This window comes from Notolepis coatsorum, assembly GCF_963971535.1.
Source record: "Notolepis coatsorum genome assembly, chromosome: 4".
Lineage (NCBI taxonomy): Eukaryota > Metazoa > Chordata > Actinopteri > Aulopiformes > Paralepididae > Notolepis > Notolepis coatsorum.
Window position 1 is genome coordinate 49,154,979 of NC_140168.1, and position 72,089 is coordinate 49,227,067.

Sequence of the window (72,089 nt, forward strand, 5' to 3'; positions counted from 1 at the left end):
CGGGGACCGGCGTCAGCTGCCGGGAGCGATGGCTAGCTAGTTAGCACCAGTCGGGGACTGGCGTCAGCTCCCGGGAGCGATGGCTAGCTAGTTAGCACCAGCCGGGGACCTGGAGCGATGGCTAGCTAGTTAGCACCAGCCGGGGACCGGCGTCAGCTCCCGGGAGCGATGGCTAGCTAGTTAGCACCAGTCGGTTGGTCCCCGGCTGGTGCTAACTAGCTAGCCATCGCTCCCGGCAGCTAACGCCGGTCCCCGACTGGTGCTAACTAGCTAGCCATCGCTCCCGGCAGCTGACACCGGTCCCCGACTGGTGCTAACTAGCTAGCCATCGCTCCCGGTCCCCGGCTGGTGCTAACTAGCTAGCCATCGCTCCCGGGAGCTGACGCCGGTCCCCGACTGGTGCTAACTAGCTAGCCATCGCTCCCGGCAGCTGACGCCGGTCCCCGACTGGTGCTAACTAGCTAGCCATCGCTCCCGGTCCCCGGCTGGTGCTAACTAGCTAGCCATCGCTCCCGGGAGCTGACGCCGGTCCCCGACCGGTGATAACTAGCTAGCCATCGCTCCCGGTCCCCGGCTTCAGCTGATTAGTGGTCTTCTGGACAAACCTTCCACCCCCAACAACATAATCCGAGGCAATGAAGTGTTCGCTGGAGATCTTCATTCCCTGCCCAACAGGCTGATCGCGCCGCCTGAGTGCAGCCAGCCTGAGTGCAGCTAACAGTAGCTACTGTCTGTAACTGTGATGCATTTTCTGTTTGCAGTCCAATGTTCAACAAAACACACACCCACACACTTATAATTTGTTCCTCAACGTTATATAGACAGGTCATGTTTTGTAAACTAACGTTATGTTTAGAATGGAATGAATACATGGGTCGGGAAAGATAGTTAGCTCAAAGCTAATCCGGCCTGTTTAACCACTAGCTTCTGTTAGCTAATGAAGGCTAATGCTGGCTGAGCAAGGAAACTAACAGTAAACGTTTTTACATGAAATACAGCCCAAAAACCCTGCTGACAAACGTTTGCTATTAAATACATTCTATACTATAATAATACAAACGTTTCATTGCCTCTCTGTGACGACTAAGTTGTTTAAATAAGGGGAGAAAAGTAGCTAAAACCAATGTATTTGGATGGGACAGGAAGTACCATTGGCAACCGGAAGTCAGCCGGAAGTGCCTACTTTCAGGTTGTGCAAGTGGAGAAGACAGCATTAGCGATCAGTTGTTGTGAACAGTGTGTTGGTTTCATGACCCCTAAGGAAGGACCACGAAACACATTCAAAACCCAATGTATTTAATTTAAGAAAAAAAATAAAGGTGAAAGTTGGATTATTTTTCTTTATATCTAAGTTTACCCTTTGGGAGATATAAGGTTTCATTTGATTTCCTCAGAAAAACCCTGCTGTCATGTAATTTGCATCAATCTGACAGGATGCATATTATAGTATTCTCACAATGTTATTCCTACCAATATGGTGCATCGCCACAGCTCACTGGCCACTGCCATTGAATGATAAGCACACGTTTGTTCTTGCCTACTAACATGTCTGCAATGGACGACTGAATACTATGAATTTCAATCAGAGGTTTGTATCAGATAGGTAATACATCAGTTTTCCCAAAGAACACACAGTGTCATAGAAGGCATTCATTGTGTCTTTTATTGAATACATATAATAATAAGTGTTGTGCCTGTGGACCACCACAAAAGGGCAGAGTTGCTAAGTTAAGTGAATTAATTACTGAGCGAGTTGGTGACGTTGACAATGTCTTATGACTGTATTGTTATTTCAATATTATATAAATATATATATAAATAATCTAATTAGTGTATATACTTGCAGGCACAATTGCACAACCCTGGCCTATTCTATAATTATATTATATTCTACTGTGCTTCTATTTGAATTTAGTTTATATTCCATTTTATTTTAGTCTATCTTTTATTTTATTCTACCATAATTGTCTGTACGTTAATGTCACACCAAACTACCAAATCAAATTCCTTGTATGTGTAAACTACTAGGCAATAATAGACCTTTCTGATTCTGATGAGGTGCTTCAAGTCTAAAAAGGTGGGTTTATCAATACATGGCTGATCAGGCTCACCAATAAGTGGGGCTGCTGTTGGATTTCTGGGGCCTAGCTGCTAGGGGGTGTAGGGGCGAGCATGTAGGCATGTTTGTGTTCAGGCCTGTCCTTGATCATTATGCTAAGCGCAGTGGGGAAACCAACGTGATGACAGGATATGAATGGGTAGTGTTCAAATTAGGGCTGTAGGAACTCTGTCGACTAATAGTTGTGGAATTTGTAAACGAATTGATTAGTTCAACAACCTGTAAAATTGTGTTTCCCACATGCGATGACATCTTTAAATCTAGCGTTTACCAGAGAGGTGTTTATTAGAATGGGAAAAAGCATAAAATGATAAGCATGGAAAAAAGCATAAAATGACAAGCAAAGTTTCATTCAGCTAAGACCAGATCAACAAATGAATCGGCTGAGAGGGCGCATCCCTAGTCAACATACAGGTCTGTGGTATTTAGGCTGGGTGAAATTGTTTTGACTGAGACAGATCCGAGACCGAGGCACTGAAGGCAGTGACTGAAAAGTCCTCAGTACCGACACAATCAGACAGAAGCTACTAACCCTACTACCCTCAGTATCTACACAATCACAGAAGCTAGTACTAACCCTACTACCCTCATAATATCTACACAATCAGACAGAAGCTACTACCGTAACCCTACTACCCTCATATCTACACAATCAGACAGAAGCTACTAACCCTACTACCCTCATATCTACACAATCAGACAGAAGCTAACCCTACTACCCTCAGTACCTACACAATCACAGAAGCTACTAACCTCAGTACCTAGACAATCACAGAAGCTACTAACCCTACTACCCCCAGTACAGACACAGACAAAAGCTACTAACCCTACTACCCTCAGTACACACAATCAGACAGAAGCTACTAACCCTACTGACCTCAGTACCTACACGATCAGACAGAAGCTACTAACCCTGCTACCCTCAGTACCAACATAATCAGACAGAAGCTACTAACCCTACTACCTACACTATGCTTTTACAAACTACTGTTCAGTCTGTGAAAAAGCAGCTCCTACTGTGTAGTGTGCAGTAGGGAAGTTCCGTTTTTGTCCAGCATCAGGACAAAAATCCCATTGCATGTTACTGGTGTCAACAGTAGCAATATGCAGCATGCGTTGGGAATCAACAGACAAAAACAAACCATTAATCTACTTGCACTTACAAGATACAAGAGTTTTATTTGTCACGGCATACAGTGACACTTGAAGGGCACATTGTCGGAATGAGGGAAATTAAGTGACACCTTTTATTGTAATACTGCACTGCATGGGAGTAAATAGATCCACTTCCTGAAAGTGAGCATACTAAATAGGGGTTTCACACTATGGTTTCACATAGGATGCGATTTGAGCTGCACCCACTGCTAGGTTCAGAGTGAATGAATGAATGAATGAAAACTTTATTTAACAGATTGCAGAATGGGTACAATACAGTACGGCTCAATACATACAATTGTTAAGGGGATGCAGACCTGAGAAAGACGTTTGTCTTGTTTCCATCAGGGTCCCCCATTTTCAATTCATATAGAGCACATCTGGAGATAAGAAAATGTGTGGGGTTTTCAAGAGTAGAGTATAACGTTAGTAGATAACAACATAACCTACATTGCATTGTTTAAACATACCTGGCAATGTGCATTTGGTTTGAAATGTGTTTGTAGAAATTCAGGCTACCAGGCTGGCTGCCTGCCTTTCGTTCGTTTCTAGACTCAGCCCAAGAAACCCTTCAGCTACCCAGTGCACTGGTCCCTAATGACTGGTCTGTTTGGTCTGCACTGTTTGGAGGACAAAATGGTTTAGAGTAAAAGTCAGATGTTTAATTACTACTGCAACTTTATTGAACTACAAAGTTATGGCAAGTGTCATCTTTAGGATGTCTTCAGGTCAGGGCTGTGACTAGGTTATAGTTGAGTACAGGGTACAGGAGCCTACAGTAGGCCTTTCATTCAGTCAAGGAATGCAGATGACAAATAGGCGAGAGTCCGACAGACACATCTAAGAAATGGTAACTGACTGTACATTCAAAGCTTTGGCAATTAAGGCAAAAACAAATTATGAAGACATCTTCAGACTGTGAAATGGCTTGAGGAGAGATAATTAAAACCCATGACAGCACATTATACAGACATCAAACAGATTGCAATATTATCCTATTCCCCCTCCAAGCCCCCCCCCCCCAAAAAAACACATTTAAAAATAACTAAATAAAAATGTGGAAAATCTGCATGAACCTATACATGCTTGCTTAGTATCTCTAATATATATATAAAAAAAACTGTTTACATTAGAGAATATGAAGCATAAAAAAATACATAAAACACAATTTCATTGAAGGCATTAAAACATCAAAAGCATGTTGAAAGAAAATAAACAGGTTTGTTTGGAAAACAGGAGCTGCAGAAGCTCGAGCCTATCACTGACGTTAAACATGTCTGCCCATTTCACTAGACTGTAGTTTGTTGTTTTAATAGCAACTAGATGCGTCGTTTCTCATCTGTGCTATGCAAGTTCTTTATATACTGCAAAATCAGTCACCCTGCCACTTTACGAGAGCAATCAATGACCAGATTGCCAACATTAATCTGCTTCAGCGCATATCTCATTCTCATCAAGAGGGCTGCAGCCAGGATAGTTGACAATTTCTTGAGTATCTTCATCATTCTCCTGGTGCGTTGTACCTTCACATTCCTCTGTTAGCCACACTAGGAGCACTATTTCTAACACTTAGCTAGTTATTTAAGCTGTTGCTAGTCACGGGTGGAACTCTTACAGATACTATGTACGTTTGTTATAGTATTTACCTTGTGGCCATGAGGATCTTGTCTTCCTGAAGTAACGTTATTCCAATGAGATGCACTTATGTCCCTGGAATGTTGATTGTTGTAAAATCAGGCATTCGAACATTTGAGTGTAGTTATAGTCTCCGATTAGGAAACCAAATTAATCTAAATGATCATAATACACACAATGTAATGGCTTGTTTGCCACCACATGTGTTCCAGTATGGGGAGGTAACAAACATCACAGTCTGTAAACATCATCTGCACACCCTCTATACACTGCAACAATTTAGTTAAATCACAGACACCTCAAGTTTCAAGTTTCTTTAATAGTTGTCATACAGAAGTACAGAATACTTTTATACAAAATGCTTCTTACTGTTACGCTCCAGAGACTGTGCTAGACAAGATAAGTATGAAATAAAATAGTATAGCATGTAAAAATAGAAGTAGAAATAGAAGTCACACCTGCCACACATTATGGAAGCAATCGGTTGATAATAGCTAACATTAATCCATAGTTGCTTCAATCTCATTCTCATCAAGAGGGGGAAAGCTTCCAATGATGGTTTCTTCAGCATCTTCTTTGTCATTTACCACCTTATTTTTGTTGACAGAGCCTTTTGTTGACAAAGCTCTGGCTTTGACAGTACCTGGGGGACGGCCTCTCTTCCTCGGGGAACCATAATTGATGGAAGGTGAGGATGGAGTAGTGGATGACAAACTCTTTCGAAGGTGAGCCCCTTTTTTTTTTACTCTGCCTTGCGCGGGCGTCCTCTGCCTCTGTGCGGAGTAGGGGCATTTCCCTCTGCAGGATCAACATGTGGGTATTTGTGTGGCCTTCCCCATGGCTTACACACTTTTGGCTTATTGACCTCTTCACCTGACGATAAAGGGTACTTCCTTGGCCTGCCTCTCCCTTTTACCAAACTGGGCTTCTTGTTGACAGAGCCCTTTGGCCGACCCCTCTTCTTGGGTGGACCAAAAATACAATAATCCTCGTCATCATCGTCATCTTCTTCTTCTTCTTTAGATTTCCGGCAGTGTAGACGCATCGTGGCGTATTACTGCCCTCCACAGTTCTCTTGATGAGCTCTTCTTCTTCTTCTTTCTTCTTTTGACTTTCCCGCCCTCCTCAGTTCTTATACTACGCTAGTATGGTTGCCATAGTATGGTTTCTGCCCCCTTTCCCTTCACCATCCTGAAGTGCAGCTACCGCTGCTACTTCTCGGCCAGGCCCCCCTCAGTGATGCACTCACTGCCCCCTGAGATCTGACTCTGGCCTTCTTGGTCCCCTACAATCCGCTTAATTAACTCACCATTCACTTCCTCCCACTTCAGACCCTCCATACCCAAGTGCAGAATTGCCTCTTTAACTACCAACTTGATCCTTTCCGTTCTACTCGTAACCAAAGCTGTCGCGTTAACCACTCCTGCCACAAAGGCCACAATATTAAATTTCTCCTCCCACACCCTCTTTTTAACCTCCTGCTCCACCCTCTCCGCCGAATGCCCTTCCCCACCCCCCTGTCCCTTATCTTGATCTCCCTGACCTACCATTTCCCTCTTGCGTTTCCCCATGGATCCTTTTGGCCGACCCATCTTCTTGGGTGGACTAGAACTACAAGAATCCTCGGCATCACTTTCCGAAATACAATAATCCTCGTCATCATCGTCATCACTTTCCGCCTTGCCTTTCATGGGGGTGGATCCTTTTGGCCGACTAGAACTACAAGAATCCTCGTCATCATAGTCATCACTTTCCGCCTTGCGTTTCATGGCGGTGGATCTTTTTGGCCGATCCATCTTCTTGGGTGGACTAGAACTACAAGAATCCTCGTCATCATCGTCATCATCGTCATCATCGTCATCACTTTCCGAAATACAATAATCCTCGTCATCACTTTCCGCCTTGCGTTTCATGGGGGTGGATCCTTTTGGCCGATCCATCTTCTTGGGTGGACTAGAACTACAAGAATCCTCGTCATCATCGTCATCACTTTCCGCCTTGCCTTTCATGGGGGTGGATCCTTTTGGCCGAAGCCTTCCCTTCGTCAGAGGACTGGGACCACCGTTTGATAAGTGTTGACTGGCAACATGCTTGCTAGGTATTCTTTTCGTTTTAGAACCTTTCGGCCTGCCTATCTTCCTCTTAGGAAAAGCGTCGTCAGCCCCAGATCCAACATGCTTGCTAGGTCCTTTCGGCCTGCCTATCTTCCTCTTAGGAGGAGCGTCGTCAGCCCCAGATTCATCTTCACTAATGACCTTCTGCACCAAATTTGATCCCAGGTCAGTTAAGTTAACATGTGTCACCCACACTTGTAATTCCCTAGAACCTTCGAGTATACTCCTTGCTCTTTTAGTAGGCGTGAGGCTGTTGTTGGAGCCGTCTGCCCCAGACTCCCCCTCACTACCTCCAGCATCTCCCTGTATCTCCTCTGTCGCCACAATATCTTCTTCCATACTTTTGCCTTGATGGTGCAGCACCTGTTAATCAGATATGTTGAAAAGGTGAGTGAAAAACTCTAAATTACTACAGTAATCAATTCAATCTTGATTGCAAAAGTACTGTCAGGTAGAATATGCAGTCTTTGGGACAGTGACACATTTTGTTGTTTTGGCTCTGTGCAGTCTACGTTCAGCTTTAAAAGAGACAAAAAATAAAATAAAACTAAAGACAGTCATTTTGCTGCCCTAGTGGTTGATTGGCAGACTTTGATAGACCAGTGCATTTAGTCGGTCTTCATCAACTTGTAAATGTATCATGTGACCAAGTTGTATATACAAGATAATATCGTTTGGGTGCGCTAGTTAGGTCAGAAAGTCAGGACCAATCTCACCCAAAGAAGCAGATTTAGACAGAGGACAACATTTATTTCATGTTACAGGAGGTTTCCTCAACCTTCAGGCATCCTGGTATGTCAATATCATATTTCTGATGATGTCTGATTGATTGATTGAAAACTTTATTAACAGATTGCAGAATGGGTGAGTTGAGGACTGGCTGAACGCACCATACCTGATTTCATGTTACGGTAATATAAAATATTTCTGAGTAAGTAAAATAAAATTACATCACTGTTGGGAGGTCTAAAGTTAATTTCAGTTTATTTTTATTTGCCTGGCTATAATATGAAGCAAGCAATTGTAGCGGTATATACACAGCTGTGAATGAGCTAAATGAGACTCAGACATCATCAGAAATATGACGTTGTGACATACTGGGATACTTAAAAGTTGATCAAACCACCTGCATCAAGAATTGTTGAATGATCTGGCTAATTCGGCTGCCTTTGATATGATTGGTCCTGACTGATGAATTGAAAATGGGGGACCCTGATGTAAACAAGACGAAAGTCTTTCTCTGGTCTGCATCCCCTTAACAATTGTATGTATTGAGCTGTACTGTACCCATTCTGCAATCTGTTAAGTTTTCAATCAATCAAAGACTTTACCGTAACTAGCACACCAGAACACTATAACCTCGTTTATACGACTTGGTTACATGATCAATTTACAACTTTATTCTCTAAGTCAACTTTCCTGTTTTTATCCACTTTTTCTCCCATTTTTCTCCCATCCCAATTTCGTATCATCCAATTCAACCCTCCCCTGTCTCGAACGCTGTTTCTTGCCTCCCACAAGCCGGCTGCAATGTGGACTAAGTCATACATAGCACGAGTCCCCTCCGATACTCGAGGTAACAGCAGTCGCATCTTTTCACCTGCACGGCGCGATCTTTCAGCGTCAGGGGTCTGCACTTTGGAGGGGCACCGCCCCCATCGCTTCCTGATTCTACTGCGCAGGCGCACCAACCGACCTGTAGGAGTCGCTGTCCACAACGCCCGATCCCCACCCATCAGTTTCCCACCCCCTAATACTGCCAATGTGTATTAGTACGGACGACCAGCTAAACTGAAAGCAATGTGGAGCGCTGGGCTCAAACAGGCGAACCCAGCGTCTCCAGTATTCGTGGTGAGCGCCTTGCCCACTGCACCACGTAGCCGCCCGCAACTTTCCTGTCTTTTTAACTTTCTGTCTAAGTGCATGTCTATGGCTTGGGGGGGAAACATGCACTTAGAATCACCAGAAAGGCTTGCGAAATAGTTAAATGCCATGTTGACCTAAAATTTTTCAAAACAAATTATATAAAAAGGTTATGAAATTAACAAGAATGTGATAAAATATGTAATAAAAACGGAGCTCAACGCATTCATTTGATTGTAGAAATCCGCTTGTTTCCCCCAATACCAAGATGGCGGAGGTCTCGTGACGCCTAACGGAACGTTGCATAGGCCATGTCTATTTATTTTAAAAGACTACTGCATGGCGGGAGGTGTAGCTAGCAAGCCTATGCAACAATAAGTATAGTTACAGTCAGACACAGTCAAGAACTCAATTTAGTTATAGGCAATGCTTTTTCCAGCCATGGAAACATAATTTCCCAGGTGTGAATGAATGAATGAAAACTTTATTTAACAGATTGCAGAATGGGTACAAATTAGTACGGCTCAATACACACAATTGTTAAGGGGATGCAGACCAGAGAAAGACGTTTGTCTTGTTTACATCAGGGTCCCCCATTTTCATTTCATATTGACATTTATGACATACACAACATACATGACATTTATGGCATAGGGACATACAGGTATATAGTAGATACATTTGTGACATAAACGGTATTCCAATATACAGTACTGTTAGCCATATATCCTGTCAGAGTATACGTATGATGGGGAGGGGACTGTACATTCGGAGGGGGTGGGTGGGTGGGAGAGAAATATACATACGGTGGGGTGGAGACTGTACATTTGGAGGGGGTGGGTGGATGGGAGAGAAATATACATACGGCGGGGAGAGAATATATACATGCGGTGGGGAGGAGACTGTCTATTAGGAGGTGGTGGGGGGTTTGGGCATTTACGAGAATAGTTTTTTTTTTTTTGTTTTTTTTTTTTTATTATTAGCGATCTGAAATTATATTGCATCAAGCGAGCCTACCGTTGGAGATCCAGGCACCGCCGGCACTCAGATGTGAAAAAAGCGCCCCCTATCGTCTCCCAGATGGTAAATCACCCAGAAAGGATTTCTGACTCCATATTTTACTTCTCACTGATGTAACCGGGGAATACCAGAGTTCATTCTGGAGCCTTGGTGCCGCGGCGAATGTGTTCTACTGTATACACGATGGATCAATCAAATGAGCGATTTTTTCGAATGGCGATCGGAAATTGGAATAAACAATTTGGATACCATCTGACCTTAGGTAAGGAATCTATGTTATCAGTCTTAGGATAATCAGACTCGTTTTCACGGATATATAAGCGTTTCCCCTATATGTGATATAGCTGTTAAGACTGTAAAAGCCATCAGGAAATAAGAGCAGCGATTATCAGCGCGCGGCACGAGCGTGCGTGCGCACACATATACTATCGATCATCTAGCGTTTATTTGAAAACGATTCATAAATAGGCAGACAAATGACAACGTTCTGGAATATTCCAGTAAAAGACGATTATCATAGAATGGGTTGTTTTTTCCGCGAAAACGAGTGATTTTCAAAATGCTATCAAACTGAAATGAAGCGATAAAAAAAACAATCTGCCTTGACAATGTTGACTGGAAAATGAGTCTTTGATAAGCGACGGGCAGATTAAACACATAGCCATAATTTAAAACATAGATTAGGCGATATTAAGTTAACATTGGAGTGGATGGTGGCATTCAAGGGGGTAAAAAGGAAAACACGGCTGACAATCAATGTGTTAAGAGCAGTTTTGAATGTGGGTAGGGATTCACATTACTTTACAGCTTTGGGTAATAGTCTGCGCCATAATCGACGGACATGGAATGGTACAATGCTGGCGAAGCTAGCAGCCGGCACATCAGAGCACACGCTAACAATGAGACGACGAGGAAAACAGAGCCACGAGAGCGTCGCAGTAGCCGACGTCGAAGGTACGAGACTAACATTAACATGACGGCTACTGAGAAGGCTAGTGGTACAGCTAGCGAGGCTATTTCACCAAGGCCACAAGACTGTGGTGAGAACCGGCAGACTCGGCCTAATCCAAAAACAAACAGCCCCAGAACTGTTGGAAAGAAAAATACTAACTTCACACAGAAAACAGACTGCATATTGATTGGAGATTCCACAACAAGGTACGTGGAAATGGCAAACACAGAAAATCGATGTCTAGAAAACACATCTGTGAAGGAGCTGACCAAAATACTTCCAACACTCATCGGGCCAGACAAAACAAAAATTGTCATTCACTCTGGATCGTTTGACATCCTGCGAAGGAAAACGGGCACAGAGACATTGAAAGAAGATTTCACTTGTTTAATGAACACACTAGAAAAATATCAGGATGTATCCATCAGTGGACCAATTGCATGCTATCGCAGAGGACAAGAAGCCTTTAGTAGACTCCTAAATTTTAATTCATGGTTAGAATCTGCCTGTCTTACACACGGACTGAATTTCATTGACAATTTTAATGTGTTCTGGAATAATCCTGAACGCTTTCAGAGGAATGGATTCTTCCCAAACCGCCTTGGTTCGAGGCTTCTAGCAGCAAACCTACGTCATGCCTTAGTGACTTCCAAGGGCATCAAACTCATGATACAAGCACGAGCACAAGGCATCCTGTCCCCAGACAAGGCCATCATGGCCACCAGCAACCCGCTTGATCAAATGTCCCCGAGAGAGCTAATCAAATCAGCTCATCATGCACTAGAGGAGATGGACAGTCTGCTAGCACCAAAAAGGGTATTAAATGAATAGTACAAACACCATGCCATCTTTCAAAACATACCCGTAATCTTAACCAGCCAATGGCATGGTAAAAGCTATAACAGATATACACCATCAATGCGTTCACCTGCTATTAACCTCAAAGCCATCAAGGTCAAGCCAAAGCAGACCTCCTCTAAAGAAGTCCAACTAATAAAATTAGCCCTCCTAAATGTCAGATCACTGAATAATAAAACATTTTTAGTAAATGATCTGATTAAAGAAAATAACTTAGATTGCATTTGCCTAGTAGAGACATGGCTAAATAATGACACAGCTACATCAATGATAGAGGCTTCTCCACCAGACTATAATTTTTATCAAATACCCAGAAAAAATCGAAGGGGTGGCGGAGTTGCAGCAATTTTCTCCTCAAAACTCTTGTTTAGAATCACGGAACTAGGCGAGTTCATGTCGATGGAATATCTTGCCATTGAGCTCAAAACAGAATCAACCATTATTGTCACAATATACCGACCGCCCAGACACTCACCAATATTTATACAGGAGCTCTCTGAACTGATCTCATTATGCGTTACCGGATATGATAAGGTGATCCTAAATAGAACATCCATTTGAATAAGAAAACAGACTCCAAAACTATAGAACTAGAAAATCTACTGGATAGCTTTGACCTAACACAACATATAACAAATGCAACTCACAAGCTTGGAAATACATTAGACTTAGTTATAACAACAACTGGGCTAAGCATAACAAATGTCTCAATAACTGAATTACCTGTCTCCGACCATCACTGTATATTTTTTGATACTCAAATAACCCTTAAGGCTTACTAAAACAAAAAAAGAAATCATAGTTAAAAAGAGGCTCCTAAACGACAAGGCTGAATCAAAGTTCATTAATCTTATCAGATTACATGAACCACACAATCATGACAGCTCTCTAAATGAAATGGTAGAAAATCTCAATGATGCACTGTCATCTGTATTAGATTCTGTCGCCCCACTAAAAATGAAAAAAAACCAGAGCCTCGCCCTGGCTGAACTATAATGCTGTCAACAAAGAAAAAAGGAAATGTCGTGCAGCAGAGCGAAAATGGAGAAAAACAAAAACCACCATATGCTGTGATATATACAAAGATGCTTTAACTGCTTATAATAAAACCATCCGCTTAGCAAGGAAAGATTACTTCTCTAAAATCATTACAGAAAATGCTGGAAACTCCAGAATCCTTTTTTCCACTATTAATCTACTACTCAACACTGCCCCTACACCTCCTCAGTCATCAACGGTTAAGTGTGAAGAACTTGCACTATTCTTTAACAACAAAATAACCTTGATCAGGGCCAGCATTACTCATGATGGAAATAAAGCTGATTGCAGCAAACCGTGCAATGTAACCATGAGAAGTTTCACATGCATCACATTAGATGTACTCTGCAAAACTGTCTCAGAATGTAACTCCTCCACCTCAGACATTGACCCTATACCTACAGCTTTCTTCAAACGGGTGTTTAATAGTGTTTCAAGCCCTGTGCTAGATATCATAAACACTTCCCTTAGAACTGGTATTTTCCCAGATGCCTTTAAAACAGCAGTTGTAAAGCCATTACTAAAAAAAAATAACTTGGATAGTAATGAAATAGCAAATTATCGTCCAATATCCAACCTACCATTCATTAGCAAAGTACTTGAAAAGATAGTTTCAGTTCAAATAAATTCCTTTCTTGAAGAAAACAACATCTTAGAAGAATTTCAGTCGGGATTCAGAAAATATCATAGCACTGAAACTGCCCTCACCAAAATAATTAGTGACCTCAGGCTAAACTCTGACGAGAATAAGATCTCCATCCTTATCCTGCTAGATCTCAGTGCAGCATTTGATACAATCGATCACGATATTCTAATCGACCGTCTTGAAAACCTTGTCGGTTTCTCAGAACATGTGCTAAGCTGGTTCAAAACATACATCAGAGGGAGGACATTCTATGTTAGACTAGGAGAGCACATGTCTGATATATACCACAACAACTATGGAGTTGCACAAGGGAGTTGCTTAGGTCCTTTACTCTTCTCCCTTTACATGTTACCGCTGGGTGATATCATCAGAGAACAAAATGTAGATTTCCATAGCTATGCGGATGATACACAACTGTACATATCTGCTGAACCAAATGATACAGCGATTAGCTCCATTACAGACTGCTTACTGGCAATAAATAAATGGATGAGTAAGAACTTCCTGAAACTAAATGAGAACAAAACTGAAATTCTAATTATCGGCCCCAAAACTAAAAAAGAAACGTTAATAAAGAACCTAGGAGGACTAACCCCTTGGATCAAATCTGAGGTCACTAGTCTCGGGGTTATCATAGATTCAGAACTGAACTTCAATTCTCATATTAGCAAAGTAACGAAAACATCGTTCTTCCATCTCAGAAATATAGCAAAAGTATGACCATTTATTAATCAGAACGATGCTGAGAAGCTAATTCATGCATTCATATCTAGCCGGTTAGACTACTGTAATGCACTTTTCACAGGTCTCCCTAAGAAAACCACAGAGAGGCTTCAGCTAATCCAAAACTCCGCAGCCCGACTGCTAACTAGAACCAAAAGGAGAGAGCACATTAGTCCAGTCTTAGCTGCTTTACACTGGCTTCCTGTAACATTTAGAATTGACTTTAAGGTCCTTCTCCTTACATACAAAGCTCTAAATGGACAGGGACCTAGCTACATCACCAACACTCTAATAAATTACACGCCAGCAAGAACACTGCGATCATCAGCTGCTGGACTACTAGAGGCTCCCAGAAACAGTCAAAAGAGGATCGGTAATGCAGCCTTTATCAACTATGCCCCAAAACTGTGGAACAAACTACCCCAAAACATCAGGGAAGCCAACTCGCTAGACATCTTCAAAAGACAGCTTAAAACCTATCTCTTTGCTCAGGCATTTCAATGACTTACCTGCACTATTCTTACCCTGCCTACTTTTCTATGCTAATTTTATCTTATTCTACACTGCCTATCAAATTCATGTGTCGGTTATATGACTATTTTTAAACTGAATCATTTTAAACAATTTTTCACACTTTTTACTGTAACCTTGCTATTTACATTTTTTACTGTTGTTGTATGTCCGTTCTATTTTATAATTTTTAGACTATTTTTAAACTTAATCATTTTAAACTACTTTATTATTTGTATTACTGAATAGAGAGCCTATTAGGATGCTAGATCCTAATGTGAAACACTGATTTACCATACCCTGCTATGCTCACCCATGCCTGTATTTTACTGTTGTGAAGCACTTTGAACTGCAACCTCTGTATAAAAAGTGCTATACAAATAAAGTTATTATTATTATTACATGTTACATTAAACAGAGTAAGATCGTACCTTTTAAAAGTCTTCTGTAAGATGTGTGGCTAATTTTTTTCTATATAGCATAGTTTATTTCACAGTATGTAGACTGAAAAGTCTGAAATCCAGCTTTTTGTTGTGCTGGCGGCTTAAACTTCTTCCGGTAGTCCCGTCAACAGCTCGCGCTCTGTGGTAGAGAAACTTCCGTACTTTCCGCCAATCAGCGCCCGCTCTGTGGCTGCCACAGCGCCCCGTGTGGGGATTCTCCGGAGCTGCAGCTGGACGGACGTCACATTTTACGACACCGAACAACGGGGTCCAAATATATGTATGTATATGCGACCTCAAATCTAAATTAATGGAACGTTTTCATCGTTGGTCCCAGTCTAGGATAATAATTTAAAAAAAACATTCAGCGCTACAATGAGTTTCAAGTTTCTTTAATAGTTGTCATACAGAAGTACAGAATACTTTCATACAAAATGCTTCTTACTGTTACGCTCCAGAGACTGTGCTAGACAAGATAGTATCAAATAACATAGTATAGCATGTAAATTAGAAGTAGAAAATGAGGTCACAGTGTTCAGTATAGACATATGTACAATGTTCGATGCAGAATAGACGTAACTGAGTTACCATATAATATACAATACTATGCAGTGTACTAATGTACAATACTATATAGTGCAAAGCAGAAATGGGATGAGGTACAATTTAGGTACAATTTACAGTAAGGTGTACGAGTTGTAGTGCAATCCTTCATCAATAAATATAAAGTGTGGGGAGTGGGTGCTACAGTGTGTTTGTTTAAAGTGAGTGTGTGCTATAAAGTGTGTGGAGTGGGTGCTACAGTGTGTTTGTTTAAAGTGAGTGTGTGCGTGTGGATGTGTGTGCTATGTGCGTTTGATGGTTGTTGTTGTGTAGTGTTCATTGTTCGTTTAGCAGCCTGATGGCCTGGGGATAGAAGCTTCTTCTGAGTCTTTCTGTGCTCGCCTTGAGACTCCGGTATCGCTTGCCTGACCGCAGCAGTTCAAAGAGGCAGTTGTTCGGGTGACTGGAGTCTTTAATGATTCTCTTAGCCTTGCCCCTGCACCGCTTGTTGTAAATGTTCTGGAGGGTGGGGAGCCCCCCTCCAATTGTGCGTTCGGCTGAACGTGTCACTCTTTGTAGTCTGCTTCGGTCTTGTGCAGTGCTATTCCCAAACCAGGAGGTGATGTTGCCAGTCAGGATGCTCTCTATTGTACATGAGTAGAAGTTCTTAAGGATCTTCTAACTGACTTGGAACTTCCTTAGGCGCCTGAGGAAGTAGAGGCGTTATAGTTATATTAAATATAGTAGGAGTTATATTATATTATATTTATTTATATTTATATATTTATTTATTTCCACATCGGTGACCAAACCTTGGAACCGTGACGGGCACGTACTCTCCCCCTCCCCTCCTCCCCCCCTTAAGCTCTAGTTGGGTAAACTTCGAAAAACTCAAAAATTCCAGCGTTACTCTTACTGGCTTTGAACTGTTGAAACAGTAATTCAGAACAGTTTACCATTGTACGACTTTGAACTGTTTAACAGTAATCCAGAACTATTTTATTGCACTGTAAAATATATATATTTTTTAATCTAATCTTTTTAATCTATTCTATTCTACAATTTTATTGCACTGCACTATTTTACTCTGTCTATTTTATCTTGCTCCTTTTATTATTGTCTATTTAAAACTAGCCCCTTACGTGACTGCGATCTGCAAGCCAGGGGCTTTTCATATCCGCAGTCACTCTCAGCTATGCCGCCACCAGGCTCATATTAAATACCAAGCGCTGAATTCTGAGCTGGGGGTGGGTCAAAATATATCAGATATGAATTTCAAAGATACCCAGCGTACAATATGGGTTTAACACAGCTTTACGGTGGGGTCTGGAAGCTCGGAGTTGCTAATAAACAGTTTAAATCATTGTTACAAAACGAGTGGTACTCACAGAGCGAACGTTGGCAAGATGGCGTCTTCTTCTGCCGCTATTTGGCTGCCTGGTGCGCATGCGCTGTGACACCAACGGCGGAAATGGACGTTCGGTCCGTAAGTACCACTCATTTTGTAACAATGATTTAAACTGTTTATTAGCAACTCCGAGCTTCCAGACCCCACCGTAAAGCTGTGTTAAACCCATATTGTACGCTGGGTATCTTTGAAATTCATATCTTGATATATTTTTGACCCACCCCCAGCTCAGAATTCAGCGCTTGGTACTTAATATGAACCATAAACTAGGTGGCCTGTTGGGATGTTAGATCCTAATGTGAAAAACTGTGATTTTATATGTCTGCACTTTATGTGCTCATTTTATGCCTGTCTTTTTTCTGTTGTGAAGCACTTTGAGCTGCAGTTTCTGTATGAAGGTGCTATACAAATAAAGTTTATTATTATTATTATATCTAAGTTTACCCTTTGGGAGATATAACGTTTCATTTTATTTCCTCAGAAAGACCCTGCTGTCATGTAATTTGCATCAATCTGACAGGATGCATATTGGCAATTCCAGCGTTATGGATGTTACATTCAGAGAGAAAATTGGAAACTTACATTTACATTTACATTTAGTCATTTAGCTGACGCTTTTATCCAAAGCGACTTACAAGTTCTGTACGACAAGCCATCAGGAAGAGCACAACTCTATCAGCTGAACTTAACTTAACATTGACATTAAGTTGACATCGATTTGAATTGGAAGTATAATTTACACATTTTAGTTACACTTATTGAGATAAAGATGAGCCTGCAGTAACAAATAATTTTACCTTTTGGATTTTGAGATAGGTGACAAAATACACAGCGTTATGGATGTTACGGATATGGACAAGCTTTTCGGACTCACTGAACAGTACACATGATGAAAACTCTGAATATCTTTTTCAAAGAATAACATGTTTACTATCACTTTGTAGGGAATGGTTTGAGGTACCCAAAAAGCACATTCAGGAAAACCTGGCATTTCCTCTCAAGGAATGAATCACAAAAAAGTGCCGTTATGGATGTTACATTTTTGCGTTATGGATGTTACACGTCTGAAATAGACAAAAAACACTATCAAAAATAGGGCTTTACCCACATGTGTTTGACTTCGGTGGACCATTTTGAGGGTCAAACCAGTCTGGATTCATGTTGTAGTCTGAAAAAAATGCCAGGAAATGCTTGTTGAATATATATAGAACACAACTGTTCTAGAATGTTCGATTATGACATGATACTGTGACATCACAAATGTTCTAGAATGTTTGATTATGACATCATACTGTGACATCACAAATGTTCTAGAATGTTCTTATGACATGATACTGTGACATCACAAATATTCTAGAATGTTCTATTATGACATCATACTGTGACATCACAAAAAAAATCTTTTCTTTTCTTTTGGTCTTAAATAGTTTCAAAATATCAGTCACTTCTGAAAATAAATTACAAAAAGTTTTTGGAAAATAGCTCTTTATTTGATTAACATAAAAAAGTGTTTTCTATACAGAGAACAGCAATATTAATATCGGTTAAATCAGAAAATGAGTTTTGGAGCAATTCCATGAAAATGTCAACCTCACCATGAAAGAGAAAGTTATAAAAAATCAAGTCCAATTCACTCTGCCTGGACTGGTTCAGAGAAATGGTATCTCCCTCTGTTATCCATGTGAGGTTTGAGGTGTTCACGAATCTGATCAAAACTGACCCAGGACTTGTCCTCTTTGGTTGGAAGTGCAGCGGTAAGCCTCCATAAGGGACATGGACATGTGGCGTTTCTGAACCCTCTGCTTGACTCCTTCTCTTTTTTTTTTATCCACTTTTTCTCCCATTTTCTATATTTTCTCCCATCCCAATTTCGTATCTTCCAATTAAACCCTCCCCTGTCACGAACGCTGTTTCTTGCCTCCCACAAGCCGGCTGCAATGTGGACTAAGTCATACATAGCACAAGTCCCCTCCGGTACTTGAGGTAACAGCAGTCGCATCTTTTCACCTGCGCAGCTCGATCTCTCAGTGGCGAGGAGTAACGCGTGGGAGGCTCACGCTGCCCCCGACACTTCCCGATTCTACTGCGCAGGCACACCAACCGACCTGTAGGAGTCGCTGTCCACAACGCCCGATCCCCACCCATCAGTTTCCCACCCCCTAATACGGCCAATGTGTATTAGTATGAACGACCAGCTAAACTGAAAGCAATGTGGAGCGCTGGGCTCGAACAGGCAAGCCCAGCGTCTCCGTCATTCGTGGCGAGCGCCTTGCCCACTAGCACTACGCCACGTAGCCGCCCTTGCTTGACTCCTTCTCTTATGGTCACTGCATCCTTCATTCCTGGGGCCTGTCTTGAAATGTCATCCCTGGAATAATACTGGAATAATACTCATTTACTTTTTGGTTTCATTTGAGGTTTCTGTGTTTTTTGGGGTGGGTTTCTTGTCACGATACTCGGCAAAGACGCGAGGGGGAGATGGCCGACAGCAGCCGATTAGCAGTAGGCTAACGTGGACACTGCTCTGCCTAGACCAACAATGTGTGAAAAAGTTGTGTCTGGGAATATGTTGGATTTTAATCAAACAAGGAGTCATAAAATACTTCTGATTTAAATCAAACAAAGGGGTCATAATCGGACTTAACAACACACATTTTTGATCGTTTTTTTGTCTATTTCAGACGTGTAACATCCATAACGCAAAAATTTAACATCCATAACAGCACTTTTTTGTGATTCATTCCTTGAGAGGAAATGCCAGGTTTTCCTGAATGTGCTTTTTGGGTACCTCAAACCCTTCCCTACAAAGTGATAGTAAACATGTTATTCTTTGAAAAAGATATTCACAGAGTTTTCATCATGTGTTCAGTGAGTCCGAAAAGCTTGTCAATTTCCGTAACATCCATAACGCTGTGTATTTTGTCACCTATCTCAAAATCCAAAAGGTCAAAACATTTCTTATTGCAGGGCTGCAGGCTCATCTTTATCTCAATAAGTGTAACTAAAATGTGTAAATTATACTTCAAACAAAGGGGCCATAATCGGACTTAACAACACACATTCGCAATGTAACATCCGTCACTTGCAATGTAACAGCCATAACGGTAACATCCATAACACTTGTAAAGAATACAAAAAATAAGACCAGAATGACTAATTGTTGCTAATATGTCATCTTTATAAAAGTTAGCTTTGCTTAGGAAGTTTGGTTGACATTGCATTCCAGATGCATGTTTTATGACAACTTTTCCTGGAAAACGTTATGGATGTTACATTCGCTGTCCCATAAAGGGGCATTATAACAGCATGCTTCACCTGCCAATGGAAAGACACAAAGTACATAATTGATTCACATATTGATACAACAGCCCTTCATGACCAAAGGTGAGGTTAGAAAAATATCTGTTGATTTATTTTTTTGCCATTCTGGCCATTCAGAAAGTCATACAATTAGGTTAATCAAAACATTTATTTTTACATCATTGTGTCTCCTCCTCTAGTGTGAAAAAACATGCATTCTCATAAATATTACGATCAAATCTATTTTGTACTTCAATATATAGACCTTGATGATACATTTGAAATTGGTTTGGTTATGATCATGTTATTTAAATTTTTTCATGGTGAGGTTGACATTTGCATGGAATTGCGAATATATAGTATTCTCACAATGTTATTCCTACCAATATGGTGCAACGCTACAGCTCACTGCCATTGAATGATAAGCACACGTTTGTTCTTGCCTACTAACATGTCTGCAATGGATGACTGAATACTATGAATTTCAATCAGAGGTTTGTATCAGATAGGTAATACATCAGTTTTCCCAAAGAACACACAGTGTCATAGAAGGCATTCATCGTGTCTTTTATTGAATACATATAATAATAAGTGTTGTGCCCGTGGACCACCACAAAGGGCAGAGTTGCTAAGTTAAGTGAATTAATTACTGAGCGAGTTGGTGACGTTGACAATGTCTTATGACTGTATTGTTATTTCAATATTATATAAATATATATATAAATAATCTAATTAGTGTATATACTTGCAGGCACAATTGCACAACCCTGGCCTATTTTATAATTATATTATATTCTACTGTGCTTCTATTTGAATTTAGTTTATATTCCATTTTATTTTAGTCTATCTTTTATTTTATTCTACCATAATTGTCTGTACGTTAATGTCACACCAAACTACCAAATCAAATTCCTTGTATGTGTAAACTACTTGGCAATAATAGACCTTTCTGATTCTGATGAGGTGCTTCAAGTCTAAAAAGGTGGGTTTATCTATAAGTATACATGGCTGATCAGGCTCGCCAATAAGTGGGGCTGCTGTTGGATTTCTGGGGCCTAGCTGCTAGGGGGTGTAGGGGCGAGCATGTATGCATGTTTGTGTTCAGGCCTGTCCTTGATCATTATGCTAAGCGCAGTGGGGAAACGTGATGACAGGATATGAATGGGTAGTGTTCAAATTAGGGCTGTAGGAATTCTTAGTCGACTAATAGTTATGGAATTTGTAAACGAATTGATTAGTTCAACAACCTGTAAAATTGTGTTTCCCACATGCGATGACGTCTTTAAATCTAGCGCTGAGCTAACAATATACTCGTTATCACCATACGTAACACAACGCTTATATTGAAACACGTTGACAATCATTAGGGCCATTCTTTCAACCTAAAAGTGCACTTTCTTCAACCTCAAACCTAAATTCCTTAGCAACCCGTATTACCAAGTAAACAAATCACAGAACGATAGCCAGTTAGTTAGCCAGCAACCAGCCAGGTACCGACGTTAGCTCTCAGAACGATTAGCCACGTTAGTTAGCCAGCAACCAGCCAGGTACCGATGTTAGCTCTCAGAACGATTAGCCACGTTAGTTAGCCAGCAACAAGCCAGGTACCGACGTTAGCTCCCGGAACGATTAGCCACGTTAGTTAGCCAGCAACCAGCCAGGCAGAGATGTTAGCTCTCAGAACGATTAGCCACGTTAGTTAGCCAGCAACCAGCCAGGCTGAGATGTTAGCTCTCAGAACGATTAGCCACGTTAGTTAGCCAGCAACCAGCCAGGCAGAGATGTTAGCTCTCAGAACGATTAGCCACGTTAGTTAGCCAGCAACCAGCCAGGCAGAGATGTTAGCTCTCAGAACGATTAGCCACGTTAGTTAGCCAGCAACCAGCCAGGCAGTGATGTTAGCTCTCAGAACGATTAGCCACGTTAGTTAGCCAGCAACCAGCCAGGCAGAGATGTTAGCTCTCAGAACGATTAGCCACGTTAGTTAGCCAGCAACCAGCCAGGCAGTGATGTTAGCTCTCAGAACGATTAGCCAAGTTAGTTAGCCAGCAACCAGCCAGGCAGAGATGTTAGCTCTCAGAACGATTAGCCACGTTAGTTAGCCAGCAACCAGCCAGCAGTCTGTGACGTCACGGTATTGAGAATCATACCGGCGGGATCTCGAAATACCCTGGTATACCGTAATACCGTCATACCGCCCAAGCCTACTCAGTACCGACACAATCAGACAGAAGCTAGGGGTGGGACGATACATCGATCCAGATCGATATATCGATCTATTATCAATAATCAAATAGGATCGATGCAACGTATTGTGAAACTCCGTGTAGACAGCAGAGCAGCGCTACAGAGCGTCTATTTTGCGACCCGATATAAGTCTGTGCAGTTTTTTCCCCGCAACGGGTCAAATGCATCCAACATGCTTTGCATCGTCGCCATTCCTTTATGCCCACGTCGGGTTAAATATCTAAATGAACGTCACGTTGTCTGCTTAAGCTAACTAAGCTAAGCAGCTAACCGAGAGAGAGAACAGGAGAGAGGAGAGGGGAAGGAGGCGGGGCGAGGGCATTCTGTGTGTGGGGACTGGGGGAGGGGCATTCTGTGTGTGTGTGTGTGTGAAGATCTGAGAGGCGCACGCAACGACACCAGCGGGCGGCTGGCATCCTGATCCCCCAGGTATCTGGCTTCCCTTCTGTGGACGGGTGTGCGGCTCTAGGATCGGACTCAACGCCCACGAGAAGTGGCACCAGCGGCAGCGGCGCTACACCCCCCCCCCCCCCCCCCATCCCTGGAGCAAGCGTCATCATTGTAGAGACGATGGACAGCTAAGAGAGTGTGTGTGTTACTGAGGATGGACAGATAATGTTGATATTTAAACATGAATACATAATAAATGTATTCATGATCATCATGCAACATAAAACAATTGTAGGAAGTTTGGGAGAGGAAGGGGTTTTAGCTTGCGTGTTGTGATTGTGAGTTCCAAAACATTTTAAAGTTTAAAGCTCAATATATAAAAAGTGAACAGGAGGTCTATTTGTATTCAAAACAATAGATTGTTTTTCATTTAAATGTCTGGAAGAGCTCAAAAATAAAAACGTCAATTGATATTTCCGTAGCCTTTTTTGTTGTTGATCTAAATGTGACTGTGTTAAATGGGCACATAATATCGCCTCATATCGATCGCAGGCACCTGACTCGAATAGTATCGTGGCAGACTGTGATATCGGCAAATATCGTATCGTTGTCCAAAGAATCAATATCGTATCGTGATGAAACTGGTGATTCCCACCCTACCCTCAGTATCTACACAATCACAGAAGCTACTAACCCTACTACCCTCATAATATCTACACAATCAGACAGAAGCTACTAACCCTACTACCGTACTACTACCTACACAATCACAGAAGCTACTAACCCTAGTACCCTCATATAATCTACACAATCAGACAGAAGCTAACCCTACTACCCTCAGTACCTACACAATCACAGAAGCTACTAACCCTACTACCCTCAGTACCTAGAGTCCTAGACAATCACAGAAGCTACTAACCTCAGTACACAATCAGACAGAAGCTACTAACCCTACTACCCCCAGTGAGTACAGACACAATCAGACAGAAGCTACTAACCCTACTACCCTCAGTACACACAATCAGACAGAAGCTAACCCTACTGACCAGTCAGTACCTACACGATCAGACAGAAGCTACTAACCCTGCTACCCTCAGTACCAACACAATCAGACAGAAGCTACTAACCCTAACCTACACTATGCTTTTACAAACTACTGTTCAGTCTGTGAAAAAGCAGCTCCTACTGTGCAGTGTGCAGTAGGGAAGTTCCGTTTTTGTTCAGCATCAGGACAAAAATCCCATTGCATGTTACTGGTGTCAACAGTAGCAATATGCAGCATGCGTTGGGAATCAACATAAAAAAATAATACAGCTGTACTGTACCCATTCTGCAATCTGTTAATAACGTTTTCAATCAATCAATCAAAGACTTTACCGTAATTAGCACACCAGAACGCTATAAGCTCGTCTATACGACTTGGTTACATGATCAATTTATGACTTTATTCTCTAAGTCAACTTTCCTGTCTTTTTAACTTTCTGTCTAAGTGCATGTCTATGGCTTGGGGGGGAACATGCACTTAGAATCACCAGAAAATCTTGCGAAATAGTTAAATGCCATGTTGACCTAAAAATGTCAAAACAAATTATAAGAAAAGGTTATGAAATTAACAAGAATGAATCTCAAATATGTAATAAAAACGGAGCTCAAGTTATGGAGAAAATAGTCTACGAACAGGTCGAAAAGTACCTGGCGGGAAAAAATCTAATCTATGAATTCCAATCTGGCTTCAGAACGTCCCACTCCTGACACATGCCTCCTCTATTTGAACGACCACATCAAACAAGAGGTGGACGCGGGCAAATACTGCGGCATGGTCATGCTGGACCTACAAAAGGCCTTCGACACTGTCAATCACTCCATTCTAATGGACAAGCTAAAAGCAATTGGTTTTGATAGCTTATCAGTGAGCTGGATGCAATCCTACCTGGAGGGGAGAGAACAGATGGTAGAGGTAAACGGTACTCTATCCCCCCCCCTCACAGTGAGCTGTGGTGTTCCACAAGGAAGCATACTAGGACCGCTACTCTTCCTAATTTATGCAAATGACATGTCGTCAGCCTGTGACTGCAACTTGTTCCTGTTTGCGGACGACTCAGCCCTGCTGGTCTCTGACAAGAACAAGTTGCAGGTTGAAAAAACCCTCAGCTCGGAACTAGGCAAAAATCTGCATATGGCTCGCTGATAACAAACTATCATTACACATGGGCAAAACAGAGTCCATTCTCTTCGGTTCAAATAACAAACTCAGCAAGACCGACGGCTTCTCAGTTACAGTGGGTGACAATATTGTCACAAGGAAAGACGAAATTACCTACCTGGGTTCCATCCTAGAGGAAAATCTTTCCTGTGACAAAATGGCATCCAATGTAATAAAAAAAGTCAACCAACGAACTAGATTCTTGTACCGGATCTCCTCTCTGGTAAACAAGAATACCCTGAAGACTCTGGCAGGAGCACTCATTCAAGGGTACTATGACTATTGTAACTGAGGGGTACAATTCCCTGACTGTATTACTAGATATGATACTTACTACCACCAGGGTTCGAAATTAACGGGGGCTTGGGGCAAAATGCCCTCGAAAATTGACCAAATGCCCTCGAAATTCAGTTAAGGGGGGCAAAAAAAGCCCCCGACAGTTTACTAATTATATATATAATTATATATATGCTCTACAGTGCGAGCATTTCCCTCGTATTGCCCCTAATAATATGTGTGTGCAAACCGGAAAAATCATTTACTTGCAGTGTGCGAGACAGATGAGTGATTGTGAAGATTACAAAACAGCTCCGCTGTTAATAGTTCAGATTGAAACTGGACTGAAATTCAGTTTTTGGGTGGAATGTTTGTTCCAAGGAGGAGGGAGGCGGGGCCCGCTGCGTGTTACAGGCACTTGAGAGGTGCTGCGAACACAGAGAGAGCGCTCTGCTCTCATCAAGCATTACACTGCTATCTTAACGTTAGCAAGCTAAGCATCTGCATAGCGCGACCTGTGTAACGTTAAGTAACTTGTGTTCGGCGGGGAAAGACCATTCCATTTGTAACACAACTCCAAAAGAATAACATCCAAATCCGATCCCGATGCGCATTTCCTTCATTCCACAGCGCTGAGCGCGCAACGTATTTCATTGATCGATCTGGCCAGAGCCTATACTCACAAACGTTGCGTGTGTGAGGTTTTTCATCAATTTGAAACAAGCCTCTTGACTGTTGGAATTAGGGATGTTAAAAATAAAATATCTAATAATATTATTCAATATTAGACATTCATTGATCCAGAGGCAACCGGTTATTATATCAAGACAACAACACAACTTGCCCTCACTCAGGGACAATAATATTTAATCTATTTAGATAGAGTATGTATGTATTATTTACAGATAATTGAAGGTACCTCAAAACATGAAACCAAGCCATGATGTCACACATCGTGTGCGTGTGTGTGTGTTACTTGAACAATTGTCACTGTGCTCCTAAATTTCTGTGTGCTCCTAAATTTGTATTTAGATTTTATTTATTAACATTTTATTTAGGAGCACATGTGCTCCTTGGGAAAAAGGTTAGCGTAGAGCCCTATATATGGAGACATTAACATTACGTTATCAAACATAGGGACGAAGACTGTAAAAAAAAGTGTCAACAATGTTTTATAATCTTTATGTTAATTTTCATTATAAAAATGTTGTGCCCCCGAAATACAAAAAAAGCCCCGAAAAGCAATTAAGGGGGGCAAAAAAAGCCCTTGAAATTTTTTTTTAATTTCTAACCCTGACTACCACTACCTTTGTACTTAATATTCGGCCACCCAGTACACGGCATAAATATATTATCATGAACACTCTCACGTAGATGAAACGGATCCAACACAAATGTACGAATTAGAAACAGGTCTTTATTTCTACACAGCGATGGTGTGTAGAATAAGCACTTAATCACTTAATTACATTTATGAATTGAAATAGTATGCACTTTTATGGCAAAGAGTATTCATCGGTATATCAATAGAGAATGTCCAATCTCTGAAGGCGCAGGTGGTAAATATACGACCTGGAATAGTTAAGGAATAACAGCAATGATACTTTAATGATTATACTAGATACACTAGAGGGGGTTAATCCGGTCGCTTGTAAGCCGACAGGAGTAGGAGGGGGGGGGGGGGTAGAATCCGGCTGCCTCGTCCGGCCAAGGGTATCCCAGGTGAACCCACTGTTAGGGATGCCCCCCGGACCCCGGTTTTAAACGGGAACCGGTACTATATTAGAAAATACCGGAGTATTTATAAGCTCTGACGTCCTCGGTACTGCTATCGATACTCTAGAGAAATGATTATTATTATTATTATTTAAAAGTTGCGAACGATCCTCTCTGTCTCTGCACGAGAAGCGAGCTGCAGCGAGTCATTATTACACACACTCCTCGCGAGTCGCTCGCTAGTGCTACACATAGACATCCGGGTACTACATACGGGTACTCCTTAATGAAAGTTCTGTCCCCGACGCCCCATGCTATAGCGCTCTGCACACAGACAGCAGCTCTGCATGCACTGAGTCGTGATCATGGCGGATAGAGCGAAGCGTTCTAAAGTATGGATATACTTTACAAGGGTCAATGCCGACAATGCACGTTGCCACAAGTGCAACAAAACATTTGCCAGTAAGGGTGGCAATACGAGCAAATCAATTTATCAAAACATCTGTTGGCAAAACATGATATTAGTGTGCAGAAATGCGCGTATTCGACTGCCTTGCGCGCAGTGTTCCATCTGCATCCACTGCAGCCGTAACCGTAAGCCAAGATACGGAGTTGCCTAGGCTAATAACGAATTATTACAAATAGGCTAATAAACAAAACAATTGTTTAGCTACAAATACTACAATCTAAACTTTTTATAGATCGTCAAGCTGAGGCGTCAGCCACTATGTCCCAGCCCAGTGAGCCCAGGGCCACCACACATCCCACTCTACCTCCCTCCACCACCCAAAGTCCTTTCTCCCTAGCAGCTAGAGGAAGGATGACAGAGGATAGGGTGAACGAGTGTCACAGTTCTGTTAGCCTTTTGCATTTGTTGTTTATTATAAAAAGTCTATAATTCAGAGTCAGACACATTTAAAACATTGTTGCTGCTGTTGCTGAAGAAATTATATTAATTTATTATATTTATTTATAAAGTTATATAAAAGAACATTGCTGCTGCTGTTGCTGAAGAAATTATATTTATTTATAATACTTATTTATAAAGTTGTATTTATAAATAATAAAGCAATGTTGATTCTGTTCTTAATTAATTGTCTTTTTTTCTTGCAAAAAAAGAACCAAAAAGAACCGATAAGAGTATCGATAAAGTACCGAACCGTTAAGCAGTATCGATAAGAGTAGTAGTATCGATAAAATCCTAACGATACCCATCCCTACCCACTGTAGTGCCGTTCAATGCGCCGGCGATCCTTGGACCACAGATGAAAGCAGGTGGACTCTTTGTGGGCCGGCTCTCTCCGGTCCACGGGGGAGAGACGTGAAGCGACCTCGTCTTGCAGAGCGTCTCCTCACCTTGCGTCCTCTCCAGGGGGGGGGGGTTCCAACACACGGCAGTGTCGGGGGTCTTTATCCATGGAATAATCAAAGTATCCAAAGCATAATCCGTGCCTGGGAAGGCGGGCTGTCGTCGGTAGAATAATCCGGTATACAGGTCCACTCGCTCGTCGGCTCTGGGGCTCCTCGGGTGCAGCTTCACATAGGGTCAACCACCCTGGGTAAGCAGCCAGTTCTCTGCCCGAAACGATGGGGTACTGACTACGGTAGTATTCTCACCGCACGAAGCACTATATATTAACAGACTATTATTAACTTAATAGACTACGTCCAACTCGACGATATAGTGCCAAATATGACTATTCAAATATTAATATACACGATGTCTCAATACCGATGGTAGGCGAACTTGGCCTTACTCCCACACGTGGCGTCGCGGGGAGGCTTTACGTCTGTGACTCTATTGGAGGGTAAGAAACTGGACTGAAAAGAAAGTCCTACCCCAGTAGCGCAGTATATATACGCACCATGAACAAATAGGCCCATTAGTGGTGCGGTAGCCAAATTCCCACGCGGAACCAGGACCCGTTCGCACATGTCGAGCGGTACGCCCGAACTGGGTCTGAGGGGCATGGCAGCCTGGCACCAAGGTCTCGACCAATAGTAGAATGGAGACTACCATGGGATGCTCAGTAGGCCAGAATGGACATCCAATGCATATTGTACAAGGAATACACAAGGGACATCAGGGAACACTAGAGAATACACAAATACAATTAAATATATATATATAAATAAATATATATATTCGGCCTAATCTGGCCCTTCACAACAGCCACCCCCTGAATAGGTCCCAGACCTAATCAGTTAAACAGAGACAGATTAATCGCGTTGTCTATTTACACATAAGGGTTTGCTGTAGGGGTCAGTCAACTTCACAAAGTCATAGGGTTATCGGGTCATGGTCATCATCGATTGTGTCTGGGAGTCGGGGCAGTTCTATGAGCCTCGCCACGGGACGGGTGTAAGTGCGACCCTGGACGAGCACTTCAGCTGCTCGGACCTTGCCGTCGGCACCGGTGATCGCTTTGCTTACGCGGCCGGCCGGCCACATAGCTCTGGGCAGTGATTGATCAATAATCATGACGACTGTTCCTTCTGTCAAATTGTCTCTCTCCTTTACCCACTTCTGGCGGGTCTGTAGAGACGGTAGGTAGTGTTTAATGTCATCCGGTAGATTGGGGGCTCTGCGTAGGCGACCACCCACTCTGATGAGGGTATGAGCGTCGCTCTCGGGGGCCGGATGAATTAATCTGCTGTCGGATGGGACGGGCTTTCCTCCCTGTAGACAGGCCAATTCATCGGGGAACGAGTCTCTCTGGGCTCGCTGCAGTAGAAGCAATTCTGCTTCCTCGTAGTTAGCTGCTGACATATCAGCGGGGGACTTGCACTCCGGGTGGTACCGCAGGAATGTTCTTTGTTGTGCACTCTCTATGGACGTGCAATCGTCTATGTTAGGGTCGGTGGAGGCTACGGTGCTCAATCCACAGAACACAGACTTCTTAATTTCCACCTCCTCTGGACTTGCTTCCCTCGGGATAGGCATGGGCCACTGTCCTTCCGGGAGTCTTAGGAATGCGGGGCCGTCACTGTAGACATTGCGACGGGTGAGGTCATCCAGGGGCATCCCCCGGGTGATGACGTCAGCTGGGTTCTGTTTTGTATCAACGTAGCGCCACTCTGTTTCTCCGGTTAACTCTTCGGTTAAGTCTTGAATCTCGGTGACTCTGACTCCCACGAAGACTTTGTACTTGCATGAGTCCGATTTGATCCAGGCGAGTACCGTCGTGGAATCTGACCACAGGATTGTTCTAGACACCGGTATGGTGAGCTCACGTTGGATGAGCGTGGCTAGGTGCGCTCCGGCTAGGGCTGCGCAGAGCTCTAGACGTGGGATAGATTGTTGCTTGCGTGGGGCTATTCTCGAGCGGGCGAGGACAAATGCTGTGTAGATCTCTCCCCCCTGGTCTTGGGCCCGCAAGTAGGCTACTGATCCGTATGCGACCTCTGAGGCGTCACTGAAGACGTGTAAGTCCATTTTACATGTCTCTGGCCTCACCGTGGGTGGGAAGTAGCTTCGGCGCATATTAACGCCTGGGAGTGAGTGGAGCTCCATCTCCCACTCTCTCCAGGTGGATGCAAGGTGTGCGGGAATGGGGTCGTCCCAGCCCTGGTCCTTGTCCCACAATGCTCGTACAATCATTTTTGCCCTGGTGGTGTACGGTAGAATACATCCTAGCGGGTCATATTGTCGGGCGAGTGTTGTGTACACACTCCGTCTGGTGGTCGGCGCCGCCGCCGGCCTTCCCTGCTCCGTAGTCAGGGGCTTGTGTCTGTAGTGAAGCGAATCTGTTTTGAATCGCCACACCAATCCCAGGGTCATCTCCTGGGCTTCTCCCGGGATTGTAGCCATCCAGGTCTCGCTGCTGGCTGCCTTGTCCTCGGAGGAGAGGCTGCGCAGTACTTGCGGATCGCTGCTGGCCCACTGCCTGAGATCAAAGCCGCCTTTGATCAATGAGGCGCGGAGTTTAATCAGGAGAGCCTCGGCTTCTTCCTGGGTTGAAAGGCTTTGTAGACAGTTGTCTACGTAGAAGCTGTTCTTTACGCTGTGTCGGACCTCTTCGTCCGCTGCTGGGTCCTCTGCTACATGTTTCTGTAGTGCAAATGTCGCACAGCAGGGGCTGCACGTCGTTCCGAAGGGGAGGACTTCCCATTGGTAGATGGCTGGGTGCTCATCTCCTGGCTTATCTCTCCATAGGAACCGTAACAGGGGCTTGTCCGCCTCTACTAATCTCACCTGCAGGAACATTCCTTTAATGTCCCCGCTGATGGCCACCTTTTCCTGGCGGAAGCGGAGTAGAACGCCGAGTAGGGAGGGGCCGAGTGTGGGACCGGGCAGTAACTCTTTATTCAGATTTTGGGATCCGATCTGGTAGCTGCAGTTAAATACTATGCGGCCTTTACCGTTGTGATGGACCTTGTGGTGGGGCACGTACCACGATTCAGTGGTCTGGTCAGCCTCTTTAATGTCCATCTTTGTGACGTGTCCCGCTGTGATGAGCTTCTCAATCTCAGCGCGGTATACACTCTCTTGGGCGGGGTTCTTGGCTAAGCGCCGCTCCGTGTTCAGCAGGTACCGTTCTGTGGCGTCTGTCTTGGCGTGGAAAGTAGGCATTCCTTCTCGCCGCAGGAGTGGCATGGCGTATCTCAACACGCCGTTGACCGGGACTCTCTTGGTCCCTGTCTCGAGGAGGTGAATTGCGTAAATGTCATCTTTAGAGCGAATGTCTTTCTTTCCGTTCTTAAAGGGCATTTGTTCTAAGGTCCATAGCCGCTCTACGTGTTGCAGGAGTGCGGTTTCTCCCTCTGTGACTCGGGAGTGGAGACATCTAGTGGCTGTACTTCGGTTGAGAGATTTGGCGAGCGGGCCTTGGAGAGTCCATCCCAAACGGGTCTCGACTGCTGCAGGGCAGCCTCGGGGTCCGGTATGAACCCGGTCTATCGGGACAATGAGGTCTGCATGGTCGGAGCCTATCAACAGGGTCGGCATAGCATTGTCTATGAGCGGGATCGGTAACTTGCGCAGATGTGCATATTTCTCCATCAGCTTGGCGACGGGGTATGTGTACCGCGACAGTCCTATTTCTTGGCTGGTGAAAGCGTCTGCAATCTGGTACCGTCGCTCAGGCTGGCCGCTTGCTGCGATAGAGAATGAGACATTCTCGCCCTTTATCGTCTTCAAATCTCGTCTTATTGTCCGAATTGTCATTTGGGTTTCGCTTCCCCGCAGCCCTAGCTGGGCCGCAGCGGAGGCGAGCAGCAGGGTCTTCTCTGACCCGTCATCGAGGACGGCGTAAGTGTCCAGGACTTTATTCTGGTAGCTTAGTGTCACACGCACTACTTTTAGGAGTACTCGGGCTCCACTGCTGCTGGCGGGATCGATGTACATGACGCTCGCTTTGCGGCTGGATGGTGCAGGTGAAGGGCGCCGTCTGTTACTGTCGTGAAGTATGTCCAGATGGGCTCCATCGCACTTGGTGCACCTTTTCTTTAAGCGGCATTCGGCTGCCATGTGTGAGCGCGCACAGCGAAAACAGCGCTTGTTGGACTTTATCCATTGACCTGCTTCCTCCGCGTTCAGCTTGGGGAAGGAGTCACATTGCGCTAGCCAGTGTTCTTTCTCACAGTAGGGGCACACTATCTTCCACTTCTCCGTTCTGGAGGGGGTACTGTGGCTCCTGCTGCTCGGTACTGACTCCGATTGGTGCATCACAGTCACCGATCTTCTTCCATCATTTAGTCGTCTGGTTCCTTCTCTGGAGCCAGGGGTGCTCCGTCCGAATGTATCTAGCCGTAGGCTGCTGACTTCTCTCGCCAGGAAGTCTGCTAGATCGAGGAGGTTCGGTTCGGGGCCATTCGGGTCTCTGTGGTCCCTCTGCCGCCTAAAGCGCTCCTGACGAGCGGGTGGCAGCTTCTCCAGGATCCTTTCCACATTTGAGTTGGCGTAAAGTTCATGCCTCCCCTTCTCTCTTTGCGCTCCCAACATCCCTACCAGGGACTGCACTCTGATGGACAGGTCGTCCAGTGCTCGATTGTCTATTGCTGGGGGTAAGCGGTCGATGTGTCGGATCTCCTGGATCACGTAATCCCATATGCGCCCATACCTCTGGTCCAATGCTACCAGCGCTGCTGTGTATGGGGTGGTGGAAGTCGCGTAGGCGAGCGCTATATTATGTGCGCGGGGCACCTTTAAGTGCTTCAGTAGGATGGCGTATTTGTGGCGTTCATCCAATACATCCACCAACATGGTCTCCAGACACATGCAGAGTTCTGTATACTGGGCCCGGTTCTCTTGGGTGAAGTCGGGTACCATAGGCGTGCCAATGTATGACGCTGACTGTGGATACATCGGCGAGCGTTGGGGGAGAGGCCTCCTAGGCGAGTCTCCTCCCGCTCCTTGGTATGGGCTGGTACCGGCAGTGTACCATGGCCCGCTTGTCCAGGTGCTGTTCCTCGGTGCGGGTCGTGCGTCGTGCTCACCCGTGTATAGAGTCGGGGGTCTGTAGCGCAGCTCCGCGGGAGTATCGCCTGGGCTGTACCAGACCTCCTGGTCCGGTAGAGTACTGTGCTGTCGTCGGGCGTGGTTCTCCTCCTCTTCCTCTTCGTCTTCAGTTAGGTCATCCAGTGCTTGTAGTCTCTGGTTTAGCCTCTCCACAGGATATGCTGCTCCTTCCCGGTTGCTAGGTCTCGCTTGGACCGGTGGGGGGAGGTGGTCTGTGGGGGGTATAGACCTCGTCTGTTGGTCAAGTTCAGGGTTGTTTACTCGGCTAGGGGATGCCGCCCTGGAGGTGTGTCTAGACGAGTTCCTGGAGCCTCTGGCGGAGGGAGAGGGTGTTGTCCGTCTGATCAGCTGTTCTATTAGTTGCGCTTGCTGTCTGTCGCGCTCTGCGTCCCGTAGAGCACCAGCAGCTGCTCGCTGGCTGTCTGCTCGGTCTCGGGCCACATTCTCTTCCATCTGAATGCGTCTTATTTCTAGACGTATATGCTCTTCTTCGCTCCGCTGCTGGATCTGCAGTCGGTCGCGTTCAGCAGCGGCGTTCAGGCTGATGAGGAAGGCCTGCTGTAGGGTCCTCTCTGCCTCGCTGGGAGAAGGCGGTTGTATAAGGGAGCCTTCCCTCGGGGTACTCCTTGCGGAGCCTTGGAGCTCTATCTCCACGGTGCTCTCCCCGTCTTCTTCCGTGCCGAGTTCTCTCTCGGTAGCGTTGTATTCCTCCCGGGACTCATCGGGGACTACTTCTTCAGTACTGGCGGGGTGTGAAGTCATGTCTGGTTCCCACTGGTCCCCACCGTGAACTTGGTCAGTTACATTAGAGCCCGTAGGGGCCTCTATGGTCGGGGTAGTCTGGGCGTTGGGGTTAGACATACTTTTACTTTCTAGTTTTACCGCGTTTACTGTTAGTAGGAGACTAGGTTGTTGACTGACAGCGTAAGCCTCTAAGTACTGAGGGAGCCGTCGTTCGCGCTGCGGGCGTTGGTTAGGAGGATCGTTTCGTGGAGTGTTCATCATAGGCCATTTCAATATTAATAACACTATATTAATATTACACTAATTACCCTCCGGCTCGAAGGACCAATTGTAACTGAGGGGTACAATTCCCTGACTGTATTACTAGATATGATACTTACTACCACTACCTTTGTACTTAATATTCGGCCACCCAGTACACGGCATAAATATATTATCATGAACACTCTCACGTAGATGAAACGGATCCAACACAAATGTACGAATTAGAAACAGGTCTTTATTTCTACACAGCGATGGTGTGTAGAATAAGCACTTAATCACTTAATTACATTTATGAATTGAAATAGTATGCACTTTTATGGCAAAGAGTATTCATCGGTATATCAATAGAGAATGTCCAATCTCTGAAGGCGCAGGTGGTAAATATACGACCTGGAATAGTTAAGGAATAACAGCAATGATACTTTAATGATTATACTAGATACACTGGGTTAATCCGGTCGCTTGTAAGCCGACAGGAGTAGGAGGGGGGGGGGGTAGAATCCGGCTGCCTCGTCCGGCCAAGGGTATCCCAGGTGAACCCACTGTAGTGCCGTTCAATGCGCCGGCGATCCTTGGACCACAGATGAAAGCAGGTGGACTCTTTGTGGGCCGGCTCTCTCCGGTCCACGGGGGAGAGACGTGAAGCGACCTCGTCTTGCAGAGCGTCTCCTCACCTTGCGTCCTCTCCAGGGGGGGGGGTTCCAACACACGGCAGTGTCGGGGGTCTTTATCCATGGAATAATCAAAGTATCCAAAGCATAATCCGTGCCTGGGAAGGCGGGCTGTCGTCGGTAGAATAATCCGGTATACAGGTCCACTCGCTCGTCGGCTCTGGGGCTCCTCGGGTGCAGCTTCACATAGGGTCAACCACCCTGGGTAAGCAGCCAGTTCTCTGCCCGAAACGATGGGGTACTGACTACGGTAGTATTCTCACCGCACGAAGCACTATATATTAACAGACTATTATTAACTTAATAGACTACGTCCAACTCGACGATATAGTGCCAAATATGACTATTCAAATATTAATATACACGATGTCTCAATACCGATGGTAGGCGAACTTGGCCTTACTCCCACACGTGGCGTCGCGGGGAGGCTTTACGTCTGTGACTCTATTGGAGGGTAAGAAACTGGACTGAAAAGAAAGTCCTACCCCAGTAGCGCAGTATATATACGCACCATGAACAAATAGTCCCATTAGTGGTGCGGTAGCCAAATTCCCACGCGGAACCAGGACCCGTTCGCACATGTCGAGCGGTACGCCCGAACTGGGTCTGAGGGGCATGGCAGCCTGGCACCAAGGTCTCGACCAATAGTAGAATGGAGACTACCATGGGATGCTCAGTAGGCCAGAATGGACATCCAATGCATATTGTACAAGGAATACACAAGGGACATCAGGGAACACTAGAGAATACACAAATACAATTAAATATATATATAAATAAATATATATATTCTGCCTAATCTGGCCCTTCACAACAACTATGCATGCACCTCATGGTACCAAAGCACCTCAAAGGCGCTTAAAACAAAATTACAAACATCACAAAACAAACTGGTCAGACTACTACTTGACCTAAACCCCAGAACCCACCTCACCCCTGCCCACTTTGACAACCTAGGATGGCTTAGAGTAGACGACAGACTAGTACAGCAACTTGCAATGGGCCTGGTCTACAAGATACACTATACGACCGGGGTGCCCATGTACATGTCAAAATACTTCCCAAAGGTCAGTGAATACCACAACCACTACACCAGAGGAAGCTCAACAAATCATGTTAAACCCAGATTCGGCTCAAACAAGGGACTAAACACGTTTAGCAATTATGCCACAACAATGTAGAACGCCCTACCCAAAGCTGTAAAGGAATGTGAATCCCTGCCCACATTCAAAACCGCTCTTAAAGAGCACCTACGGGAGGCTGCAATTCGAAACTGGCCACCATAAATGCCCAAAACCCCCACCACCTCCTAATAGACAGTCTCCTCCCCACCGCATGTATATATTCCCTCCCCGCCGTATGTATATTTCTCTCCCACCCACCCACCCACCCACCCACCCCCTCCTAATGTACAGTCCCCTCCCCATCATATGTATATACTCTGTCAGGATCTAGGGGTAACAGTACTGTATATTTGAATACCGTTTATGTCACAAATGTATCAGTACTAAATACCTATATGTCCCTATGCCATAAATGTCATGTATGTTGTGTATGTCATAAATGTCTATATGAATTGAAAATGGGGGACCCTGATGGAAACAAGACAAACGTCTTTCTCAGGTCTGTATTGAGCCGTACTGTATTGTACCCATTCTGCAATCTGTTAAATAAAGTTTTCATTCATTCATTCACTCAACGCATTCATTTGATCGTAGAAATCCGCTTGTTTCCCCCAATACCAAGATGGCGGAGGTCTCATGACGCCTACGGAACGTTGCATAGGCCATGTCTATTTATTTGAAAAGACTACTGCATGGCGGGAGGTGTAGCTAGCAAGCCTATGCAACATTAAGTATAGTTACAGACAGTCAAGAACTCAATTTAGTTATAGGCAATGCTTTAAAAAAAACATACAATTAAAGAAATGTTGCACACTATTCATGCAGTCGCAAGTAGTACTGAAAAGCAATACATAATAACCCGCTTCCATCCAGCCGTGGAAACAACAGAGTAAGATCGTACCTTTTAAAAGTCTTCTGTAAGATGTGTGGCTAATAGTTTATTTCACAGTATGTAGACTGAAATCCAGCTTTTTGTTGTGCTGGCCATAGATATATAGAACACTAGATAGCTTACCCGCGCTGCCGGCCAACGGAGAGCGACGTCGTCGTAGGGCGGCCATCTTTCCCCAGGCAGCTCAGCTACTGATAACATTAATGTCTACTTTTTTACTTTGTTTTTAAGTATTTTTTTTACAAACCGCTTGAATCATAGCCACGTTAATAATGCTTGTAATAAACCAAACCGTTTGTAAATCCGTCAATATTTCAGCGAGTTATGAGTATTTTTGTCTGTGCAGCTCACTCACCCTCACTCAAAGGCTGACTGGGGCAAGATGGCGGCGGTTCAGCGACGCTGGTGACTCCGCCTTAAGCTATCTAGTGTTCTATATATATCTATGGTGCTGGCGGCAAACTTCTTCCGGTAGTCCCGTCAACAGCGCGCGCGCGCGCGTCTCTACAATTCGTAGCCGCATTTCTGCAGACCCCTCTCTGATTGGTTGAACTCCATTTTTGCAGACCCCTCTCTGATTGCCCCCCCGCATGAGCCGAGACAAGCTTATCAGGAGTCGAAACTCCGTTAACTCCAGAGAGAGAGGCTGAACGCAATTTATACGCATGGAAGTATTGATTACGCCATAACGAATCATTAAAAAAATATACCGTTAACTGGAATATGTTGTGTGTGCCTTTACACATGTTGGATAGGATTATGTAATTGGTTTGTATAGCTTCGCGTATAACGTTATTTCGCGTGACTTCACGGTTTATTCACATTTCACAACACAGCCAGCGTTCAACTTGTTTACACTCCCCACTTACTGTACAATGTAACATTTAGATTAACCCAGTTAATCCGTGTTTACATCAGGGTCCCCCATGTTCAATTCATGATAACATATATGACATACAGGTAGACAGATGGACAGTACTGCTACATTTAGACATTTATGACATACCAGATTTTGAACTTGTGGTAGGCCTAGACATTTTCAATTCATCGTCTTGTTTACATCAGGGTCCCCCATGTTCAATTCATGATAACATATATGACATACAGGTAGACAGATGGACAGTACTGCTACATCTAGACATTTATGACATACCAGATTTTGAACTTGTGGTAGGCCTAGACATTTTCAATTCATTGTCTTGTTTACATCAGGGTCCCCCATGTTCAATTCATGATAACATATATGACATACAGGTAGACAGATGGACAGTACTGCTACATTTAGACATTTATGACATACCAGATTTACAAATACAGTACTGTTTGTGATACAAAAAGAGTCCAGAAAAGAAAGGCTATACATTTGACGTAGAAACTGTACATTGGAGGAGGTTGGGTGGGTGGGGGGGACTGTACATTGCTTCTTCTAAATAACCTATGTACATATACCGATATGCCCTACTCTGTTTACTTGTTTTATTGCACAATGTCGTTCTATTGGATTCTATTATATGTTATTACTATTGTATTATGCACATCGTTGCGGGCAAGACCACCCGCATTTCATTGTAAACTTGTATGCAAATAAACAACTTGTGACAAATAACTCTTGACTTGACCACCAGCCTCTCTCTCTTAAGGCATTAACTGGGTTAATTAATCTAAATGTTATATTGTAACTGTCTAGTTATTGATTGATTGAAAACTTTATTAACAGATTGCAGAATGGGTACAGTACACAGTACTTAAGCATTACATCACGCGCAGGAGTGGTTTGTGACCAATAAACCATGCCTAGGGGTGGTCGTTAGGCCCGAGGCGCAGCCGAGGGTCGTTAGACCCCCCTAGGCATGGTTTATTGGTCACAAATCACGACTGCACGTGGTGTAAAGCTTTTATACAACTGCCAGATTCATCCAACCTTATTTCTATACAATAAACACACATTAATCGAAGATTTATTGAAAAAACCATCCGCCAGAAAAAGTAGTTCCCACAACTACAAAAAAGACAAGTTGCCTCCATGTGGAAGCAGCTTGAAGTACATCCAACCAAACTAACACATCCAACTGTGTATTATTGGAATGATTGAGAGAAGTTGCCTCATGTGGAAGCAGCTTGAAGTGCATCCAACCAACTAACACATCCAACTGTGTATTATTGGAATGATTGATTGAAAATTTTATTACCAGATGCAGAATGGGTACAATACAGTACGGCTCAATACACACAATTGTTAAGGGAATGCAGACCTACTTTCCATAGAACTTCATTCTTAGATGCTTCTATATAAAGTAGGTAAAACAAATTAAAAGGTTTTCTTTGCCCTATAGGAAAAAAAACGTTTTCTTCGCCCTATTTTTTTATTTATTTCTTTTAGCCTAAACTTAACCAGTTGGAAACCAGGGGTACAGTAATAAAATTAGCAATCAACCAATCAATCAATTCAATAGACCATGCTCACTTAAAACAGCGCTGCTTCTCTCTCTGACTCCCCCGCTGTTGCAGACAGGAGTGTGTGTGTGTGTGTGCGTGTGTGTGTGTGTGTGTTTGTGGGTACGCCAGCGTCGGACAGTGTGAGAGTGAACGCTGCAGTCAGTGGGAAGGAAGTAGAAATTTAAATCAATCAATTAATCTATCAATCAATCCGCGATTTTTCTTTTGTTCTAGATTGACTCAAGGCCCATCAATTACATCATCCAACATTGTTTAAAGGACTAACACATTCCCCTTGACAGAATCGCTTCATATTTAGTCGTTATGGGCTTATGGCGCTATCAACATTCTGGCGCTATCAACATTCTCCCGGAGTGAGCCGGCGGAGTGATTATGTGATTCGGTTGTGGGCGGGTCCTGAGCCCAGGACCGTGGATTGTTGCCAATAAAGACGTGTTAATGGCCAATCAGAATCGAGAAATTTGCATGCCGTTGTATAAAGCTCAATACATACAATTGTTAAGGGAATGCAGACCCCAGAGAAAGACTTTCGTCTTGTTTACATCAGGGTCCCCCATTTTCAATTCATCGTAACATATGACATACAGATAGACAACTGGGTTAATCTAAATGTTACATTGTACAGTAAGTGGGGAGTGTAAACAAGTTGAACGCTGGCTGTGTTGTGAAATGTGAATAAACCGTGAAGTCACGCGAAATAACGTTATACGCGAAGCTATACAAACCAATTACATAATCCTATCCAACATGTGTAAAGGCACACACAACATATTCCAGTTAACGGTATATTTTTTTAATGATTCGTTATGGCGTAATCAATACTTCCATGCGTATAAATTGCGTTCAGCGGTTCAGCCTCTCTCTGGAGTTAACGGAGTTTCGACTCCTGGCTAGAGGAGCTTGTCTCGGCTCATGCGGGGGGCCAATCAGAGAGGGGTCTGCAGAAATGGGAGGGGTCTGCAAAAATGGAGTTCAACCAATCAGAGAGGGGTCTGCAGAAATGCGGCTACGAATTGTAGAGACGCCGCGCGCGTTCTGTGGTAGAGAAACTTCCGTACTTTCCGCCAATCAGCGCGCGCTCTATTGGAATCTTAGAACAAAGTGGTGGACGTCACATTTTACGACACCGACCAACGGGGTCCAAATTGTATGTATGCGACCTCAAATCTAAATTAATGGAACGTTTTCATCGTTGGTTCCAGTCTAGGACAATAATTTAAAAAAAACATTCAGCGCTACAATAAATTAGTTATTTATTTCCACATCGGTGACCAAACCTTGGAACCGTGACGGGCAGCGTGTAGCCTTTTTACAACGCGTCCGCGTCGCTATGATGAGCATAAGCGGAGGGACGCTGAAATCCAACAGCTGTTAACGCGATAGCCGCCGTTCTCGAAACCTAACAATGCCCGATCTAAAATGGTTCTCTCTTTGTATACCTTTGTCCTCACCAGTATTCTGCCAGGGAACTTATGGACACGACAATAGTAATAAGTAATAACATTGTGCAATGTTAAATAACGTTTATCCATTCAACTAGCGGTACTAGGTAGCTAGCCTAGCCGTAATGCTATGGTCGATCCCATTCACGTTAGCATGTAAGCTAACAACAGCGTTAGTGCAGCTAAAGGGGGTATCGTATCAACATCAGCGTCCGTCCTGCTCAAACACCTTATAACTACTACTATTGTCGTGTCCAAAGTATTCTGCCAGGGAACTTATGGACACGACAATAGTAGTAGTAAGGTGTTTGAGCAGGACGGATGCTGATGGCGATACGATAGCCCCTGTGCACTTCACACGTTTCTTTTTTTTTATCCACTTTTTCTCCCATTTTCTATATTTTCTCCCATCCCAATTTCGTATCATCCAATTCAACCCTCCCCTGTCACGAACGCTGTTTCTTGCCTCCCACAAGCCGGCTGCAATGTGGACTAAGTTATACATAGCACATTACAAGTCCCCTCCGGTACTTGAGGTAACAGCAGTCGCATCTTTTCACCTGCGCAGCTCGATCTCTCAGTGGCGAGGAGTAACGCGTGGGAGGCTCACGCTGCCCCCGACACTTCCTGCAGGCGCACCAACCGACCTGTAGGAGTCGCTGTCCACAACGCCCGATCCCCACCCATCAGTTTCCCACCCCCTAATACGGCCAATGCGTATAGAATGAATGAATGAAAACTTTATTGAACAGATTGCAGAATGGCTACAATACAGTACGGCTCAATACACACAATTGTTAAGGGGATGCAGACCTGAAAAAGACGTTTGTCTTGTTTCCATCAGGGTGCCCCATTTTCAATTCATATAGACATTTATGACATACACAACATACATGACATTTATGGCATAGGGACATATATAGGTATTTAGTACTGATACATTTGTGACATAAACGGTATTCAAATATACAGTACTGTTACCCCTAGATCCTGACAGAGTATATACATATGATGGGGAGGGGACTGTACTTTAGGAGGGGGTGGGTGGGTGGGAGAGAAATATCCATACGGCGGGGAGGAAATATATACATGCGGTGGGGAGGAGACTGTCTATTAGGAGGTGGTGGGGGTTTTGGGCATTTACGGTGGCCAGTTTCGAATTGCAGCCTCCCGTAGGTGCTCTTTAAGAGCAGTTTTGAATGTGGGTAGGGATTCACATTCCTTTACAGCTTTGGGTAGGGCGTTCCACATTGATGTGGCATAATTGCGAAACGTGTTTAGTCCCTTGTTTGAGCCGAATCTGGGTTTAACATGATTTGTTGAGCTTCCTCTGGTGTAGTGGTTGTGGTATTCACTGACCTTTGGGAAGTATTTTGACATGTACATGGGTACCTTAGTCGTATAGTGTATCTTGTAGACCAGGCCCATTGCAAGTTGCTGTACTCTGTCGTCTACTCTAAGCCATCCTAGGTTGTCAAAGTGGGCAGGGGTGAGGTGGGTTCTGGGGGTAAGGTCAAGTAGTAGTCTGACCAGTTTGTTTTGTGATGTTTGTAATTTTGTTTTAAGCGCTTTTGAGGTGCTTTGGTACCATGAGGTGCACGCATAGTCGTAGTACCCTTGAATGAGTGCTCCTGCCAGAGTCTTCAGGGTATTCTTGTTTACCAGAGAGGAGATCCGGTACAAGAATCTAGTTCGTTGGTTGACTTTTTTTATTACATTGGATGCCATTTTGGGGCGGCTACGTGGCGTAGTGGGCAAGGCGCTCGCCACGAATGACGGAGACGCTGGGCTTGCCTGTTCGAGCCCAGCGCTCCACATTGCTTTCAGTTTAGCTGGCCGTCCGTACTAATACACATTGGCCGTATTAGGGGGTGGGAAACTGATGGGTGGAGATCGGGCGCTGTGGACAGCGACTCCTACAGGTCGGTTGGTGCGCCTGCGCAGTAGAATCAGGAAGTGTCGGGGGCAGCGTGAGCCTCCCACGGCGTTACTCCTCGCCACTGAGAGATCGAGCTGCGCAGGTGAAAAGATGCGACTGCTGTTACCTCAAGTACCGGAGGGGACTTGTGCTATGTATGACTTAGTCCACATTGCAGCCGGCTTGTGGGAGGCAAGAAACAGCGTTCGTGACAGGGGAGGGTTGAATTGGATGATACGAAATTGGGATGGGAGAAAATATAGAAAAATGGGAGAAAAAGTGGATCAAAAACATTGGATGCCATTTTGTCACAGGAAAGATTTGCCTCTAGGATGGAACCCAGGTAGGTAATTTCGTCTTTCCTTGTGACAATATTGTCACCCACTGCAACTGAGAAGCCGTCTGTCTTGCTGAGTTTGTTATTTGAACCGAAGAGAATGGACTCTGTTTTGCCCATGTGTAATGATAGTTTGTTATCAGCGAGCCATATGCAGATTTTGCCTAGTTCCGAGCTGAGGGTTTTTTCAACCTGCAACTTGTTCTTGTCAGAGACCAGCAGGGCTGAGTCGTCCGCAAACAGGAACAAGTTGCAGTCACAGGCTGACGACATGTCATTTGCATAAATTAGGAAGAGTAGCGGTCCTAGTATGCTTCCTTGTGGAACACCACAGCTCACTGTGAGGGGGGGGGGATAGAGTACCGTTTACCTCTACCATCTGTTCTCTCCCCTCCAGGTAGGATTGCATCCAGCTCACTGATAAGCTATCAAAACCAATTGCTTTTAGCTTGTCAATCAGAATGGAGTGATTGACAGTGTCGAAGGCCTTTTGTAGGTCCAGCATGACCATGCCGCAGTATTTGCCCGCGTCCACCTCTTGTTTGATGTGGTCGTTCAAATAGAGGAGGCATGTGTCAGTGGAGTGGGACGTTCTGAAGCCAGATTGGAATTCGTAGATTAGATTTTTTTCCGCCAGGTACTTTTCGACCTGTTCGTAGACTATTTTCTCCATGACTTTCGAGATGGAGGTAAGAATAGAAACAGGGCGGTAGTTGCATGGGTCTAATTTGCTGCCCTTTTTGTGCAGAGGGGTCACTCTCGCAATTTTGAAGTCCTTGGGGATGTGTCCCTGTTTTATAGAGAGGTTTATTATGTGTGTGATGACTGGGGTGATGGCGGCTGCTGCGTCTCTGAGGAATTTGGAGGGGATGTTGTCATGGCCAGTGGCCTTGTTAGGTTGGAGGGCGCTCAATTTCTTGAGTACCTCATCGGTTGTTACCATTTCAAGATTGAAGTTGTCTTTGTGGACCCCTAGGTTTTTGTAGTATGCTACTATGTGTTCTACCCCATAATGCCCTGAGTGGGAGGGTAGTTTGTTTACCAGTGTTGTGGCTATGTTTGTGAAGAAGATGTTTAAGTAGTAATTGGCTACATCCAGCTTGTCTGTGATGAGCGTGTTGTCCGTCTTTATGTTTATGTTTGAGAATCTGGTTTTAAGTTTTTTACTGCAGCCTAGTTGATTATTGAGTAATTTCCAAAGTTCGCAGGGTTTGTTTTTGTTTTCCTCAGTTTTGTCGTTGATGAAATTTCTTTTTGCGGTTTTGATCATGATGTTTACGTCATTTCTTAGTCTGTTTCTTTGAATTTTTAGTTCAACCACGTGGGCTTAGTATGAACGACCAGCTAAACTGAAAGCAATGTGGAGCGCTGGGCTCGAACAGGCAAGCCCAGCGTCTCCGTCATTCGTGGCGAGCGCCTTGCCCACTACGCCACGTAGCCGCACACTTCACACGTTTCTATAATTGTTTTGTCGAAACCGGAAAGCTGTAGCCTGTACTTCCGTTTAGATATTTTAGGAGGCATATCTTTACCAGCCTAACCCTGAGGGGGTTATATCCTCTTCTGTTTCCTCCGAAAGTCCACTATTGGCTCCTTTTGTCGTTCAGGGTGAGATTGTTTTCCTGTCAGGTTCTCCACCTCCTCCAGGTAGGCCTTCTCAGTGTTGGCTGAGATCAGGTCCACCAAAGCTGTTTTGTAGACAAATGTGATGATGGTGTTGGAGCCATACTTGGCCATGTAGTCATGTGAGTACAAGAGGGGGCTTAGAATGCAACCGTGGGGGTGTTGAGGGTTGTATTCGTATACTATCGTATTGAATGCTGAGCTGTAGTCGATCAACAGCATTCTCAAATAATTCCCCTGCTTGTTGTCCAGATGGGATAGGGAGGTGTGCAGAACTATGGCGTCGTCTGTTGATCTGTTGGAGAGGTAGACAAACTGCAGTGGATCTAGGGTGCTGGGAAGTGAGAAGCAGTCAGATATATATTTAATGTTAAATCACCTGTTTGAATACATTCACCTATTGTTTGCCTACCAAGATATCTGCAATGGAATACTGTGAATACTATGAATGCATAATGCAATCATGAAGGGGTGTGGCTGGGTGGCGCAGCGGACTAAGCACTCGTCACCAACGCGAGAGACACTGGTATCGAATCCGGCTGTCAGCGTTGCCTCCGGCTTAGCCGGCCGTCATATTGGCACACCCCTTGTGAAAAAGTAAAATCATCTGGTGGCTACCATCATGGTAGTGACCAAGAAAATTATGGAAATACAGTGCCATCTATATCATGGCTTAAAGTGGATAATATCATGGTATTATTTGAGTACCACGCTGGAGACTTTTGCCATGGCAGTACAATGGTAAGTTATTTATACAATGGTAAAACTGAAACTACCATCAAACTACCATGATAACGTTTTGGGAATCCATAGGACCTGTGACAAAATGGCAACCAGTGTAATAAAAAAGTCAACCAACGAACAAGATTCTTGTACCGGATCTCCTCTCTGGTAAACAAGAATACCATGAAGACTCTAACAGGAGCACTCATTCAAGGGTACTATGACTATGCTTGCACCTCAAAGGCCCTAAAAACAAGAATACAAACATCACAAAACAAACTGGTCAGACTACTGCTTGACCTTACTCCTAAAACCCACCTTACCCCTGCCCATTTTGACAACCTATAAGATGGCTTAGAGTAGACGACAGAGTACAGCAACTTGCAATGGGACTGGTCTACAAGATACACTACACCACTAAGATACCCATGTACATGTCGAAATACTTCCCAAAGGTCAGTGAATTCCACGACCACAACACCAGAGGGAGTTCCACAAATCATGTTCAACCCAGATTCGGCTCAAACAAGGGACTAAACACGTTTCGCAATTATGCCACAACAATGTGGAACGCCCTACCCAAAGCTGTAAAGGATTGTGAATCACTACCCACTTTCAAAACCACTCTCAAAGAACACCTACGGGAGACTGCAATTCGAAACTGGCCCCCTGTAAATGTCCTAACCCAACCCCCTCCAATGTACAGTAAATTACCAAGTATGGTTTTGTCAATATTCCAATGTACAGTTTTGCTTGTACAGTTGTATAGTGTCCCCCCACCCCCTCCAATGTACAGTCCCCCCCCCCCACCCAACCTACCCAACCTCCTCCAATGTACAGCCCCCCCCCCTACCCAACCTCCTCCAATGTACAGTTTCTACGTCAAATGTATATACTCTCTTTTCTGGACTCTTTGTATCACAAACAGTACTGTATTTGCAAATCTGGTATGTCATAAATGTATAGCATGTGCAATGTGCATGTGTATAGCAATGTAGCAGTACTGTCTATCTGTATGTCGTGTGTGTCATATATGTTATGATGAATTGAAAATGGGGGGCCCTGATGTAAACAAGACGAAAGTCTTTCTCTGGTCTGCATCCCCTTAACACTTTGATTGCCACTCACGAGTTTTCTCGGATTTATAATAGTTACGTTGAAAGCCACTCACGAGATTTCTTGGATTTTTTAATTTTTTTAGCGATCTGAAATCATATTGCATCACGCGAGCCTACCCTAGTCTACCCAAGGACCGCCGGCGATCAGATGTGAAAAAAGCGCCCCCTATCGTCTCCCAGATGACATCAGGGATTTTGGAATGGACTCAATGAAAATGGATGGGGGAAAAAAATTATTCCAGTCCACATTTTCCAGTCCACTGATGCAGCCGGGGTTACCAGAGTTCATTCTGGAGAGCGGATCATGAGTTCTACTGTATACACGTTAGATCTATACACTTATCGATTTTTTCGAATGGTGATCAGGAATTGGAATATACCAGTTGGATACCATCTGATGTCAGGTAAGGAATCTATGTTATCAGTGTTAGGATAATCAGACTCGTTTTGATGAAGATATAAGCTGTTTTGTGAAATGTGCTCTATCGGTTTCACTGTAAAATCCATGAGGAAATGAAAACGGCTATTATCAGCGCACGCCTCGAATGGGCGTGCGTGTACGTATAATATTGATCATCTAGCGTTTATTTGAAAACGATTCATAAATAGGCCGACAAATATCAACGTTCTGGAATATTCCAGTAAAAGACGATTATCACAGAATGGCCCAGAATGGGCTGTTTTTTACCTCAAAACGTGTGCTTTTCAAAATGCTCTCAAACGGAAATGAAGCGATAAAATACCAATCTGCCTTGACAGCACTGACTGGAAAATGATTCTTTGATAAGCGACGGGCAGATTAGACACATAGCCATAATTTTAAACATAGATTAGGCGATATTAACGTTAACATTGAAGTGGATGATGGCATTCAAGCACTAAGTCTGGCGCCCCCTGGTGGCACTGAAAGTGTTAACAATTGTATGTATTGAGCTGTACTGTACGCGTGTAGCTTAATCCCAGCGGAAGAGTTGCAGAACGCTTCCGCATTCTTCGCCGCACGCCAGTACGGCAATGCGCATTTCCTTTTCCTTCGCCCAGGTGCTCGCGAGGTGCTCGCGCGCGCATGCGCATGAGATCCCCGCTTGGTTCGACACATATTAACACGCTTTGGTTCATATTAATCACGCTTTGGTTCATATTCTTTGGTTCATATTAATCATATTAATCACATACACGCGATGGACGCAGCAGGCGATCACTGCTACTGTTATTCAGCCGCGCCGAGGTACATGCATTTATACGTCACAGGAGAGAAACCGTGTATTCAAAGAAAGCTATTAAAATAGTCTTTGAATCTAAATATACTTTCTTTGTAAAATTTGTCATAATGTAGCATTTGTGTGTGTAACGTACTGTAAAAAATAAATGTTTTTTCACAGGAAATTCACTTCTCTGGTCTGCATCCCCTTAACAATTGTGTGTATTGAGCCGTACTGTATTGTACCCATTCTGCAATCTGTTATTTTCATTCAATCAATTTCATTCAATAAATTTTATGAATGACCGAAAAAACAATGTTACAAAGTAAAGTTGACAGCTGCGTTGTGTTATCGTTACAATGTACAGGGAAATAACATTATGGCGTTGCGAGTGAATCGCGTCGCGATAATATACATGTATTCCATAATATGTAAAGTACAGTTGACAGCTGCGTTGTCCTCGTTTTGGATAATATGTAAAGTACAGTTGACAGCGAGTGAATCGCGTCGCGATAATATACATGTATTCCATAATATGTAAAGTACAGTTGACAGCGAGTGAATCGCGTCGCGATAATATACATGTATTCCATAATATGTAAAGTACAGTTGACAGCTGCGTTGTCCTCGTTTGGATAATATGTAAAGTACATATCAATCAATCATGTACCTCGGCGCGGCTGAATAACAGTAGCAGTGATCGCCTGCGTCCATTGCGTGTATATATGTGTGCTAATATGGCGCGTTAGCGTTAATATGTGATTAATATGAACCAAAGCGTGTTAATATGTGATTAATATGATCGCCTGCTGCGTCCATCGCGTGTATATATGTGTGCTAATATGGCGCGTTAGTATGAACCAAAGTGTGTTAATATGTGATTAATATGAACCAAAGCGTGTTAATATGTGATTAATATGAACCAAAGCGGCGAACCAAGCGGGGATCTCATTCGCCTGGGCGAAGGAAAAGGAAATGCGCATTACCGTACTGGCGTGCGGCGAATAATGCGGAAGCGTTCTGCGACTCTTCCGCTGGGATTAAGCTACACACGTACTGTACCCATTCTGCAATCTGTTAATAAAGTGTTCAATCAATCAATCAATCAATCAAACCCTGATGTAAACAAGACGAAAGTCTTTTTCTGGTCTGCATCCCCTTAACAATTGTTTGTATTGAGCCGTACTGTATTGTACCCATTCTGCAATATGTTAATAAAGTTTTGATTCAATCAAACCTGCTAAAAAAAAATTCATCAATGACAAAACCGAGGAAAACAAAAATAAACCATGTGAACTTTGGAAATTACTCAACAATCAACTAGGCTGCAGTAAAAAACTTAAAACCAGGTTCTCAAACATAAACATAAAAACGGACAACACGCTCATCACAGACAAGCTGGATGTAGCCAATTACTTAAACACTTTCTTCACAAACATAGCCACAACACTGGTAAACAAACTACCCTCCCACTCAGGGCAGTATGGGGTAGAACACATAGTAGCATACTACAAGAACCTAGGCGTCCACAAAGACGACTTCAAACTGGAAATGGTAACTACAGATGAGGTACTCAAAAAGCTGAGCGCCCTCCAACCAAACAAGGCCACTGGCCATGACAACATCCCCTCCAAATTCCTCAGAGACTCAGCAGCAGCCATCACCCCAGTCATCACACACATAATAAACCTCTCCTTAAAACAGGGACACGTCCCCAAGGACTTCAAAATTGCGAGAGTAACACCCCTGCACAAAAAGGGCAGCAAATTAGACCCTGGCAACTACCGCCCTGTTTCTATCCTTACATCCATCTCGAAAGTCATGGAAAAAATAGTATACGAACAGATCGAAAAGTACCTTGCGGAAAAAAATCTAATATACGAATTCCAATCTGGCTTCAGAACATCCCACTCCACTGACACATGCCTTCTCTACTTGAACGACCACATCAAACAAGAGGTGGACGCGGGCAAATACTGCGGCATGGTCATGCTGGACCTACAAAAGGCCTTCGACACTGTCAATCACACCATTCTGATTGACAAACTAAAAGCAATTGGTTTTGATAGTTTATCAGTGAGCTGGATACAATCCTACCTGGAGGGGAGGGAACAGATGGTGGAGGTAAACGGTACCCTATCCCCCCCCCTCACAGTGAGCTGTGGTGTTCCACAAGGAAGCATACTAGGACCGCTACTATTCCTAATATATGCAAATGACATGTCGTCAGCTTGTGACTGCAACTTGTTCCTGTTTGCGGACGACTCAGCCCTGCTGTATTGTATTGTACCCATTCTGCAATCTGTTAAATAAAGTTGTCATTCATTCATTCATTCATTTCATTCATTCATTCATTGCTGGTCTCTGACAAGAACAAGTTACAGGTTGAAAAAGCCCTCAACTCGGAACTAGGCAAAATCTGCATATGGCTCGCCGACAACAAACTATCATTACACATGGGCAAAACAGAGTCCATTCTCTTCGGTTCAAATAACAAACTCAGCAAGACCGGCGGCTTCTCGGTTACAGTGGGTGACAATATTATCACAAGGAAAGATGAAATTACCTACCTGGGTTCCATCCTAGAGGCTAATCTTTCCTGTGACAAAATGGCATCCAATGTAATAAAAAAAGTCAACCAACGAACGCGATTCTTGTACCGGATCTCCTCTCTGGTAAACAAGAATACCCTGAAGACTCTAGCAGGAGCACTCATTCAAGGGTACTACGACTATGCTTGCACCTCATGGTACCAAAGCACCTCAAAGGCACTAAAAAACAAATTACAAACATCTCAAAACAAGCTAGTCAGACTACTGCTTGACCTGACTCCTAGAACCCACCTCACCCCTGCCCACTTTGACAACCTAGGAATGGATGGCTTAGAGTAGACGACAGAGTACAGCAACTTGCAATGGGCCTGGTCTACAAGATACACTACGCGACCAAGGTACCCATGTACATGTCAAAATACTTCCCAAAGGTCAGTGAATACCACGATCACAACACCAGAGGGAGCTCCACAAATCATGTAAAACCCAGATTCGGCTCAAACAAGGGACTAAACACGTTTAGCAATTATGCCACATCAATGTGGAACGCCCTACCTAAAGCTGTAAAGGAATGTGAATCACTACCCACTTTCAAAAACACTCTCAAAAAACACCTACGTGAGACTGCAATTCGAAACTGGCCCCTACAAATGTCCTAACCTAGTTGTACAGTAAATGACCAAGTAAGGCTTTGTCAGTATTCCAATGTACAGTGTAAAATGTGTGTGTCCCATACCCAACCCCCCCCCCCCCCACCTCCAATGTACAGCCCTCACCCACCCACCCAACCCCACCCCACCCACCCAACCTCCTCCAATGTACAGTTTCTATGCCAAATGTATATACACTCTTTTTATGGACACTTTTGTATCACAAACAGTACTGTATTTGCAAATCTGATATGTCATAAATGTATAGATGTAGCAGTACTGTCTATCTGTATGTCATGTATGTCATATATGTTATGATGAATTGAAAATGGGGGACCCTGATGTAAACAAGACGAAAGTCTTTCTCTGGTCTGCATCCCCTTAACAATTGTATGTACTGAGCTGTACTGTACTGTACCCATTCTGCAATCTGTTAATAAACTTTTCAATCAATCAATCAATTAGATGATGGTCTGAGACGCGTGATTTTGAGACTAAATGGGAGACCAAGAGTAGACACTTTTCAGCATAGTACTGCACTGCCCCCTACTGACAGGTCTGTTTGGCCCAAAACCCCCACCACCTCCTAATAGACAGTCTCCTCCCCACCGCATGTATATATTCCCTCCCCGCCGTATGTATATTCCCCTCCCACCCACCCACCCCCTCCTAATGTACAGTCCCCTCCCCATCATATGTATATACTCTGTCAGGATCTAGGGGTAACAGTACTGTATATTTGAATACCGCCTATGTCACAAATGTATCAGTACTAAATACCTGTATGTCCCTATGCCATAAATGTCATGTATGTTATGTATGTCATAAATGTCTATATGAATTGAAAATGGGGGACCCTGATGGAAACAAGACAAACGTCTTTCTCAGGTCTGCATCCCCTTAACAATTGTATGTATTGAGCCGTACTGTATTGTACCCATTCTGCAATCTGTTAAATAAAGTTTTCATTCATTCATTCATTCTGCTCTGGGTTGCTCTGGGATTGGAAGAGAAAGGCGGTGACCATGCAATGAGATTGCTTGACTAATTACATTTGGTCCTCGTCGTCACCTCGTAAATTATCATGTGACCGTATACGCGATAGCGTTTGGGTGCGCTAGTCAAGACGAAAGTCTTTCTCTGGTCTGCATCCCCTTAACAATTGTGTGTATTGAGCTGTACTGTATATTGTACCCATTCTGCAATGTCAATACAATGTTCAATCAAATCCAAGGCGGCAGAATAATAATAAAAAAAAAAAATGCTTTCGTGTTGTGATGCATTTTTAAGAATCCCAGTATGTCAGTATATTTCTGATATTTCATTTCAATAAAAATAATATAACAAATAAAAAATAAAAGTACAGTTTTTTATATATCCAAATATCCAAATGAGAAAAAATAATAGGCAGTCACATTACTGCTCAAGCTCCTCTCTCTTATGTGTCCATAAGTGCTTGTTTATAGCACATTACTGCTCAAGCTCCTCTCTCTTATGTGTCCATAAGTGCTTGTTTATAGCTACCTTATTATTATTTTTTTTTTAAACATTGATCTTAACTGATCACTGTGACTTTATTGCTTTTATCGTTATATATGCCTATGTTTGTGTACAGCACTTTGAGCTACATGACATGTATGAAAGGTGCTTTATAAATACTTACTTACTTACTTACTTACTTACTTAAAATGTATTGATATTTTTGCTTAATTTTATATTCGCATCCAGACCATTCCAGAGTGATACCCCACAAACTGCAATGCACATACTTTTAAGAGTTGTACATACCGTAGGTTGCTTTAAAGCTAATGTCCCTCTAAAATTATAAACACTCTCTCTAGCCGTGAACATTTTTTGAATGTTGCTTGGTAATTTGTTATACTCCGTTCATAATAAAGGCGAAAGGTCAGTGATATGTCACAACTGGTAAACTTTGGTATCATGTAACATGTCCGAATTTACCACTGGTATTTACCACTTACCTAGTTAGGCAGGTCCTCGTCAACCTGTTTCCTTTGTCACAAGGAAAGATGAAATTACATACCTAGGTTCCATCCTAGAGGCAAATCTTTCCTGTGACAAAATGGCATCCAAGGTAATACAAAAAGTCAACCAACGAACTAGATTCTTGTACCGGATCTCCTCTCTGGTAAACAAGAATACCCTGAAGACTCTGGCAGGAGCACTCATTCAAGGGTATACTACGACTATGCTTGCACCTCATGGTACCAAAGCACCTCAAAGGCGCTAAAAACAAGATTACAAACATCACAAAACAGACTTCTACTGGGCCTTACCCCTAGAACCCACCTCACCCCTGCCCACTTTGACAACCGGATGGCTTAGAGTAGACGACAGAGTACAGCAACTTGCAATGGGCCTGGTCTACAAGATACACTATATACGACTAAGGTACCCATGCCATGTACATGTCAAAATACTTCCCAAAGGTCAGTGAATACCACGACCACAACACCAGAGGAAGCTCAACAAATCATGTTAAACCCAGATTCGGCTCAAACAAGGGACTAAACACGTTTCGCAATTATTCCACATCAATGTGGAACGCTCCCTACCCAAAGCTGTAAAGGAATGTGAATCCCTACCCACATTCAAAACCGCTCTTAAAGAGCACCTACGGGAGGCTGCAATTCGAAACTGGCCACCGTAAATGTCCAAACCCCCCCACCCCCTCCTAATAGACAGTCTCCTCCCCACCGCATGTATATTTCTCTCCCACCCACCCCCTCCTAATGTACAGTCCCCTCCCCATCATATGTATATACTCTGTCAGGATCTATAGGTAACAGTACTGTATATTTTAATATCGTATATGTCACAAATGTAACAGTACTAAATACCTGTATGTCATGTATGTCCCTATGCCATAAATGTCATGTATGTTGTGTATGTCATAAATGTCACTATGAATTGAAAATGGGGGACCCTGATGTAAACAAGACAAACGTCTTTCTCTGGTCTGCATCCCCTTAACAATTGTGTGTATTGAGCCGTACTGTATTGTACCCATTCTGCAATCTGTTAAATAAAGTTTTCATTCATTCACCCTGGTAAAATCTGAAATGTCTGACTTTGCACGGTCCAACCAATCGCACAACATTTTATGCCACCTTCAAGTCCGCCTGGGAAGCTCCTAGGCCTACTTCCCACTTCGGATGTCATAAATGTCGAAAACTGGGAAATGGTACAATAATAATCTTTTGAGGCGCTTCTTTTATCTCAGAAATCATGCAACACAACAATATTACACACAAAGAATTAAATTGTTGTTTTAATAAATAGTTTTAGAGCCATAAATAATTATTCCAATGTCTTGAAGCATTTGTGCATGCATGTGTATCATCAGCACGCCCCAACTCAGCAAATTGGCTATCATAGACAAATCAGACTTTCACACTCATAATTCCCACTTCGTTGGGTCCTTCATGTGCGCTCATATTTATGACTTGAAGGCATGAATAGGCTACCCTTTCTTCTCACCACTGTATTTAGCCACTTACCAGGGGAATTCATTATTGAATAATGCTGTCAGAATAGTAATGATGGAATAATTTCCAGGGATATTGGGAATTACCGATAAGGTTTGACCAATTATGAAAAAAAAAAAAAAATATGATCAATCAATTATTCATTCAAAGTATAATGTCTGAAAATATGAAACTCCTCATCATTAGGCCTATTAGTTACGTTGGCTGTACTGGGTTAGTACTGGCCCATTATCATGGCTCCTCCGTGTCCTTGTTCTCTCAATAGAGGGCCACAGTGCCAGAGACAGACCGAGGGGAAAGGGGAGGAAAGGGGGCAAATTAAAAAGGAATAGATTATGTCTGAGAGGGTATGAGGTAAGAGGAGAGTGATGAGGGCAGCCTGAATAAGAAGTACAAGAAAGAAATATGCAAATGGTGTGTGTGTGTGAGAGATACAGAGACAGAGAGACTACAGAGAGAGAGACAGGGAGTGGGACAGGAAGAGTATGAGAGGGACTAAGTGAAAAAGAGAGCGAGAAACAGTGAGACCGGGCAAGAGAGAGCGAGAGGCTGAGAATGACAGACACGGACAGAGGAGAGGAGCGCCGAGAGACAGCCCCAGAGACTGTGCTGAACCCGCTGCCCCGTAGCAAACCCCCAACCCCCACCCTCCCTGTGTGCTTTGCCATGGTTACCAGACAGGGCTCCCAATGCAGCCGGTTAATGTGTTTTTCAGCAGCAGGGGCGAGCTGGGTACTAATGTGTTTCAGTCTGTCTCCGGCACAATCAATGTCAACCGTCCCAGGATGCACACACACGGGCAGAGAGCCAGGGAACGCTGAGCCAGTCTTGGTGGGATAATGTCAGGGCAGGCGTTTTGAGAAGGAGGCCAAATCATTCGCCATTTATTTGCCTGTAAAGTGCCAGCTCAGGAGGATTTGTGAAAAGTTAATGGGTCTTAGAAGAAACAGTCTGAAATCCACGAGACAGAGAGTGACAATTAAAGTCGTTACAAAACACATTTTTGAGCCGAATACAATGAGTTTATTTTCAGCAGCAGCCCGGTATCACTTGTTTTAACTAGTATTACACATCCTATAATATTTATATATATAACACTGTACACACAGGTTCAATTACCACCATTGCCAGCAAAGGTACACGACACACGACTCAGAGTGACTGTTTCAATTTCAGAAATGTTTTTATTGTATGCAACAGTTTTGTTTTGACCTTTTCATTGCTCAGTGGTTTCATTTATTATATGACATTCAAGACAAAGCGACACACGACGGCAATCAAAGCCACCCCCTTTTTTTTAGTGGGATTTTACTTATGGACACATTTCTTTCTTCTGTCGTTGCCAGGAGGTCTATAAATCCCAGGTGGAACATACATCGGGGTCACAACCCTTGGCTGTTTTATAAAAAAAAATCACCACTGAACCATGTACAATGGTCCAGTGTACAAACCCAGCCAACAGGTACTGCCCCCTCCTCTGAGTCAACCACGCGGTCGTCACCGGTTCTTCACGTCAGGAACATTCTAGAACCCCCCTGTTCCTGATGCATTCTGCCCTCTGGCTCAAATATGTCAATTCTGATATTTCATCATCTTCGATGCTCTGGTGATGTGTAAAACACAACCCTCCCATAGGTCAATAGATTGATACGATAGATACATACTTTATTAATCCCACAGGAAGAAATTCACACAAAAACAGCAGTAACAGAAGAAAACTAGAGAAACACACCAAAGCTGCGTTAGGCAGCCGTCCTGTCGACGCCATCTTCTCATGATTTATTGTCCTTTTCATACAATGGCAGTTAAAGGGAAAATCCACCCTAAAATAGAATTCACATATGTTATTTATAGAACACTGTACATCTCTGTTTTAGATTTATATGAACAAGTCTCTCCTGATTAATCTGATTCCCATTCGTCGTTTGAGCACAAATTCAGTTTTTGGGGTGGATTTTCCCCATATAGCCATTTGACTGGATGTTGTCCATCAAGTTAATATGGTGTTTTGGTTCTCCGGATGTGTGTGCATGCAGCCTTGTTCCCAAGGACCTCACCTGTGACCTTTCATATCATCACAGGTTAAGGGTCTCAGGGACACTGAAGCACACTTCGAAATACTGCAGGCCTAAACATAAAAAAAGGGTTGCATCCTTGCATCCGCTCTTGAATCATAATTTTAAACGAGTAAAATCATACAACTAATCGTCAGGTAAAAACATTTACAGTCATACAAGATATTTATGCGAAGCACAATGAGTTGTCACTAGTACATGAAATGTATTAAATTCATCCTATTATGAGGGAAGATATCCCAATAAATGTTTAGAGATGAACTTGCATGTTACCGCAGGTCCGTTCTGTCGACGTGGATGTGGTCCAGAAGCTTGATCTCGGAAAATGTCTCATCTTCAAACCTCTGCATGTGCCGGACCGGATCGCAACCTGCAACAAAAAAAAAGAACAGAACAGCAGGACACAAACGCCATTGTTGGATGAACACCATTCGACTCAATGTTATCTACTGTACGTTTAATTTTCACGACCCTTTTCACTTCAAAGCTATGAGAAACTGCCCCAGTCTGTACTTGTGACTTAGCTGGCACTAGTTGTTCAGCCTGTGCAGCAAAGCATTCAAGCCGAATGCCCCCTAGTGGCAGACAAAAGACAAAGATGGGACGATAGGAATGACAGACTCATCGACGAGAGCTTCAAGCGCAAATCAGGTTTGTATGTCTGGAGTGAACATACAGCCGCCGCAGGTTTCACTGTATAATCCGGCCTTAACCAAGCCCCCGGAAAAACTGCGCGAGTGTGGTAAGCTCCGACGCGGCGGACATATGGTGCACATGAACACAAGACGCTTGTTTGTTCACATGCATGAAACATCCAATGACAGCTGTGTTTGGAGACGCAGACAACACCGTCTTCTTATATTTCCTCACAGGCCTTGTGATCTCGCAGGATTATGCAATCGCAATCCCATGAGGAAGAGGGGGTAGCCTTCAGGGAGTGAGATTGATTTACCCCCCAGACAAATTAATGTCACACAAGTCTGACAACACAAGACGCCTAATGAAGAATATGAGGAAAGAGGCTTTTCGTACAGTACAGTCGCAGAGTCGGAAACAACTTACAACCCCCCCCCCCAACAGCGCAATACATAAGTGTGCACAGGTGAACACGCATGCAAACATGCAAAATCGACAAAGCGTCTAAAAGCAACCCAGCCTAGAGCGTGCTGCCGGCGTGAGGAATCAGACTCTCTCTTTGTCCCTCTGCTCTGAGATATTTTCCCCTGTCCCACTTTTATGAGCTCCTCCTTCGCTCTCGAAAGCAGGAAAGAGACAAAGAACAGCAGATGAAAACCAGAGGTTGGAGGGAGAATGAACATAAAAAAAGGCTATAATGTAAAAAAAATTAATAAAGAATACAAATAGCCTGTTCCAAAAAAATAAGGCATGTGATGTAAGTTAAGGCGTAAAGGAGGGAACGCAGTGTCGGTCAAACCGCTCGTCTCTCTTCGTGTGCCGGCCCGGCTTAAGTCATTTCAAACTCACCATTCCGGCTTTTGGCTGGAGAATGTGCTCCTTACAATTAACTCCCATTCACGCACACACAAACACACACACACATGCATTCCCACATGACCAGTGTGCACATACATACACACACACACGCATAAGTGTATGCACATAACACGGACGTAACACGAACATAACCCGAACGCCTGCGCACACACACACACATTGCCACACACGCACACACACATTGCCACACACACACACACACATTGCCACACACACACTCACGATGAGTTATTGATCCAATTTCCCCCTGAGAAAAAAAAAGACAATTAATCCAGCGGAAAAGAAAAGAAAAGCATAATAAAAACCTATCCTGCCCTCGTCTTCAGTTTCCTCAGAGCTGTAAGCAGCAGCAAACAAATGTAAAAAAAAAAAAAAAGGGAAAGCTACCCGCACTGTTCCCCTTTCGCTTCGCCCTCCATCTCTCTCTCTCCTCTTTTTGTCTCTCCTCTTCTATCCCTCTCCCAGGCGCTGCCCCTGCCTCTGTTTTGTGGCTGTCTCCCTCTGCCAAGTCACATCACTAATTCTCCAGGCGATTAGAGTCCAAGCGGGCAATATATGTTGTGTGTGAGGCAGGTAGTCTACTCTACACACACACGCGCACGCAAACGCATACACACACACACACACACGTGCTCGGACAGACAATTGCATTGATTCCATTATCTGGTGCTGTACCCACATCCCCACATCCTCCAACCCCCAACAGCCACAAGCAGCTCCTCCATCTATGACCCCCCCCCCATAAATCTGTGTCACCTACATACATCACACGCAAAACACACACACATACACACTTATACAAGTGCGCAGTAGCTCTATCACTCTCTTTTTCTCTTGCCTGCACATTCTCTCCATCACTCCGTCCCCGCCTCCCCCTGTTCTATCTCATCCCCTTTCCACTTGTTTCCATCTATCCTGCCTTCCTCCCTTCCCTCTCTCCCTCTCTCTCTCTCTCTCTCTCTCTCTGTGTCTCTCCTATCCTAACCCCTGCGTTTCTTTTCTTTTTTCCCTCACAGGCGCGACGTCCCGTCTCGCCCCATCTTGCAGTCTACGTTCACGCGCCTGCGCTTGGGTGTCCGTACGCCACCGCCTGTCTGTCTGTGCCAACGTACACGCGTGTCTGTGCCGGTGTGCGTCGTGCACGTGCGTCTGTGCCTGTGTGCATTGTGCACGCGCGTCTGTGCCTGTGTGCGTCGTGCACGCGCGGGCGTGTGCTCGTGCAATGCTACTGCTGCTGCGCTCCCGCATCTGGGAGATGGAGTAAATGTGTGTGTGAGACAGGGAGACAGGGAGGGAGGGAGGGGAGCGGGTGGACGAGGTGGTGGGGGGAGCACGCAGACAGGGACTGTAGGATTTCACACAGTGTGAGGATCAAAGCCACAGCAAGCCCAAAGGTGATTAACCCCCCGGCCGCTCTGACCGCAACACGTCCGCCTCCCCTCCTCGCACTAGTAGCACGGATACCTCTCCCCCCATGCAATCCGTAACATATCAATCTGTCCGCCTTTGCGGAAAACAAATCCCTAAAAATAACAAATGGTTACCCCTAATAGCGAGCAACAATTAAGCGTGTCAAGAATTTGAATATGACGGATGGAAAACTTGGCACCTGTGAAAGAAGGATCCTATAGCTGATAAATTGATACTCTCTTCATACTCTCTTCGTCTGAATTTACAATGTCACGATACTCAATCCCAGTTCTCTGAACCCCCCCCCCCACAAAAGACAAAGCGTTCTCAAGTGATTACAGACAGAGCCAGGGACCGTGTGAGCAGAATATGTGATCACGATAAAAGTCTAACAATCTGAGACAATTTAAAATGGTGTCAAGAAATAATAATGAAAAGAAAAAAGAGGTGTGATGGTCGAAATAAAGGAATGTCGAGATGAAAAACAGGAACAAAAGCCCGGAGAACCGGGTACAATGTGGGAAAATAGTGGGTGGCAGGCTTTCCTATTGTCATGGTTGTATTTCTTGTGGAGTTGGAACAAGCTGGGGAGTCTGTTCTTTGTGTGTGCAGCGCCAGGCAGAGATTGCTGATATATGCTCTTTTTTCCCCTCCTCACTGGAGCACTGCAACGCAATGCGGATACTGGCTGTCTGAGCCACTAGCCAGACACACTGGGGGACTAGGGGGGAGGTGGGGGGTGTACCAGGAGGAGAGGGAGGAGGAGGAGACGGTGGTAGGGGAGTTCACGTACAGCCCATGCTTCAGGACATATTGATACTAATGCTGGACATATTGTCACACTCTCGCCACAACCGCACAAAGCAGCAGGCTCATACAGATGGCTGACTTCATGAGATTTCAGCCTGTACAGTCAGAACAAAAGCACATCTGTTTTACATACACAATATCAGTGCCATTGTATTTGGGGTCTGTGACCAATTGACCATAATAGCATGTGGGTTAGCTTTTTGATGCCTCCGGTGTCCATGGTCTGAGTAGAATAACGCAGGAACGCACACAGAGCCACCAATGGATGTTAGTAATAAATGCTCTGTACCCCTTCAGATTGCACCAAATACCAAAATCCAACACTGTCTACTGCAGGGTTTGGTGGCATACGAATGTCACTGGATTAGCGTCTTCAAAAGCATCCTTAAATGATATTGCTATATACCTAATTAAATTCCATGTCTGTGCACCAAAAGGTATTTGTTCATACGTGGTTGTATTATTATGATGATGGGATACAAATCAGATTTTTAAAGGTAAACTATGTATCCTAGTTTTAGTCGTGGCCTCTCTTTGTCAGTGAGTCTTGACACGCCCCAACAATTAGCAACATTTCATAAGTAAAACAGAACATCATTTTGGCAACGTGAAAGGAGAAATGAGAACGTTTCAATGTGTGTATAAGCCGCATCCACCCATAAGAGCAGGGTGTATAGTATAGCAAACCTCTAGTATTCCTGTGGTTTTTCCACATGCACCAATTAAGACTATACATTACTACAGTATTTCTTTGGTAATTCTGTATAGTGTGTGCAAACAAACCACAGAAAAGCAGTAGGTTTTTACTAGAGGTAATCTTCACGTGTGTATTGACCACATTAACACATAACACGTGATACAGTAGATTCATTAAAAAATGTCGTCCTGTCTACCACAACTCTCCCTATAGTAGTCTGAACATCTGGGCTCTACAGTCAGGTTTCATACTTACCACGTCCCCGGAGGTGGGAGGAGGGTCCGTGTTTGACTGAAGTTAAGGTGACACCGCGGGGAAAGCTAGAAGGTTGTACAGTTATCTCCAGGCTGTTTTATTATGCGAAACCATACAACCAACTACCTCACACCGCAGAGCACCAGAGTAGGGTCATCATCATCGCCGGAGTCTCTCTTCCGTGCCAGTCCATTCTCTCTTCTATGTCTCTCTCTCCCTCCCTCCCTCATCACATTTCATTCATTGCTCATCTCTTCCTGAAGTAGGTTTATTTGTCTGAGAAAAAGACTGATGTATGCAAATCTTCTAGCTTGTTTCTCAGTTTGATGTACATTTTCACCCCTCGGATTGTGCCGTTTCTCCAATTCCATGTGAAATCAAACATAACAATATATCAGCAAAAGACTAAAAACAAAACACTATTTGCTCTCAACTAGTTATACAGCTACAGCATCAAAGTACAACACAATAACTAGTGGAATTATCACCATGCAATATCATTCCAGACAAATGCAAGTCATTAGCTAACTAACCATGTACCCTATGTACCTTTGAGGACTTGTCTCCCTCTTGTGGGTACAGGCAGAAGCTCGAGACCCCCCTCCCTCCCCTCATACAAAGCAGCCCCTCACTGTCTGCCAATACAAAGATGAGCACTTTTACCTGCAGAAGCTCAATGTGGGGCGTCTGTCAAATCTCCTATAAAATCCCCTTTTCATTTTGGAGGAGCATTCATGGTATTGTCATCATGACTATATGGTTGCATGGATTCCAATTGTTTTACTGCTGTGTGTTGTCTGCTAATGCTCACGTCCTGTTGTGTGTAACTGTGTCTCCTGTCTGATACATGTGTTGTTGTATATAACTGTCTTGTCTGATACATTTCTTGTTGTATATAACTGTCTTGTCTGATACATGTCTTGTTGTATATAACTGTCTTGTCTGATATATGTCTTGTTGTATATAACTGTGTCCTGTCTGCTGATTGCTTGTGTGTTTATCATGTATAAGCGTGTGCTTCACGTGGCTATTTAAACACCTGGCATAGTTGAAAATGTGCCTTTTGGCTAACATTGGCACATTTACAGCAATGTTTATTAATGTGCACTGTCCCTGTAAACATAGAATTGGGAATTAAAAGATCCGGTCTGAGGAGATACTACAGTACATATGACATGTTCAGCTTAATCTGTTTGACAGCCACGTGTCGTCACTCTCGTCTACAACTGCATATTTGACTACAGCTATTAAGGCATAATCCTTACACGCAAATCATACTGCAAAGATCATATACACAAAAACCATATACCGAAAAGGAACACATCTGCGCAAATCAGCGAGAATTGAGGTTGCTTAATTTGAATGACATCCACGTTTGAGAATCACACTTTCACTGAAATATTTGAAATTACATTAAATTAATTTCTTTTTTGCAGATGTCTGACAATTTAGATTTCTCAAATATGGATGTGATGATTTGATTTACCGGTGTCTGTCTAATAAGGAGTGTGCAGGGATGGTGCATTGTACTTCATTCAGCTCCCTCTATCATGGTATGTTATTGACCATATTCCCATTTTCAAAGGTGGGAACAGGGTGGAAAGGAATCCCAACCTGAGCACGACATAAGAGCAAAATGGCCACCGTGTGAATATGGTCAACAAGGGTGGTAATATGGGGTAACAAAACTCACAATCTTTCTCAAATCTCTCATTATTATTACATAAATAACGAGGCATACTCAGATTTCTTTTTACATCAAGCTGAGGTAGAGATAATTTGTTCTTGCAGAAGCCCCTAATTGGCTGCTGTTGGCAGTCAATGGTGGTGTTTTGACACTCCGCCTTTGTGCTTCAAGGACTCATTGATTGCTTGATAGCTGCCGCACAGCAGAGTTGCTAGGCTCCCCATTCAGGCTGGCTAATGCACCAAAAATACAACCTTCAGCTCCGAGGTAGCCGGGCCTGGCCGACAAATCTCCATTTACCAACAGGGGTGACAGAAGATACTGTAGAGACGGCCCGACTAGAATAGGGTTTTGAAATCAAAATATTTCCCCTCAATATATAAAATGTTTTAACCAACATGTAACATGTCAGAAATTAAAGCAACTTTTTTTCTACACATAAAGTATACAAAATCTTTCTAATAGAGAAAGAAAATGGACCACAGTTTATTAATCATTTTAATACAATAATCTGAATCTAATAGTGTTAAGTGTATCCTGTTTGGCAAAAGTAATGGATGGATTTAGTACTCTGCATCAGCCGGTGAGCGTGTAGTAAGTAAGAATTGGTGCTGGCAGTAGAACCGTGGTATTGGTGCACACCTATAGGAATAGTCACTGTATCTATTACAGGTAAAGGTGTGACTGGTGATAAGTGACTATTGCATCTTGTTTTAGGTCACTGGGATGACTCAACACATATGTTGATGACCGCTTGTCAACCGCATGACGTGCAAAAAGGTTAAATGAGCTCTATTGATATACATCTCAATAGAAACATGTGCTTAATGAAGATAGAACGTCTTTTTCTTTTTCATAAAACTTTTGGATGCCTTCCAAGTGCAAACCCCTGTCCCCTCGCCTCTGTCCTCCGCTCTCCGCCGTGCTAACAGCCCACTGTCTCTCTAAGTGCCTCTTATTTGTCATTCATCGCAAAAAAACCCATCTCAGGCCTGGATATCTTCAACAACTTCGCTCCCCTACTTCCCTGGGCCATCTCTCTGTTCGTACCGAATGCCCCCCCCCCTTTCATCCCTTTTTATTCCACTCCTCCCCTTTTTAAACCTCTCTCACCGTCTCATTCACAGTCCAATCACGCATGAATGCGGCATGGTTGTGCCAGAGCCGGTTCTTTGCCAGTCTGGCCATGAGTGTATTTGTGTGCCGATGTTAATCCGGTGGGAAGCCGCCGTGTCGGACGCCCGGGTGGTGCGTTAGCCCCCGGTTGGTTTGGGGTCGGGTGAAGCTTCGTTAAGGTTACGTGCACCTTCTCGAGCAAAAGTGAAACGACAGAGCTCTGGCAAAAACTAAACTTGCAAAGACACGGGAGACTTTTGAATCCGGCTTTACCGAACACGTAGTCCAGACCACGTTGTGTGATTAAGGCAGTTAAGGAGCGATGGTATATTTCACTATAACCGATGACTCATCATTACATTTTACACTTCACTTCTTGTATCAGTATCTTGCCTGAACAAAGCCAACGTCTTACCGGTCTGTGATGGTCAGAAGTTCCTTTATTAGCAGGAACCTCTCGTCTCTGAAACTTGGAGCTGGCTAGCTGACTAACAATACAACCTTCAGCAACATCCTTGCAACAACATTTCCATCGATTCTGTCAACACTGTATTTAGTGTATCTGCATGCTTCATGTTAATGGCTAATGGCTGTTCATCTAGGCTACATAGCCAGCAGATATGGACTCTGGAAGGCAATACAGTAATATCCTCATGGAAGAGGAACTTTCTGGCTAGTATTATGAAAACGAAGATGAGTTGGATTAAAAATACTACAAAAATCGACAAAAGATGCCTTTGTGCTGAGAAGCCCAAAGGAGTAAATAAGCTTAAATGATTTGCCAAAATAACCCTGCTAACAGGCTGGATCTCCTGGATACCAGTGATAAGGGACTATCTTCCCAGACAGCTAATTAATTTGGTATTTGAAGTTATGTTTGTTTTGGTAAATGTCTCAAGTAAATTATTCAGGCATAATGACCATGATGCTCTAGAATCTCTAGATCATCATATAATAACCAACAACACCCATGACAGTATGGAGTGATAACACCTTGCCTCTCACTCATTATTGCTTAAATAATCACACAGAAATAGCCTTTCTTTGTGTTTTCAGATTGATAACACGCTACAAATATCTGGCTTTGACTGCAAAACTGTGACAACACCAGTCTGAGGGGTGTGAGGGTGAGAACAAAAGCTACTGTGTCGACAAAATCCAAATGTGGCACTGTTCAGCACCTTGATGTAAGCTAGACTAGATAACTTGTGGAGGTCTAGGGGTCGACACACTGGTTCATCCTAATTGTTGCCACATTAAAATAAGAAGAAGCACGACTTCTTGGTTGAAGATGACAAATTTAAAACAGAAATTTCAAAAGGAATCGAGGAATACACCATCTCCTTGTGACAGATGAGTTACGATTAGTTGGAAATCAAAAGTCAAAACTCGAGGCGCTATCTGCTAGATCGGACAGGAACAATAGGTGTGTTAGGGAACAGTGGGGAGCCTCCAGAAGGAAGAGAGAGCTTTGGAAAAACAAAAACCATCTGACTCGAATGACTGAAGAGAAACACTGTGATTGATATGTCAAGTTCACTGGCTTCATGGAGCCTGACGGTCTTCAAACAAGACGTCTCTGTTCAGCACAGAAACACTTTCTCTTCAAAAGTGAGGACGACTGCTTTTGTGGTTTTAGGTGGCAGTCACTATGGTTATCACTGCAGCAACCCATGGCGCATGGAGCAGTGAAATCTGCCCAGCAACAACAAAGAAATCATTCATAGGAGGTCGTGGATCCAGCGCCAAGTGTCGATTGCCTTCAGAAAAGCAAAAAAAAGAAAGAAAAAAACATGTCTAACACCACCACACAAGAAAAAACTGGTGAAACTGAATTTGAAACTGAAAGTGTAGAGGCTGAGAGGTGCAGTAATTCATTCCCCTATTTATTTATTTATTTAGTTAAGGCTTTATAAGAGTCATGTTTGCCGCGGAAGGGGAGGCTGGGACCCTATGTGCTGCTCTCAGGAGTTGTATTCAGTCCCACGTCATCCCCTACATTCTTCCTGTCTGAGATCAGGGCTCCAGACCACCGAGGAGACTCACTTTGAATCTTCCGTCAGATGACAGTATCTGCTTCTCACACACCATAAATTATTAGCTCTCTCAAGATGGAACCAGATTTTGTAGCAATCTCTCCCAAAAACTCCTTTCTCCCTCTCTCTCTCTCTTTCTCTCTCTCTCTCTCTCTCTCTCTCTTCTCTCTCCCTGTACCTTATTTACAAAGGCAGAAAATGTTACCATGGGAACACACTGCCAGGCAACCTCAATGGCTTGGCATGATGCCCAATGGTTGCTAGGGCGCCGTTGTCAGTGGCTATTGGGTTGTCTGTGCCAATCCTATGGTGTGCATGTGTGTGTGTATGTGTGAGAGCGAGAAAAAGAGGGATAGAAAGAGGCAGTGTGTGTGTGTGCTAGTGTGTTTGTGTGTGGTGTGTTTATGTGCATGTGGTGTTTGTGTGTGGGTGTGTGTACCATGTACATGGAAAGTACATGGGAGAAGACATAAGGCCCACAATGCAACACTCTTGATTCCATAATCAAAGCCGTTATGTAGGTCCAATATGCAATTATGTTGGATAACACATGACTTTCTGAATAGGTCATTCAGTTTGTGTATGTGATTGTTAAGAGATGGGAAATACTAGTGTTTAGGACTGTTTGTGTGTGTGTGTGTTGCATACAGTACCGTATACATGGGAAAGAATTAGGGGCGAATGGGAAAGAAATATGCATGTATTGAATCGAGAATCGATTTTTTGTCGAATCGTGACCCTGAGAATTGAATCGAGTTGTGAGATTCCCAAAATCGTGCACCACTAGAAAGAATACAGAATTTGTTTTGGATTCTATACAGTAGTTAGATCTGTTATGTGGGTTAAATAATGTGTATCATGCCTTTCTTAATTAGCTTGCTTTCCATTCAAATTATGTTTTTGGTAATTGCATGGATGGGTAGTAGACTGTTTACTGGTAATATAATTTTTTTTATCTCACTGGCTACTGTGTACTGTGTGTGTTTGTGTGTGTGTGTGTGTGTGTGTGCATGTCCACATGTATTTTAGAATGAGTGAGAAATAGATACAGAGAGTAGGACGATATATATATATATATATTAGGGGTGTAATGGTACACAGAAGCCATGGTTCGGTACGTACCTCGGTATTGGGGTCACGGTTCGGTACGATTTCGGTACAACAGAAAAAAATATATTTATAATTTTATTTATAATTATTTTATTATTATTATAATTTTTTTTTTTTTTTTATAATAATTTATAATTATAATTATATATTTATGATAATTATGATAATTATGATAATTATTATTATTATTATTATTATTATTATTATTATTATTATTATTATTATTATTATTATTATTATTATTATTATTATTAAATAGAATAATTTTCTAAAGGCTTGCCGTGGTAGTCAGTGATACTGGTGTCATTCTGTGTTCAGGCATCCACTGAATAAATGAATTGCCTACTGTCCCTTTAACAACTTATCCTTGCTAAGTTTCAGTTTCACTTCTAGAGAATTTTTTATTTCACGAGACTGAATACTAGAGAACAGATGACATGTTACAACAATGGCAGAGGATTATTTGGATTTAAACACAGTAGCAGTTCAACTGGAGAGGAGCTCAGTATGTAAGTTTCTTTTTTTTTTATTTGATCAGCTCTGCCTGAGAGTCCGGCGGGGGAGAATGTTGGTGTGTGTGTTGGCGACGCGTGTGTGTGTCTTTCCATTGGTTTCATTTGCTTCATCTGAAGTCAGACTCGGTGTGCCGCGCGCTGTTCTCACACGGACACGGAACCCGCGAGTGCCTGCATGCGCGACTGGTGTGTGTGCGCGCTGTGAGGCGTATTCTTCGTATGGCTGCGCGTACCGCACCGTGACGGCCGTACCGTAAATTCACGGGACGAATACACGTACCGTTACACCCCTAATATATATATATATATAAGCGGCTGGGTGGCACGGCGGACTAAGCGCTCATCACCAACGCGAGAGACACTGGTATCGAATCCGGCTGTCAGCGTTGCCTCCGGCTTGGCCGGCCGTCATATTGGCTCAATTGGCAGAGTCAGCGGGAGGGAAGCCGTGGGGTGGTATTCTGGTCGTTGTAATCAGCGACTCCTACAGGTCGGTCAGGGCGCCTGCACAGCGAGGGAGGGAGATGGTGAGGGTAGTGTGACCTCCGACACGTTACACCTCACCAATGAGAGTCCGCGCTGGCAGGTGAAAAGATGCTGCTGGCTGTCTCCTATGTCTCGGAGGAAGCATCTGATAGACTTCAGGGCTCCCTAGACCGACCAGTGGGGGGCACATGCGAGCAACGACCAGGAAGGGGAGGGGGGAATTGGCATAACGACTAAATTGGGATGTGATAAAAACACAGAAAAACAGGAGGAGAAAAAGTGGATCAAAAAAATTAATAAAAAATTATATTTGTATATATATATTTATAATATAAGACGATATAAGACGGAATCTCTCTTAGAATATCAGCCATTACCATCTTTCACAGGCTGTACCTCAATGTAAAGCAGCACCATACAGTATTAAACTAGACATTGCATGAAATCCATTGATACCAACCATTCCATGCCAGTTTACAGGGAAAGGGGCTAAATAGGGCTCCAAAGTTTACCAGTAGTTTGACAGGTAAAACATAATGGTACGGTTATGGTTACGGTTATGACGTTTTTTGCACGCAAAATTTATGCGAACTCCATGTTTATTTAGGCTCAAAACAAAACAGAATAATCACAAAGATCTAATCGACAAGAGAAAATTGTCATTCAAGTTCAAGTAGAAGCTATAAGTGAATTAATTGAGACGATGTTCTCCATATACCAGTACCTCTTAAATTTTTCATTCACATATTTATTCACATATTTCAAAGTCTAGTGCCTGCTGGGTACATTTATTATCTAAATGTTTTATGAGTTATTATCTTGACAATACTGTATGTAAATTTAAAGGCAACTGTGTATTAGTTTGTTACTGTACATTTTAACACTAAAATGTTTTTATTTGCTGCAATTGAATATCGGACCCAAATATCGGGTATCGGCCTACTTGATTTTCCAATAATTGTTGGTATTGGTATCAGCCCTGGCAAAAAAAACAATATTGGTTGAACGCACATAGAGAGAAAGAGAGAGAGACGGAGAAAAAGATAGAGGCAGAACGAGATTGAGATGGTGAGAGAAATTAGAGAGTGACAGGAGTGAAAGAGACAGAGACAGTTAAACAGATAAAGACAGAGAGAGCAAGACAGACAGACAAAGACAGAGAGAGAGAGAGAGAGAGAGAGAGAGAGAGAGAGAGAGAGAGAGAGAGAGAGAGAGAGAGAGAGAGAGAGAGAGAGAGAGAGAGACTCGTTTTACCTCACTACCAGGGTCCCGTATGAGATTCCTCTCATAGTTCCTTCTGGCTGGGGAGTTTCCAGAGATGACCACAGCATTCCTGAAACCAGACAAGCACAATGCAGGACATTAGCGCACCACAGGGGAAGGAAGCCACACATTCAACAACACAAATTGCAAAAATAATGAACAAATAAAAGTATATAAAAGTGCAAATAAAACGTGACCTTATCTGGACTTCTATGCAACCCTACAGTCAAACACCACTCCGCCTCAACCAACCACAACCAAGTGCTGGATGTCGTAGCGATTTAATAAGGTGACAGACAATATAATGACGTGGTGGTATAGCATTATGATTAAAGCTTAATGGGAATGGAAATCACTGATCAGATAATTGAGTGTTCCAACAACTCAGAAAGAACACTTCAGATTTTGAGCTGCCCTTGCAGAGAATGAGAGGGATTAGTACCGGGGACCGAGCGAGAGATAGGGGTGAGGGAGAATATTAGCATTGTGCCCTTGACAAAACAATGCAGAGTAGAGAGATGGTTAAAGACAATGGCGATGAATAATACATTAAATAACGATGGCAAATACAATTCCCACGTCATGAATTAAATGGCAGCCAAACAAATGCAATAATTATGACAACTGCAGCAACACGATGGAAAGACGATATGAGCTTGCGTGTCACTCCGCGCGCGTCTGCGGTCATTTGGTTCATGCGCGCCTGCGATGTGTGAGCGTGAGGGGAAAATGAGCGTTGCCTACGGAGCATCTTATCTAACATCATGGGAGAAAGCAGCCACCCCCCCCCCCCCCCCCCATTGTCTTCTTCCATCCCTTTGAACAGCAGCCAGGGCTGGAGATGCAGTCTGATTGAGCACAGCATGGCCTAACAGGAGGTCAGAGGGCAGGATAAACAGTCTGGTGTCATGGCAACCTGATGCCACCAGCCAAGGGGTGGGGGGGGTTGGGATTGGACAGTGAGGTTAACCAACCTGTCAGGGCTGTCAGATCACATCACTCTGTACCACTGACCTAATATTTTAGTGGGCTGATAGTCATAGGATTTGTTTGACTAACTAATTGATTGGCCTAAATATTTTAGTTGGCTAATAGTCATTGGATTATGTCGACTGATCAACTGATTTTACACATTATTGTCCCTCTACAAATGAATGCAATCATGCAGAGGGACATCAGTGCGTATCTAGTATCACAACACATTTGTAAATATTTCTTATCCAGTGCTTATCTAGTACCACAGCACATTTGTAAATATTTATAATCCAGCGTGTATCTAGTACCACAGCATAAATTTGTGAATATTTCTAATCCACAGTTTATCTAGTACCACAACACATTTTGTGAATGTTTCTAATCCAGCGCTTATCTAGTACCACAGCATATTTATTGTGATGCCACAGATGTAATAAGAATCCTGGAAATAACCAATTTTCAAGGGGGGGGGGGCACACTGTTGAGCCACACTAAGCTGCACACACAACTGCACAAGTAAGACATACAGTAGCCAATATTTTTTATTTTTTTTACATTTCTGAATATCCTTTTATGATACTATAGAACCACAGAACACCTGAACTTGACTGACTTGAGAAATGATCAGCAGCTGTAATTGTAAACCTGCCCACGGAGCCTCGCTCCAACTGTTTTCATTCCACTCCTTAATAGGTGGCAGATCAATATGGAATCTAGGCTCCTCTCTATGACATTAGCCTGCCTGACGGCTGAGGACGGACCTCTCCAAGTCTAAATGTCTTCAACCTCTACCATATTTTCCCTGACTGCAGATGAAGTGGGGGAGTGCCTATGCCTGTGCGTGTGTGTTTGTGTGTGTGTGTCAACATGCATATTAACTTTCAAAGCAATTCAGACACAAATATGAGTGTCTTCATGACTTGCGCACTCTGATACAGTGTACGTATGTCTTCTGCAAGTGGGTGTGTTTCTGGCCAAGTGCGTGTTTGTGTATGTGTGTGGTTTGTACGAGGCGTGTGTGTGTGTGTGTGTGTGTGTGTGTGTGTGTGTGTGTGTGTGTGTGTGTGTGTGTGTGTGTGTGTGTGTGTGTGTGTGTGTGCAGTGTGTGTCCTTGTGTTTGTTCAATGCGGCAGAGGGTGGAGTGGCAGATCAATAGGAAACAAATGAATTCAGATCAATATTAAGCCGAGCGAGAGAGTGAAGGAGAGAGGGAGGGAAGGAGAGAGAGGGAGCAAAGGAGAGAGAGGAAGTGGAGGAGAGAGAGGAAGTGAAGGAGAGAGAGGGAGTGAAGGAG

The 72,089-nt window shown here is 43.6% G+C and overlaps 1 protein-coding gene across 2 annotated transcripts; it reads right to left on the reverse strand.

Moving 5' to 3' along the window:
- Positions 1–5,132: 5,132 nt before the first annotated feature.
- Positions 5,133–37,405, reverse strand: LOC311227324 (uncharacterized protein). Of its 2 annotated transcripts, none has more exons than XM_084312927.1 (2): positions 37,324–37,405; positions 5,133–7,386 (listed from the first exon to the last, which is right to left on the reverse strand). In XM_084312927.1, exon 2 carries the CDS (start codon positions 7,360–7,362, stop codon positions 6,121–6,123), a length of 1,242 nt encoding a protein of 413 aa, XP_084169053.1. In that variant the 5' UTR covers positions 7,363–7,386; positions 37,324–37,405; the 3' UTR covers positions 5,133–6,120. The 2 variants fall into 2 exon arrangements, with proteins under 2 accessions (XP_084169053.1, XP_084169054.1); XM_084312928.1 differs by lacking the exon at positions 37,324–37,405 and adding an exon at positions 15,065–15,098.
- Positions 37,406–72,089: the final 34,684 nt, after the last annotated feature.

Coding starts and splice junctions, on each gene's coding strand:
- LOC311227324 (XM_084312927.1), bottom strand. CDS start 7,362: ATGGAAGAAGATATTGTGGCGACAGAGGAGATACAGGGAGATGCTGGA.